The sequence below is a fragment of the Haliotis rufescens genome, unplaced genomic scaffold (genome assembly GCF_023055435.1).
Source record: "Haliotis rufescens isolate VD_foot unplaced genomic scaffold, xgHalRufe1.0.p SCAF_64, whole genome shotgun sequence".
Taxonomy (NCBI): Eukaryota; Metazoa; Mollusca; class Gastropoda; order Lepetellida; family Haliotidae; genus Haliotis; species Haliotis rufescens.
Window position 1 is genome coordinate 1,673,736 of NW_025964355.1, and position 62,843 is coordinate 1,736,578.

The following is a 62,843-nucleotide window of genomic DNA, read 5'->3' on the forward strand; positions in this document are numbered from 1 at the left end:
ATCTACAAAAAAATAGAAGCATAAAAAGACTGCATTTTCAAAACGGCATGCTTGACGCCCAACTCCCAACTCACAAGGATGACAAAACCTAGTATGTCACTACAAATGTATTTGTTTCCATTGGGTTTATTTATTTAACAGTAGAGAAATAAATTTCTTAAATGACAAACCCCATAGATATACAAATATAAAGTAAAACATTCTTCGGGCAGAATCTGTGTAACCTTTATTTGTTCATGCTGTATTTAACACTGCGCTAACCAATAATGGACATTTTGTGAGTGGTCAAAAGAAATTTGGCGTTTTTCTTTACGAGGATTTGTTTTTGGTTAAATAGAGCTTCACCATATAATACATCCTGACAAAAAGAAATGTAAATGAAGTATTAAAGAAGTCATGGTCTGATAACGTTTAGTTTTGTTTTTAAAGCCAAATGAACGTACAATTGAACAGACTAAAAAAGGTACCAGTCCCGCATTTCTTGTCTTAATAATAATGAAGATTATGCAGTTTACAACAAGCATATAGTATAGTATTCGCCAGAACTGCCTTCATTAGCGGTGGTAGCAAACATTACGCAGCCGCAGACGTGGCTATGTGTGAGTGAGAATCCTTTGCTCCGGTGTAAGCAATATTCAAGCTTTAACATGGAACGGCCGGGGCGAGCTTCTCATATTTGTAGGGAGTCGAAACCGGATGTTTAGCATGAGCGGTCAACGCTTTATCCATGTGGCCTAAAATATGTTTTTGCTAAAACATCCATTATTTAACTGATACAAAATGCTTCTCTTGAAAATAGTTTCTCAGTAAAAAACCGCATGTTCACGAGACCCCGATGTGGTAATGAGGTATTGTCGTGATGTTAAAGCTTTTTAGTTGTGATCGCAAGTGTTACTTAAATATTCCTCTAAACTTGAGTTTTAGTGTTACCATGGAGCCTGCACTAACAAAGTAATACAGTATGTTTGGGATTTTTAACCGTTGTTAGAATAGAACCAGACTAAACTTGCACCAAAGCGCAAACAAAATCAAAATATGAATGAAGGGAAACAACTCTCCTTGTCACAACCGTACGGAGCGGACGTAAAATATTCGCATTATGGTTACACGTTAATCTGCCCACCAGATTCGATTATTGACAGAGCGTTGTCATATAGCTGGAATATTGCTGAGCGCGACGTTAAGCAACAAAAAAAAAAAATAAATAAAAAAAAATGCAGATTGAATCAGCTGTGATGATTTTGTGTGAGATGTTTATGTTTTTTAAATGTACATCTATCCAGCAATTACAACTGACCATGCTTTTCTACGTTTAGTTCTGTCTTTTGTTAACTTGATGACTTATGCTTATGTGATCACAGATATTTTCAAGCAAGTTACATTTGGTACGGAACTGGGGTGGTGTGTTTAGCTTCCTGTACTCGGAAAAGGAGCTGGCTAAGCTAGTCAGTTTTTCGTTTTTATTGCTGCTCTAAGGCCAAACTTAGACTAACATTTAGTCTCTGAAATCTTATATTACACAATATCCTTCTTGACTCTAAAAATAAAAAAAATTCCCTATGCTGTGGAATAGAGCTAGCTTGAGCTGGCTAGACTTGCTTTTGTATGCATTTCTAGATTATTATTTTTTCATAAAATAAATATATTCCACGGTCATGGTGCAGGACTAAGGCCAAACTGTGCACACACGAACAGGTAATAGCTGTTGAATGCTTAGTTAATTTAACCAAAATTATAACGTTACTATAGAGGTCTATGGGAAAACATTTGGTTGTGTGTAACCTACGAATAGGTCCTTCGCCTGTGTGCACCATATCCTATATGCATCGGAGGCTTTGATTGGGTGACTCGAAACAAAGCATCTATTCGTTCTCGATATCAAGCAGCTTGAGTTTATTTTTGAAAACATTGCTGTACACATTTATATCGATCAAAACAATTTTCAAGGTGTAGACATGTTTCCATGTTTATTTTCATTCGTTATTAAGAATGCTACGCATGCGCATCTATGACCAGATATGTTACATAACTGTATCACATTTATGGGCCTGTTTAGCGTTTATTTTTAAAATATATTTAGATATGACCAACAGAATACTGACTTTGGTATTCTGAGCAAAATAGAAAAACGCAAGCATAATTAGCTGATCTTGTAAGTAACTTCTAGGATATAGGTGAACAATTTCCTCGGTCTACAGCAACCCATGCATTTTGCAGAGGCAAGTATGCTTGTCGTTGAGGCGACTAACGGGATCGGGTGGTCAGGCTTGTTGACTTGGTTGATATATGTCACAGTATCCCAACTGCTCATGCCAGTCACTGGATTGTCGGGTCCAGACTCGATTATTTACAGACCGCCATCATATAGCTGGAATATTGCTGAGTGGGACGTTACACAGCAAACAAAACAGTTGTGTTATATTGAAAATATTAAACCCAAAAAAGCACGATTGCCTTCGCGGGCACTGAAGGAAGGGAAGTAACTCTTGTATTTATTATCGTTTGAAGCGGACGTACAATATCCAGGAATTAGTCTCCGTGGCATTTCTCCATGGTTGTAACGTGGCAGACGTGCATGAGATGAAAACACAGAGAGCATATATATAATGTGCATTAATATCTCAGTCTTCGTGCACATTCAATACTTCCATACTGAGGAAAACTCTAATAACGTGTGTGAATGTAGGTTTACGCCACAGCCCGCAATACTCCAGGTATACCACGGCAGAAGGTCGAGTCTGGACCAAGCACACCAGTGGTCGATGGCATGAGCATGTAGAGTACGGTGAAAATTATGATAACACAGCACTACTTGCCGATTATCGCACGTCGTCTCTTATTATCAATTAGTGAATTCTCTTTACAAGAAGTCATCTAACATGGATGATTCGCGTATATGGCGGCCATAAATCAGCATTCGCAATGTTTGTTTGTTTGTTGTTTAAAGCCGCACTCAGCAATATTCCAGGGAATAACGTCACCTCTCCAACTCACTTACGATATTACTGACCAAATAAAAACTTAATAGAATGATCAATTTACATTTTGTACAAGAGAAATACATCATAAATGCAGGTACTACCAACAAAATACTGACTTTGCTAATCTGAACAATATAAAAAAAACCGCAAGGACAATTAGTTTATCTTGAAAGATTTTGTTTGTTTTGTTTAACGCCGCACTCAGCACTATTCCAGCTATATGACGGCGGTCTGTAAATAACCGAGTCTGGACCAGACAATACAGTGATTGATATCATGAGCATCGATCCACGCAATTGGGATCGATGACATGCATCAACCAAGTCAGTGTGTCTGACCACCCGATCCCTTTAGTCGCCTCTTACGACAAGCATAGTCGCCTTTTACGACAAGCAATCTTGAAAGTAATTCCTAGGATATAGGTTAACTTTATTCCATGTCACCAGCAGCGCATGATTGTCGTAAGAGGCGACTAACGGGATCGGGCGGTAGGGCTTGGTGAATTGGTTGATGCATGCAGTTTTATCCCAAATTGCGTAGATCGATACTCATGATGTTAATCATTGGATTGTCTGCCCAGAATCGATTATTTACGCATTATCCGACTATTCATATAGCTGGAATATTGCTGAGTGCGTCGTTAAACAACAAACAAATACAAATTACATATAAACTATAGTCTGTATCAATGAAACAATTGCCAACACGGGCACTGAATCAAGGGACGTTACTCTTGTAATTATAGTCATGTGAATAGCACGTTCAATATCCAGTAAGCTGTCTCAAGAAACAAAAACGTTTGGCATTTCTCCATGACTGAGATAAAAAAGACGCACAGAGAATATACTAGTATATATATTGTGAATGTATATCTCAGTCTTCGGACGCATGCGATGTTGTTTGTTGTTCGTTTCACTAATTCCATTCTGAGGAAAAATCCGAAGACATGAATGTGAATGTTTGTTGACGTCTCACTCTTCAATACCTTAGATATGGCATGACCAAAGGGTTCTTCGTTCGTTGCTTAAATATTTAGGCATACCCTGACATATGCTTGGAGATACCTTCTTTTGGCTTTCCATAATGATTTTAGACTTGTAGGCGAAAACAGTAGACGTATTTTCACAAACTGAATTTACCGCAAATACATTAACAATGGTAACTAAAAATATTGACCAATCAGAATGCTTCTTTCTGATACACATCCAATCTGTGTGAGTGACAATTTGTGATGATTGATTGCTTGCTTGTTGTTTAACGCATCACACTCAGCAATATTCCAGCTATATGACGGCGGTCTGTAAATAATCGAGTCTGGACCAGACAATCCAGTGATTGACATCATGAGCATCGATCCACGCAATTGGAATACGATGACAAGCATCATCCAAGTCAGGGAGCCTGACTACACGACCCCGTTAGTCACCTCTTACGACAAGCATAGTCGCCTTTTACGGCAAGCATTGGTTGCTGAAGACCTATTCTTCCCCGGATCTTCACGGGTCGACAATTTGTGTTGAGTTGGTTTGAAAGTGTCGAGTCGACCGGCTATTGATCGACATTATTACAGCAGTAATTAATTGGGAGAAATTATGGCCATTATCGGTGGAATAATCACCCAAGAAATAGTAGATAACAAGTTTTGTGCACGATTCGCGATTCTACTGTAGAAACGACGATACAAGGTGCTGTACATTTTTGACACTCGTAAAACTGATTAAGCAACGAAAGAAGGGTATATGAGGTGAGGTGAGGTGAAATGGGGTTTAAAGTCACGTCCATGATCATTGCACTTATACAGCGACGTGCATGCACGCGTGTGTGTTGCTGCTTCAACTAGTCCGGACTGATGCCATAGAAAAGTACTAGCCCACTGAGATACCATACCGCAGTTTAACATGATAATCCCACTCAGACACAGTATACTGACCCCGAACAGATCAGTCCTTTCTTCAGATGAATATCAATACCTGCTAATTGTCACAGATGATACAGATCCACATGTTGTCTGTCTGGCATTCAGCACAATGATCAACAGCAGAATTATTATCAGACGAGGTACAAAAGCTCGTCTGGGGCTTGTGGACGCAACAAACTTGTTGAATCTTTAGGAGATGAAGCTTAATTGGGGCTACAAGTTTGGACTTGATGTGACTCTCTGGGGCTCTAAAACTGCTTCCAAGAAATGAAAATCTTTTAGAGATCTTGGTACTGAATTGCATCTTTCTCCTGACATGTTTAGGATCATCTAGACTAACATTTAGTCTCTGAAATCTTATATTACACAATAACCTTCTTGACTCTAAAATTTAAAATAAATTCCCTATTGAGCTGGCTAGACTTAAAATAAATATATTCCACGGTCATGGTGCAGGACTAAGGATCATCCAATCTATACACAGCAACACAAGGTAAACAAAGTCAATGAGCTGCGTTACCAGATATTTCGAGTCAGAGGCGGGGATGTAGAATCTGAGTCTGGTCAGCTCGCACCATGTGATGATGCGCTTTACCAACACACCCTCCATCACCAGACAGCTGTTTGGAGGAGAAGCCTTGAGAACTTTTCAGACATACCAGATCCCTCCTGAGGCCACAGTTGTGAAATAAACGAGACAGGATATCTTGCGATCGGGCTCTCCAGCTCTAGAAAGGTATGGTTTGATGTCAAGCAGATGTTCGCGTACTTGTGGGCCATGTGAGTGGACATGCTTATTAAATGGTCTTGAATATACCTCTGCCTGCAGGTTGTCACACTGCTCCAACATGTATGAGTGAGTGAGTGAGTTGCGTTTAACGCCGTTTATATGAGTATTTCAGTTACTGGTATGTCACAGCGTGTCAGCTTTATGTCGGAGGAAAACCCAAAGTGATGCAGATATTAGATGTGTTCCTATTCGGCGAAACCCACGGGCACAGGTATGGTGCTGACAAGCCAAGAAACATAATTGGGGCGAACAGGAATTCGAACCCACGATTGTAGGTTTCAGGCGTGCCAAAGGGACGCAACTCTCCACAGCGAATTGCGTCGCCTACGACGAATAGAGGACGATGATGAAGAGAGCGATGAAGATGTATTTGACATTTGGATATGTATCACAGAGATCTTGGAACGGAATAAGACGTCCTCATTTCACAACCGTCTATTACTTATAGACCTTTTCTTGTAACTGGTAGATGTACTGGCCATAGCTTCACTAAATTGTGCTACGATGTACATGTGTTTGAAACTCTACCAAAAAAGTCTCCTGTTTAATATGGTGAGTAGTGAACACTATGTGCTGATTTTTAAGGAGTAGAACATTTGTAATGAACAGCGGTGGCTTTTTTACTAATGAACAAGTCATATGTGTCTGCAAATGATATTTAGATTCAAGTTATTATCAGACATTGATCTATGGTTCTGAGGGATACATGTTATTGCAGAAGGGTCATGTGGGAATGAAAATGGAATTTCGATTGTATGTATAGTTACTGTGACACAGTAAACACAGTTGTGTCTTAAAGGGGCACTGATCTAACGGAATTCCCCGGACTGGTTGTTGCCTTTGTTATTGTTTTTCCCCCGTGAATACCCGGATGATACGCAACGCAACTGAGCGTGACCAGAGACTGGGCTACCGTCTGCAAGGACAGCTAAATAAACTTGGAGGCTGGAGGCAATATTTGTTTTACGCATTTTTGCATAAACACTGATTGGTTAACCGTGATCTATAAAGATTTCGACAAAGGGCGCATGTTAATTAATTTCTTCAACCTAAACAAACAGACAAAAAGAACGGCGGAGCTTATCGGATGTCGTCATTTGGAAATACCCCAGATGGTCATAGTTTAATACTAAAAAAAGTATCCATGCAGTGAAAGTATTTTCGGATTTCGGATTGCGTCGATAATACGATATCTACTCCCTTGTTGTCATCCACGTTTTCTCGTATAACCCTACACTTGTGTATTTGTTGCATTCACTTGATGCTCAGTTAATGAATTTATTACAGGTACAATTAGTGGTAGAACCACTTTGATTACCTGACAAAGGTTCCCATTTGGCATTTATTGTGTCTGGGGTAATTATTCAATCTAAATCCAGGTTTGAAGTGAGGTGAAATGTGTGTTATGTAATGTGCACGTGGCAGACCAACAAGAGGTGAATGATCAGTTGATTTCCTTTTTGTGTGTAAATCAACGGATCGTTCCTAGTCATCAAAGGATTAACAGAAAATACGTTGATTGATTAATCACTGTTATCTTGCACAGTGGATATGTCAAAAGTGAGTGTTTACATGTCTAGGTTTACTAAAACAAAGGGAATACACTCATATCATGGCGTGAAGTGCTGATGTAAAAACAACATACTTTGTTCAAAGGGTTAACTGATTATACATTGATTGATTGATCATTGTTCTCTATCACTCAATGGAGTTTTTAGGAACTGTGGACGTTATGAAAATAGTTGTCACGTGGGCTTTCTCAGCTGACTCTTGAGACTTGACACCTATGTGAAACACCTGAAACAATCCAAGTGATCAGTTGAGAAACGAACACGGGTTAAAATATCCCAAAACGATATATAGCTTTTAAAATATGTGATTGTTACAGAGACACGTGACATCGAATTAGTTTCTTTGTACAGCCGCAGACGAGTGGGATATTGTTCCTTTGTGTGGATATTCATGGATACATTCCTCGAACAAGGAAGCTGCCTAAAATTTATACACATAAATTTGGTAGGTTGTAATTATGGTATTTGCATTTTGTTTTCCTTCATTTGCTGTAGCATTGAACCGATTCGTCCTTGTTCCGCTACGTCTTGGTTGGGAAATTCTTCAATGCGCGATAGACGTTGTTTTCACAGGCCTTTTCCTTTGTAAGCGTGTATATATTACCTTCAATTTGTAAAACGTGATTCTCTCAGGCAATGTATAAAATGTGTAAATATTTCAGTCATTTTGACTAAAAAATCTGTCCAGATTGATTAAGACGATCAAAAGGGCCTACAAATATCACAACTGATTATTATGTAGGATTAAAAGCCAAACAATAAAGAAATGTACTTTTCAACGTAACATTTTCAGTCTCTTGGTGATGACATTAAACATCAAAATGTTTGGAATTCGTTATCATAATAATACAGATGGAAATGTTTTTCAGTCACTTTGTAAAATAACTGAATATTTAGGCGTTTAATAAATTTGAAAATGTTACACATTTTGACAGTAAAAAAATATACACACTATATAAAAGCAATGCTCAGGTGAAATATTTACTTTGTATTGCAAATCAAAATAGTGTAAACGAAAATCGCAAAATTACCAAGCAAGTGTTTTATCAAAACTTCGTCACCATTACCGATGCTACCCACAAAGATACCTACATTTCCTTATTATCTCGAAAACTGTATTTCATTTTGTTGATCAATATGACCATACGCCCTTATTACTATCCATACAAGTGACTAATGCGCTTACGAATGGCGCAGCAGAGGTCGCGAACTAGTCTAGATTTCTGCTATACATCCGGGTACTCACTGGGAAAAAACAATAACAAAGGCAACAACCAGTCCCGGGGAATTGCGTTAGATCAGTGCTCCTTTAAACACAAATATATATAATTTGAAAGTATGTACATTTTTAACTTTAAACACTTTAGACACATGAACATTTGGCAAGGAAAAATATAAACATATCTGCGATTTTCTTAATTTGTCAATATCGGTGTAAAAAAGCATCTGTATAGCGAATTTATTTCAAACATGGCTGCTTAAGTTATGCAATATCGTGTATTAACTTCCAAATATATGGTATTCATTTTATTTATTTTATAACAAATACATTAGAAAATTTGTTATCTATCATAAGGTGTGATTTATTACTAAACAACGTTGAACTGGAATGCACAAATGTCAGTAATATGTTAAAAAAGGGTAATTTCGTTGTATTCTTTCAACATTAATACTTCAGTTTTATCTCAGTGACATATTAAAAGCAAAATAGAATGTGTGAATATAATGCTGAAACAATATCAATTCATAATAGTTGGCTGAAAGTAATAAATTCTGTGTTAATAGCTTTAAAATGTAAAAAGAAATGGCCAAAGTCGTATTTAACGGCGCCTCTGAAATGTCAGTCACATGAAATGATACAGCTGACACATCAGGCGAGCTGAAAATTCTATTGGTTATTTGTCCCCCTCTCTCGTAATTTGCTCTGGCTCGAGGACTAATTAGTACTGTTGATTGCATCATTCTTGCATACACACTCAAACCTTACGTACCATCCATCAGTCTCACAACCAGCAACCAGCGCCAACTTCGAGGGGCCTCTAGGTACATGAGTTTACAAGATTTTTAGCCGCTCTGCTGCATCCTATTGGAGTTCCTACCAGTATCGATTTCAGTGGTCATCATAGGATTCTTGCTCAGGGGTTGTTCGATCAGGTTTGCTGCATCCGGCCTTGGCTAAACTTTCAGGAAGTATTGAGCTAGATAAATGCCTTTTCGTGTGTTTGTGACCGGGTGCTTAGCATCTAGCATCATCACTAGTTGATAAAAAGCCGTAAACATGCTCATGATACAGACTCGTACACCTGAGTCATGTGACTATGGAGAGCTTTTTGTCTCTTTCATCCAACAGATCTTGCCTATGCTCACAGTAGAAGGGCAATCACAGCTGTGCCTAAATAGTTTTAATTTTTCTTAATCGAAGAGAAATTGCATAATTGTTTTTGAAATTATAGACCGAAAAGAGACCCGGAACTATTGTTAGACTGCCCTATCACGGTTTTAGAGGAAACAAAGTTCTTGGGTCTTATATTTGACCACCACTAGACAGTTATACTTCATATTAAATACCTTAAAGCTACGTGATTGAAGGCTCTTGATCTACTGAAAGTTGTTGCAAATTCTACGAGGGGATGGTATCTGTCAACCCTTCTTCACTTGCACAGATCCCTTATTCGATCCGGCCCGTGAAGATCCGGGGTCTTCAGCAACCCATGCTTGCCGTAAAAGGCGACTATGCTTGTCGTAAAAGGCGACTAACGGGATCGGGTGGTCAGGCTCGCTGACCTGGTTGATGCATGTCATCGGTCCCAATTGCGTGGATCGATGCTCATGTTGTCAATCAGTGGATTGTCTGGTCCAGATTCGATTATTTTCAGACCGCCGTCATATAGCTGGAATATTGCTGAGTGCGGCGTTAAACAACAAACCAACCAAAAACCTTATTCGATCCAAGCTAGATTATGGCTGAACTGTATATGACGGAGCTAGTAGTAATTTAGAGAAATGGGATGGTATACAACAAGGACGGAGACTCTGCCTCGGAGCTTTTTTCAAATTTCCAGTGTATAGTTTTTAGCTGGAGGCTGGTGAACCTTACCTCAAACAACGCCGTTAAAAATGATCCCTTCAGTGTGTATCTTAATTACATTCAAAACCTAGCCAATCCATCCTGTACTCCTCGTCCTCTTTAGGAAGAACTGCTTCGAAGCAAACCCAAGCTATTGCTACCACTTGGGATTTGGATCGAGCCTCACATTACAGCTGCAAATATTGATTTTAGATAAATCTCCATACCGACTTTTGTCTAACTCCTTCTTGGCAATTAGGCAAGTCTGAAGTAGGCATTTTTGTTACTAACTTTAAAACATCTTACACATATCAAATAATTTAACAACAGGAATATGTACAATTATTAGCTAATAATGACACTCATCGTTTCAATTTTACAGATGGATCCAAATATGCTGGCAGGGTTTCAAGCGGTACTGTTGTTGGATCCAAAACTCATATCTTTTAGGACACCAGATAATAGTTCTCCTTTAACTGTGAAGATCCACACCGTCGTGGAATACATTCAGCACCAATCTCTATATAAGCGGTTCAGGATTTACTCTGATTGTCTTTTGTGTCTTCAGGCACTTAACGAAATATCTTCAAACCACCAGGAGGTGCTTGATATTTTCAAATTGTAGAATGACGTCTCTACTGGTCTGTTCAACATCGTTGGTTACCAAGCCGTCTTTGCATAGTGGGTGACACAAGGTTTTTTTGGTTTGGTTTGTTGTTTTACGCCGCACTCAGCAATATTCCAGCTATATGACGGCGGTCTGTAAATAATCGAGTCTGACCACCCGATCCCGGTAGTCACCTTTTACGACAAGCATAGTCGCCTTTTACGGCAAGCATGGGTTGCTGAAGACCTATTCTACCCCGGATCTTCACGAGTCGGGGTGACACAAAGGCTAATCCAGCTGCTGAAGCAGCTTTGAAAAGTCTGTCGCTCCACTTCTGATGCCCCTCTCTGACTCAAAACCTTAGATCAAAGCATATATCAAAACATTAATTCAAACAAAGTGAAACACCGAAGTAGGTATAAAAACTGCATGGAATAAAAAAAAGCGTTTCACCTATTTGGGTTGTAAATCAAGGCATCGTGAAGATTTTCCTATAAATGTTCAGAAACCTCTGATTGTGGGTTCGAATCCCGGTTCGCCCCGATTATGTTTCTAGGTTTGTCAGCACCATATCCGTGCTCGTTGGTTTCACCGAAGTGGTAAACGTCTGAGACCTGCATCACTTCGGGCTTTCCTCCCACATTAAGCTGACACGCTGTAATATAACTGGAATAATGTTAAAACTCACTCACTCACTTTAAAAGAAGAATGATGTTTTTTGTATAAATATGTGGTAAATATTAGAAGGATATTTCTGGGACAGTACAGTCGTTTACCAAAGGAGTGGCATTCAGGGGATGGAGAAAGTATTGTAAAGTTGTTGTCCTCTTCATAGTGACACGGAAGACCTAACAATCAGAAATCAATCAAGAATTGTATGCCTGAGTGTATTTGAAATATATTAATTTAGTGCTAGTATTACGTACAGACATACGTAACCAGTGTGATGACAAAACTTCAGCTTTGACATCATGAAAGAAGCACAGGTACTGTAAGTTCACCTGATCCCCAGTTATGGTGGTTGCTGGTCGTCAAAAACCCGTCGTTGTAGTACTGAAAATGGTTACTTTTTACTCATCGGTATATATATTGCGAATATTTCACTGTCCTTCGTTGAGAGTTCTTTACGATATATACATTGTTCTCGAGGTTCGAGGCACGCCATCATGTCGCTTAAGATACTGTGTCTGTGCCAAAGCTGGCATCCACTAACAATGTGTTGGACAGTCTCATTAAGTTCATTGCATAATCTACATTTCATATCTACATTTTGATGCAAAATTACACATTGAAGGTTTTGAGTTGGAAGTAACTGGTCCTGAGCATCAAAAAGAAAGCCTTCTGTTTCACTTTTCAGGCCAGCCGACCTCATTCAAGCGAAGGCCTCTGCAGGGTTGCTGACCCTCTCAACACACTGCACATAGACTCGATGCAGTGGTCGTACAGATAGCCTCGCCTTGAAAAACTGAGTCTGGCCCGATTTGATATGGCACTTCGCTTGGTTGACACTCATTTCTGTAACGTCAAGCAGTACAGAACCATCAACAAAATCAACACCGACATTGAGATTAAGTCCCGCATCCTAAACCTAAAGTGCCACATATCAAAGCTAACCACCCTGTTCAATTCCACGAGCACCAGAAACTATTAGCGAGGAGTTTGAATTGCATTATTGTGCTGATCATTATCACTGATTATCACCTTGTCTACATTTTGTCATGTTAATGACGTAAATGTTAAGCAGTCTGGGAACTTATTATAGTTATTACAGAGTGTCCACCCCAGTGTTTACGTGTATACGTCCATAAATTATTGGAATCTATCAGACACAAGAACTGGGCTTCATTCATGTTGGGAACCGAATCCGGGCCTTCGGCGTGTCGAGCGAAATCTTTAGTCAGTAGCGGCTACCTCGCCTAGCTAGCTCACCTATTTTGTGGACTTTGCAATCGCAAGGTTTTCACATTATAAAAGTGTAAATCTGAAGATCTCTTTTCCAGTGTCAGCGGGCATCTCATTATCACTTGAAAGAAATTGGTCTGTATAATAAATTTTCATTATGCATGTGAATTATTAAATGCTTGTTTTTACATTTGGCGTGATGCTATTATCATCTGACATTATTGAAGGCTCTGTCCAGGAGGTTAAAGTTTCGTAAAAATATTGTCCCCCTGTCATAATCGATGTAACTATCATCAATCAGTGTTTTTAAGCCAAGTCATTGCTGAGTATTTTTTAACATTGGCTAGTATTGTGCACAGCCACCATTGGCTAAATTGATGACGTAAATCCTGCTGGGGTATCATGCAGGAAGCATCAACTCCAGCGAGGTGGCCTAACTTTGGTCACTGGTGGTCTATAGCCCGTGTTATAAAACTGTATACATGATATTGTTATGTTCAAATATGTTTCAGAAATTGTTTTTAAATATAACTTTGCATAAAAGACTCAATTGTGAATATATTAACTTGGTCTCGTCGCTCTATGGCTGAAATAATGCCGATTTTTAACTCACTCACCGTTAGGCCGACATCACTGCCCTTACTTTAATTAAACACGAGCTGGAAACCATTCCTGAGTTACGTATATTGCGAGACAAAGCGCGGAAATGTCTTTAGGGAATAGATCTCTTTTCTGACTGCTCGTATTCCATCTGTGAGATTAAGTCACAGTGCAAGTTGGTGGATCGGAGCGAAAGTATTAGAGAACGTGTTTTACTGCATACAGCCGACTGGAACTTTGTTGGGTGACAGGACCTGAGCAGTATCACAAGTAGGTATTTTTTGTCTACTGTGTGAGACAAGATACACTGACAGATATGATTAATTCTAGGTTTACATTAATATCAAGCCGGCAGGTACAAGTACAAATTAGCAGGATACATATCCTCCATCTTCATTTCACGCTATTGATGAACCGGGGAGCGACAGGGTGGCTTTTCGAAAAATAGATCGATATGGAATTTCAATTGCTGAATATGATTCAACTTCAAAATTCAATACGAAAGTAATTCATCAACAGCTAAATAGACATCATCACATGTGAGCATAAGCTCCATCACTGCGTGCGACAATTTCATCAGTTATTCAATCGGGGCAATAAATGTTAACAAAGATGCAATTTTTAAAAAAACATTATTATTTCAGCTAGGCGACTAACAATAGCTACTGAAAAACATAGAAACCGTTACTAAGGAAGGAACTTTTGCACATCCCCAAAGTGTCAGATTAAATCCGGTTTACTGCATTCCTTCATAATATATTCATGCTTAGGATAGTATAACCCTTGTGGATATAAAGATATCAAAGAAATTCATTTGTGGATGACTGTTTTATGACTCGTTCTTAAGAAACGTGGTTTACAAAACAACGACGACAACAATTCTGTAACTGTACAGGAACCAGATACATGCACTATGTTTTGACAGACATAGCTCTAAGTAAATTCTCCTATCAGAAACAAGTTTTATTTATTGATCAGCTCTATCTTCAGAGAACTGAGCCCACTAAACAAAATACTATCTATTTTCCGGGATTCTACATTGAACAAAACATGGTTGGCATCATGAATACTTTTTTTGATATTTTATGAAATATCTTCACGCGGTCTTCACGACAAAAATCATTCCCCATAACACTCATGTTCTCTGACATGTTGTGTTCAGCATACATGTACATAAAGAGAATAGGTCTCCAGCAACCAATGCTTGCCGTAAAAGGCGACTATGCTTTTTGCAAAAGGCGACTAACGGGATCGGGTGGCTCGCCGACTTGGTTTATACATGTTATCGATCCCAATTGCGTGGATCGATGTTCATGATATCAATCACTGGATTGTCTAGTCCAGACTCGATCATTTACGGACTGTCGTCATATAGCTGGAATATTGCTGAGTGCGGCGTAAAACAACCAACAAACAAAATCTTTCAAGATAAACCAATTGTCCTTGCAGTTTTTTATTTTGTTCAGATTAGCAAAGTAAGTATTCTGTTGGTAGTATCTGTATATACTAACCAACCAACTTAAAATACCAAGTGGTATGGTCTGTAGACATCTATAAATAGAAATGATGACACTGGTGTCCAGACCATTTCCGGTGTAATGTTACAAGTGCGTAACAATTAATCTGCAACTCTGTCCCTTTTCACAAGTAAATGCACATGTGTATATTTACTACGCGTTCATATGACAATATATACATACAGTGCAATAAAACACATGTGTATATTTTACTATGCGTTCACATGACAATATAAACATACAGTGCAATAAAACACATGTGTATATTTTACTATGCGTTTACATGACAATATTTACATACAGTGCAATAAAACACATATGCAATTTTACTTTTGCACCTGGTCAAGACATGATGTATATTTGCTCCTGCTGTAAATATACACACATGAGTAAACGCGTTCACATGACAAGTGTACACACGTGTGTATATTTGCACATGTTTGTTATGATACTCACACATATGTAAACAGGTGCATGTGAGCGGGGTATTAGTCTGGACCAAAAGAATGACTGTGCTATTCCTAATTTCGGCTGGGTACAAGGGATCAATTCTGTCTCGTAATCTCAAATGTTGTCTTTGTGAGAAGCTGTCTCGACATCGAGTCTGAATGTCTTTTTTACTTATTCACTAGCCTTGTTTACTTATTCAGACTGAGAACGCCATGGCCACGTTGTACACAATTCTATGGATAATTGGTAAGTAATTGTTTTTGCTGGATAAAAACCTTTGCGACAATAGTATTTTTCATTACTTTATCGATATGTACACTGAAAACTTTCCTCTGTAAGTCATGTTTGTTTTGCGATGGTTATATTAGAAAGATCTTTTTTATTTATATGTATGTGAACATCTAATGCGTTCTCTATTTGATTTGTCGTCATCCTTGAATATTGCAATAATAAATAAACCATTAACGCGAGTGAGTGAGTGAGTGAGTGTGTGAGAACAGTACTTCAGTTATGCCCCCGCGTGTCAGCTTTAGGTGAGAGGAAAACCCGTAGAGATGCAGGTCTTAGATGTTTATCACTGGTTCGCCCCGATTATGTTTCTAGGTTTGTCAGCACCATACCCGTGCTCGTGGATTTCACCGAAGTGGTAAACGTCTAAGACCTGCATCACTTCGGTCTTTTCTCCCACATTAGGCTGACACGCCGTGATATAAGTTAGTTAGTACAACCAAAACAACCAATACACAAGAAACAGACACGTTCCATCAAATTGTGTCACACATGGCTCGAGTAGTGACTTCGTTGATTGCGTGGCATCGCAAACCGACAACGTGGATGATGCTCATTATATCAATCATTGGTTTGTCTGGTCCAGAAACGATAATTTACATGCCTCCGTTGCCTTCTCAAAACATGTAACAATAATTGTAATACTGTATTTAGACTTGCCACTGTATTAATTACATTTGTCTCTAAACTACTTGGACGTATGTACATAGCAAAGCTTGAATATGTTCATTCACTTGATGCATTGGTTATAGATAAACCCAGTGGTTAAGGCCCGATTCACCATATGGTACAATGTTTGACGCCCATTTGTGGTCATCCCCTTTGTGCCATTTCTTGAAGATTGTTAAGTAGCTTCGGGTAAACCATATCGACTCAGTTACTCTTTAGTCGTATCATTACTCTTACTCCTTGTGGGGGCACGGGTGGCCCAGTCATCTAAGGCGCCGCAATTCGCTGTGCAGAGTTGCGTCCCTTGGGCGAGCCAGAAACCTATGATTGTGGGTTCGAATTTGGTTCGCCCCGAATATGTTGCTAGGTTTGTCAGCACCATACCCGTGGTAAACGTCTGATACCTGCATCACTGCGGGCTTTCATCCCACATCAAGCTGACACGCCGTGATATAACTCACTCACTTATACCGATAGACCTTTGTCTCAGATGTTGCTTCATCAATAATCCAACTTCTTTGTTCTTACTTCTCTGATAGGCCTTAAGAAGTTGGAGTACTAAGTAAGGATAGGATTTCTAACACCATTATCAAGCATGTGCTTGAACCTACACCGAAACGTCGCTCTTAATTGTAATAAAGAAGTTGTTCATCCATAAATACTATCCTTACTTCTTTGTTGTTCTTTGATCTTAGATGTTGTGACATCAGTAGTCCTACCTTTTGTCGTTCCTTGATCTCGGGTGTTTTGTCATAACTAAGTAACCTTTTGTTCTTTGATCTAAGGTTCTGTGTCTTCATTATTACTTGTAGGTCCTATGATCAATGGCGCATCTTTCGTTCAAGGTATTTTCATAATGTTCAAAGGAACCTAGCAAACAAACGCTAATTAAATTGAAGTATTTCCGGGCCACATTACCCGGGCCAGTTTTACTGATTGTTACCTTGATACCGCCGGAAATATTATTAATACAATACACATTGGGTAATCATCTTGGAATGGCTCCTTCTAGAGACGTGCATTTGACAAAGATTCAATTCACATCGATAATCAATTGTGACAGTATTACAAGACCTAGAATGCTATATGTAACTTTTGTCATCACAATCTCTCTCTTTCATTCTATTCCTCTCACGTCGTAGCTATCGATTTAACAGATCAGTCGGTACACCGATAGCGCTGGTGCATGGAATACACAGAGTGTCTCCCAAGCAGGTTTAATTAGATGAATGTCAATGCATGTTGTTTAGAGGTTGAGACATAGTTAAACATATTTAATTTAACTCAACCTGAGCCAGGTCTCACGGGCTCTTTATGTTTTCAGGAGCACTTATTTATGTTATTTATTATTTATAAGCACCTTTACATAACCAGCCAACCTTCCAGAATGCTTAACATGATCTGGTGATAGACTTCAAACGCGGATACTAGCTGGAAGAAAGAACGCACTGGAAAGCGAAGTCTCACAGCATATTTTTTTTAACTGCATACGCGGAACGAGATTACTCAGATTATTTTTAGCAATATTGTTAATTCATTTGTTTGTTAATTTCACTTATGGTTTGCACATATCTATATTCAAGAAGAATATGGATCGGAAAACAAGCTGTAATGGCTTTAGTCAATATCTCTCAATTACAAATACTTGGAAATGCGTCTAATATCATTTCATACATAGAAACATAATGGGACACTGTTTTGGTACCAGTACATAATGAGCAAGCAGATTTTCAGTCTTTTTGTTGTTGTTTTGTATGTTGTTTAACAGTATTCCAGATGTGTGACGGTGGTCTGTAAATAATCGCGTCTTGACTCGACAATCTAGTGATTGACATCATGATACGATGACATGCATCAAACGAGCCTGACCACACGATCCCGTTAGTCGCCTTTAACGACAAGCATAGTCGCCTTTTACAGCAAATATGGGTTGCTGAAGACCTATTCTACCCCGGATCTTCACGGGTCAATCAATACAATACGTTCTGTTTATCCTTTGCATTAGTTAAGTCGTAATGATGCAAATCTTTAGGATTCCGAAATAAATAACATTTCAGGATATTTGGATTAACAGTGCAAGTTCTGTTAGCATTACCACTAAGAATCGATTTCGTATCCCAGAAACCCTTTTGAATCATAAAACAAGGATGTTCTTCTATCCTGGTGAAGCAGGACATTATCCATAGCCCTGTTCCACTCAACACGACTCTACAAGCCGTTGCTGTCCGTGTTACTTTGAACATAGTGTTTACACTGTGTTCACTGTATCTTCCACCTTCCTCATCTATCCGTCAAGCAGATCTTCAGACTTTGTAGGATCAGCTCTCGAAGCCCTGTATCATCATGGGCGATTTAAACGGTCATAATCCCCAATGGAGGAGTACTGATACAAATAATAAGGGATAAGTCTATAAGAATTGATCTCAAATAATGATCTATGCATCTTCAATGATGGTTCTAATACCTGTCTTCATCCTGCCACTGGCACCTACTCTGCCCTTGATCTTTCACTTACAGATTTAAATATTTTAAAATAATTTGAACGGTCGGTCCATGATCACCTTCGTGGAAGTGACAAATTTCCAACAATACCTACATCTATGGACCACATTCAACAAGGTTGAACTTAACAAAGGCCAATAGAATTTTATTCCAAACAGCCGATAATTTCAGGAATGTTTCTGATCCTATACAACTATGTTCAGACCAATCAAATGTTATTGGAAACGAAAACATTCCTTAGTCCTCTGCAAACTCTCAAATACGTAAGCCATGGTTTGATAATGTTGTAGACAAGACAGAACAAATAGGAAGAGCTGAGAAATATTTCCGTCGACATACTACCGTAAACAACCCCAATAGAGTTTAAATCACTTTAAATTACTTTAAAGCAAAATAAACGTCAATCCTGAAGGAAGTATGTATCAAAACTCACACACACTGTTACCACTAAATCTGAAATTGCCAACAAACTTGGCGAAACTTCAGCAAATCATTCCTTGTCATCTAATTACATCCCTCAGTTTCAGAGATTTCAAAAACAACAGGAAAAGATACAAATGAATTTTAACTCTGAGGGCAACAACGAAACACTTGCAATCCATTAATTAGGTACTGCCCTGGGGCGAGGTCATGATACTGCAGCAGGAGCCGACAACATTCATTATCAGCTTCTGAAACATTTACCTGGTTCATGTTTGGAACATTGCTTTATATACTGAAATACAAAACAAACGTCACCATGGATGGGTATATGAGAAACCTTATTTGTCCAAACACTGTTAACATTCTTTGAGACAGATTAAAAAGATGAAACTTGGCAAAACCGATCACCAATGTTGAAATTAAAGTGTCAAATGTTCTTAAAGTGAATCCGCCATGTGCATTGATGACTCTCGTGCAACGTCGATACATGGAATGGATGAGGCGGTTGATGAAGGCCATAGGCACTTGAGCCCACACTCTGAGGAACGCCTGACGCAGTTCAGCTGCAGTTGTCGGCCTTGGTCGGACGTCATTCAGCCGTCTTTGAATCATCTCGTCCCACAGGTACCCAATTGGATTTAAATCGGGACTGAGGGCAGGCCACTGCATGGTTCTGATGCCATTCTGCTGGAGGAAGTCTCTTGTTGCCCTCGCAGTGTGGGCACGGACGTTATCATGCTGAAACTCGTGGTTGCGGCAACGTGCCAAATGAGGTATGGTGTGTGGTCTCAAGATTTGATCAATGTACCGAGCTACAGTGACACCATTGCCTCTCCCTGGACCGATGTCCGGGCCGACTCTAGGTACAGGACCAATTCCATCCCACATCATGATGCTCGGCTCACCCAACGAGTCTCTCTCAACAACATATGCATCCCAATAGCGTTTCTCTCTCTGCCATCTGCTGTTGAGATACAGTAACGGCTCTCGTCTGAGAAGAGGACTCTTCTCCACTGCTGGTGGCACCAATGCTGGTGCAGTGTTGCCCACTGAAGACGGTCCCGGCGATGACGTTGTGTCAGAATAGGTCCTCGGTGTGGCCTGTGACAGTGGAGGTATCTGCTCGTCAATCGTGGACGCACCTGTAGTGTTGGTGGTCTGGTACCGTTACTGGAGCCTGTATATGGTCCTGACGTGGACTTGAAAAGCATTGGCTACTTGCCGGGCGGTTTGTCCAGCTTGCAGTCGGCCAAGGGCTTTGTGTCGCTGATTTCCTGACAATCTTGGCATGTGGTAGCAATTCAATTAAGTATTGACTGTGTATTTTTTTCGGTTCATTGAGGTATGAATCGAAAAACCGATTTGCAAACTGTATGAATCCGCGTAGCCATGAACCGAAAAAAATATACAGTCAATGCTTATAATTAAATTCGACAACGTAAAACATGTTTTATCTACAATAGTTTAACCCAAAACAGTTGCATATATCAAAACAGACAAAAATGACGACATTGATAAACATTCCAGGTGTAGGAATACATACAGGGGCGTGACATGAATCAGGTGATCGTTTAATTTATGCACATAACTTGACACGCCTACACAGTCAGTAGCCAAATGAATCAAAGGAGAGAGGGATTAAAACAATGTTCATTGGACCTGTCAATTAAGGCAAGAGGCGAAAAGAACTGCGACAGTCAGACTGTAACAAACCGGAAGAAATATGTCCGAGAGAAGGCGGCTGTTTCAAATAACATGGTCATTTACTGGATGATTCAAACATTACTTCCCTGATTACGGTAAAACACAGTTAGAGAAATGCTAGTTAGAAATGAAACCCGAACACATGAAGTTGAACTGAGGCGAGCGGGAAAAAAACAGGCGAGCGAGCCTGCACGTTTGCTTTTTCATTCATTCCCGGCCTTCGGTTTCAAAAGGTAGTTTGGACAATGAATATGCATGAAAGTCGCTAAATGTCCTGAGCATGACGATACACGTGACCAGAAAGGGAATTCCCTCGACTGTAATATTGGGATTCCCCGACATTCCGCAGTAATAAAAGTAGTGCGCCGCGGTAGGCGTGGCTTAATTATTTACATTCATTGGGAAATGAATGCAATAACACGTGACCAATTCAGCTAATCAGAATGCAGGAATTTCCATGAACACAACGAAAATTTAATTATTAACTCATGAATGTTATCCGATCTGGGTTGATTTTTATAGGGCAAGAAATGGAGGAACGCATGTGCATTTCAATTTGCACGGAACTCACGTGCATCGGGTTACCATGGCCGTTGCCATGATGTGTTTGGGCGATCGGTTTTATTGTCATCTGCTTTTGTTGTTTTTAATAATCAAATTTCAAGGTAAAGCAGCTCTTGACAAACCGTCAGTGATTTCAAATCAACCATCAAGAGTTATACTCGGGATCTTATGCAAAAAGGATGGGTCACCCAGATAGGAATCAATAAACATCATAAACTGAAAGGGGGCACGGGTGGCCCAATCGTCTAAGGCGCCGCGATTCGCTGTGCAGAGTTGCATCCCTTGGGCACGCCAGAAACCTATGATTGTGGGTTCGAATCCCGATTCGCCCCGATTATGTTTCTAGGTTTGTCAGCACCATACCCGTGCTCGTGGGTTTCACCGAAGTGGTAAACGTCTGAGACCTGCATCACTTCGGGCTTTCCTCCTACATTAAGCTGACACACCCTGATATAACTGGACTAATGTTATAAGCGGCGTTAAACCCAACTCACTCACTCACTCATAAACTGTAAACAGCAATCGGTCATACCTCCTTAGCGTATGAGTCAAGACATGATGAGGTAGTTTGGCGACGATTTCGTTTTGGCCACAGTCGGTTTATCAGCTCTGAACATATGAGGACGAACCTGTGTTTATTTTTACGGTACTTTAACCTCCTGGACAGGGCCTTCCCTGTGATGAAGAGTTCACCGTCAAGCATATTTTGCTTGACTGTGTGGACTTTGCAATTGGATGGCATTCACATTAACAAATAGTAAATTTGAAAGATCTGTGTTATCAACAAAGATTATTGAAGGCTCTGTTTAAGAGGGTTTAAGAAGTACCGCAAAATATTTGCCTTCCCGTGTGACATGTAATTCCTATCCTACAACAATACAACTGTCATGAACCAGAGTTTTAAGACAACTCATTGCTGAGTAGTGTTTAATTTTGGTTAGTATTGTGCGCAACCACCAGTAGCAAAAGTGATGACGTAAATCCTGATGGAGCATCTTGCAGGAAGCTGTCACCGTAAGTCTCCATGATCCCGAAATAGGTGGCCCAGCTTTGGTTACTGGTGGCTTAAGGCCCGTCTTTTAAACAGTTGTACATAATACTGTTATGATAAAATATGTTTGACAAATTTGTTTTTAAAAATAACTTTGTATCGATGACACAACTATATATATAAACTATATAACTTGTTCTCGTCGTTGTAGGGCTGAAATAATTCCGATTTGACGGTACATTGTAACTCACTCACTCACTATGAGGAACCTACACATTGCTTCTTTTTTTCATGTCCCTATTGTAATCTCCGTAATAACAGTACTAATTCATAAAGGATATTACTTGGATTCAGTATTGTATGGAATATCTTCTGATATTACCCTATTGCAATCTCCGTAATAACAGTACTAATTCATAAAGGATATTACTTGGATTCAGTATTGTATGGAATATCTTCTGATATTACCCTATTGCAATCTCCGTAATAACAGTACTAATTCATAAAGGATATTACTTGGATTCAGTATTGTATGGAATATCTTCTGATATTACCCTATTGCAATCTCCGTAATAACAGTACTAATTCATAAAGGATATTACTTGGATTCAGTATTGTATGGAATATCTTCTGATATTACCCTATTGCAATCTCCGTAATAACAGCACTAATTCATAAAGGATATTACTTGGATTCAGTATTGTATGGAATATCTTCTGATATTACCCTATTGCAATCTCCGTAATAACAGTACTAATTCATAAAGGATATTACTTGGATTCAGTATTGTATGGAATATCTTCTGATATTACCCTATTGCAATCTCCGTAATAACAGTACTAATTCATAAAGGATATTACTTGGATTCAGTATTGTATGGAATATCTTCTGATATTACCCTATTGCAGTCTCCGTAATAACAGTACTAATTCATAAAGGATATTACTTGGATTCAGTATTGTATGGAATATCTTCTGATATTACCCTATTGCAATCTCCGTAATAACAGTACTAATTCATAAAGGATATTACTTGGATTCAGTATTGTATGGAATATCTTCTGATATTACCCTATTGCAATCTCCGTAATAACAGTACTAATTCATAAAGGATATTACTTGGATTCAGTATTGTATGGAATATCTTCTGATATTACCCTATTGCAATCTCCGTAATAACAGTACTAATTCATAAAGGATATTACTTGGATTCAGTATTGTATGGAATATCTTCTGATATTACCCTATTGCAATCTCCGTAATAACAGTACTAATTCATAAAGGATATTACTTGGATTCAGTATTGTATGGAATATCTTCTGATATTACCCTATTGCAATCTCCGTAATAACAGTACTAATTCATAAAGGATATTACTTGGATTCAGTATTGTATGGAATATCTTCTGATATTACCCTATTGCAATCTCCGTAATAACAGTACTAATTCATAAAGGATATTACTTGGATTCAGTATTGTATGGAATATCTTCTGATATTACCCTATTGCAATCTCCGTAATAACAGTACTAATTCATAAAGGATATTACTTGGATTCAGTATTGTATGGAATATCTTCTGATATTACCCTATTGCAATCTCCGTAATAACAGTACTAATTCATAAAGGATATTACTTGGATTCAGTATTGTATGGAATATCTTCTGATATTACCCTATTGCAATCTCCGTAATAACAGTACTAATTCATAAAGGATATTACTTGGATTCAGTATTGTATGGAATATCTTCTGATATTACCCTATTGCAATCTCCGTAATAACAGTACTAATTCATAAAGGATATTACTTGGATTCAGTATTGTATGAAATATCTTCTGATATTACCCTATTGCAATCTCCGTAATAACAGTACTAATTCATAAAGGATATTACTTGGATTCAGTATTGTATGGAATATCTTCTGATATTACCCTATTGCAATCTCCGTAATAACAGTACTAATTCATAAAGGATATTACTTGGATTCAGTATTGTATGGAATATCTTCTGATATTACCCTATTGCAATCTCCGTAATAACAGTACTAATTCATAAAGGATATTACTTGGATTCAGTATTGTATGGAATATCTTCTGATATTACCTGCTATTATGCAGTCTGTTCATTTGTTTATTGTAAAGTCTATAAGATTTAAACTTTAAATTTTGCGTTCTTTATAGTTACATCAAGCTAATAGTCTTATGTATGTGTGATATGGTGAAACATAGAGGTATATGTCTACAAGCGCATGTGTACACGTATATGTATATGTTTATGTATATATGCATGGAGGCGCTGGTTTGGTAATGTACCGTGTAATGTGTGACTTGTGTACAGTATGCTTGTGCATCGTGGTATTTGCAACATTAGATACAGTTATTTAAACTTATTATTGTATGTACATTTTATTCTTATTATTGAAATTTCCTTGTAAGGAGAGGTGTTCCAATATGCTTTAAATCTACCATAATTTGTAATGAAAGTATGGACAGATAAAAAAATATATATATTTATTTATTTATTTTAGATGATTGGCCTTCACGTAAAGAACTCTATTAACATGATATCTTTGGTATGATATATAATAAATTGCCTCTTATGTGATCATGATTGTAACAACCAAAAACGTAATATTGCGGACATCATAGTAGTGACCACAGAGAAAACTTGAGTTGTCAGTTATGAATATATCGAATTTGTGTCCGATTTGGTCACGACATCAAAGTCAGTGGATAATTGGACAGAATCTGATTAAAAAATGAATTGAAAATTTGAATATGAGTCAGTAGATTAAATGTTTTCAGATAGATTCCATAATTTTGTAGAAATAGGTATAACAAATTGTGCATTCTGTTCAGTCTCACATCTAATTATTTGGAGGTATGTGGAGTTTCTAAGACTGTTATCACTGCGAGTTGACTACGCGTGCACTATCCATGCATAAAACCCGACTGTGAGTGTAATATCATTACATCTAAGAAATCTATTGACATACTTCTCGAATGTCTTGGCTAAGCATGAACAGGTCTGTAGTTGGTACAATTATTAAATATCACCCTTTTTTTGTGAAAGGGTGTCACGTGTGTGTGTTTTCACATGTCAGGAAATACAACATTAGGGATAGACAAAATACATATTTCTGTAACATATTTGGATAAATAAACAGTTTCCAATACCATCAGTAGCTTTAGCAATATCAACAGACATCACGACAACACATAACTCTTTCTGAGAGACCACTATATCACTTAGCTTACATCGTAGATTTTATTCTGATAAAACAGAGGGTCTATTTGGTTTGTCAACCGTGCCTGTTCACAAAACTACTCATTAAAAATATTGGCTATTCCAACATCTGTATCATGAACAGAATCTTTAACATGTATTGGCGTTCGCTCGTCACGCCGAAGACCCGGGTTCGATTCCCGACATGGGTACAATGTGTGAAGCCCATTTCTGGTGTCCCCCGCCGTGATATTGCTGGAAAATTGCTAAAAGCGGCGTAAAACCATGCTTACTCACTCACTCACTCATTTAACATGTATTGGCGGAACGGAAGAAGCCATTGCCTTAGATCTGGGATAACTCATAACAAGATGCCACCATGTTTAACTCCCCGTGAACTATTTATTCTGATGTCTATTTGATTTGCATGATCATGTCGTGCTTTGCTTACCATCAATATAACCTGATTTCTTAGCTGTCTAACTGTGCGCAATGACTTGGTATGTTAAGAGATTTCGCTATCCTATGCTTTCTCTTTCGCATATTGGAGACCCGTGAAGATCCGGGGTAGAGTAGGTCTTCAGCAACCCATGCTTGCCAAAAAAGGCGACTATGCTTGTCGTAAGAGGCGACTAACGGGATCGGGTGGCCAGGCTCGCTGACTTGGTTGATGAATGTCATCGTATCCCAATTGCGTGGATCGATGCTCATGATGTCAATCACTGAATTGTCTGATCCAGACTCGATTATTTACAGATCGCCGTCATATAGGCTGAATATTGCTGAATGCGTTAAACAAAAAAAAAAAAATCAAATATGGGAACGTATTCGACTATGCATATGCAAATACAGATAGAATCAAGAACTCCAGACTTCACAACTCTGTTTCCATGTTTTGTGAAAATTAAGTCAATTATGTCCTGGAATGTGACGTGATTCGGGCTAGCTCTGTAATTATCTGCCTAAGCCATGCGTGTCCTCCATGTTTAAGACAGCTGCCTTCTGCTTTCAGATTAATAATATAAAAATCACCTGTAAATATTGTGATTACACTAAGATCGACATTATTACTAATAAATTCTTATACAATATGAAAAAAATCTTTCAGTTTAAACATATTTTATTCAACTTAACTTGAAAGGGATTGGAAAACAAGCTTAATTGACGTATGCAAATACCACTTCCTGTTTCATTATTACATTTGTGTAGACATCAAAACTTTAAGGTCAAGAAACAATTCAAATTATCTTGTAAGAAGACCACTAATGTTACAAAGACTACTTCGGCCATGTGCATATATAAGCTTTATATATATTTATAGTCAATGTACAAACCTACCACTAATTTCTTTTATGTCTGGAAAGATCCAGACAAACATATGTAGTGGTTGATATATCTGGTTATATTTCTGTTGACAAATAATACTATTTTCAGATCAAAACCCTTTGTGTGGTAGTTTTTCTAATGCCACGACAGGTACCAGAGTGCAGCAGTCTTTATTTTGTGTAACCGATCGACAGGCACCGAACTGAAACACATGCATCCTCAGGAGATGTAGTTTTATCTCCCAGTATTTTTATTCTTTCTCTGAATCTCATAGATTCCGTCTGCCGTCATATTCCTGTAATATTGCTGAGTGCGGCGTTAACAACAAACAAACAACCAATCAATCATAAATCCAATATTGTTTGGTTCCATGGCTGCGTTATTGATTGTGTGAACAAGAGTCTTCTTGGAGATATCGATGCAATGCAATTGCAGCACAAGTCTTTGAGACAATTGTCTACCCCTACGCCAAGCCAAAGTTCCATCAAAGCAGACAACAGGCAGGTTTGCAGACATTAGAGATTCTGATTTTGATAATATCTATGCAAAACAATTGGGAAAGACATTTAAGCAAGAAGTAGGTATTCCCGTGGGAACTAACTGTGTTCCCCTTCTTGTTGATCTGTTTCTTTATGCGTATTAATCGGGATTTCTGCTCGTTCAATAACCATCAATTAGCCAATTCTACTCCACTGATTTACGCACCTGAACTAGAAATAAAGTAGACTGGTCAAACTGCTTCGTCTGTTTCATATTAAGAGCTCTGGATTAAGACTCATAGTGACTCATCACAGGACTGTCTGACAAGAGTGATGACTTCAACTTTCCAATAGTCAACTTTCTCTTTTTGTTTAGCAATATTTCCACAGCTCCAGCCGTTGGTGTCTATTTAGTTAGTTAGGTACAATGGAACATGGTTTACTTCCAACATCTCAAAGAGCGTCATACGACTCTTTCTTAAACGGGGGCACGGGTGGCCCAGTCATCTAAGGCGCCGCAATTCGCTGTGCAGAGTTGCGTCCCTTGGGCATGCCAGAAACCTATGATTGTGGGTTCGAATCCCGGTTCGCCCCGATTATGTTTCTAGGTTTGTCAGCACCATACCCGTGCTCGTGGGTTTCACTGAACTGGTAAACGTCTAAGACCTGCATCACTTCGGGCTTTCCTCCCACATTAAGCTGACACGCCGTGATATGACTGGAATACTGTTAAAAGCGGCGTTAACCCCAACTCACTCACTCACTTTCTTAAACGTTTTCCTTATCAAGATTACAACACTCGCATGATGTCCGATGTCAGTCCCCATTGTTATTTGAACTATATGTTCCCGTGTTTTTTGACGCGAACAATTGACTTACCTTTGCATGTGTTTGTGATGTAGCCACCGGTGGGGCAGGATATGCTCAACCTTGCGACACCTGGTACATCACTATGTGATAGTGATTCATAAATACATGCTCATATAGTGGAAAATGTACAGTTCACTCAAAGGTTTATTTTGTGAATATCGAAACGGTTTTGTCGTTTTTATGTTATTATTAATACCTCTGTACTTCAGCAGGCACATTACAGACGGCTACGGCAGGGACACGTCATGGTACCCGCTATACCGTGTACACATTGGACAAAAAGCAAAGTGAAGCTCGTGTCTTCTGTGAAGAAAGGGGAGACAATCTTCTCAGCTTTCAGTCTGAAGAGAAATTGAACCGATTCCTGGACATCAGTAAACCTTGGCTCTCGAAACAGTTATTGTAAGTTCGTCAATGTTTTATTTTATTTTTAATTTGTTCCCTTATTCTCATTGATTAGTAAATCTCCGTTGGGTTCCGTGACTGCTTTATTCAAATCGTAAAAGGCGACTATGCTTGTCGAAAGTGGCGACTAACGGGATCGGGTGGTCAGGCTCACGGACTTGGTTGATGCACATTATCGTATCCCAATTGCGTGGATCGATGCTCATGATATTAATCACTGGATTGTCTGGTCCAGACTCGATTATTGACAGACCGTCGTCATATAGCTGGAATATTGCTGAGTGCGGCGTTAAACAACAAACAAACAAACAAACAAAACATTTCGTGAATAATACTTGCCCATTTTAAATATCCAATATAAAAACATTGCTTTAAACATGCTCAGTGTTATTACAATGTAGCAGATTCTTCTCTTGCAGACAGCTTTCTCTTGTATTTGCTGGCGCTGTGAGGGCGACAGAAATATTATACAGTTAAAACCAAACATTTTCTGGTACCCGTAATTAATATTTATCAGGAGAACATTTCATTCGTTACCAAAGGCCAAAGTACAATAATAAGACAACATAACATTCTTTGTTGCTAATAGTTGACTGAATTATGTTCTTCAGGGATATATGTAATATGATATATGAGTGAGTATGGTTTTACGCCGCTTTTAGCAATATTCCAGCAATACCACGGCGGGGGACACCAGAAATTGGCTTCACACATTGTACCCATGTCGGGAATCGAACCCGGGTCTTCGGTGTGACGAGCGAACGCTTTATATTTTCCTTATGAAATAGACAAACTTGAAAGAAATGGTGTGCATTTTCAACAGTATTGTGCTTATATTTTTTGCATTTAAGTAAAGCAGTATTGACTTTTTAAATAATCCGTCCCTCAATCAAACTGAATAAGCTGTATATACCAACAGCAACAGTTGAGTCTGCCTACAATTTGCATAGTTATGAAACATGTGCCTGTGAAATACGGAGTTTTATCGTTAAGTTGGTTGGTTGGTTGGTTTGTTGTTTACGCCGTACTCAGCAATATTCCAGCTATATGACGGCGGTCTGTAAATAATCGAGTCTGGACCAGACAATCCAGTGATTAATATCATGAGCATCGATCAACGCAATTGGGATCAATGACATGCATCAACCAAGTCAGCGAGCCTAACCACCCGATCCCGTTAATCGCCTTTTACGATAAGCATAGTCGCCTTTTACGGCAAGCATGGGTTGCTGAAGACCTGTTCTACCCCGGAATCTTCACGTGTCTTATCGTTAAGGGAAATACTCACTTAGGATGATACATAAGTTTGATTTGTGCTGAGTACAGGCATCGTGGGGCGGTGCTCGTACTATCAATCACTTGTTTGTCTAGTCCAGACTGGATTATTTACAGGTAGCAATCATTATACAGCTGGAATATTGCTAAGATCCTTATCTCACGACGAAGACTATATTGCATAATTTTAGATGTTTTGTACCGAAAATAACGTCAAACTTCGTTTTCAGAACTAACAGCTTCTGGGTTAGTTTAAAGAAGGACTCCTCGTCGTTTTTGTGGCATGATCGTACTGAATATAAAGACGACTATTCTAATCTTACTATGAAAGTTAACCAGTCGGAAAAACAATGTTTCGTTTTCTCACAAGATGGGAATGGATTCGACCTGATAGAGAAAGACTGCTTCGATAAAACATATCAAGTTATCTGTGAAAGAGACCTGGGTGAGTACATATTCTCTTCATAATGCGTCCACAAAAACCTCCTTAATCTGGACGGCCCCGACTTGCAAAAATTATCGACGAATGGGAGTTGTTTATCGTAAATAGAAAACACTGCAGGGAGAATACACCAAAAAGGATCTTACGTGTATATGAGATATCAAGATTTTTACAGTCTTTTTAAGGATGTCAGTACATTGTACAAGCTTTTAAGACATTGCCCGCATTTAAATAATGAATGAGTGAGTATGTTTTTTCGCCGCTTTTAGCAATATTCCAGCAATATCACGGCGGGGGACACCAGAAATGGGCTTCACACATTGTACCCATGTCGGGGATCGAACCCGGGTCTTCGGCGTGACGAGCGAACGCTTTAACCACGAGGCTACCCGACCGCCCCTTTAAATAATGATGACTCCCTTAATACACTACCATCTCGGCAATGTCGGACAGCTCCATTTTATGTACAGGGGGTTAACTTTGGTATTCTCACAAATGTCACGTCGATAATCTGCACATTTCCTCCTGCCAATTTTGGGAGCGATCGTTCGGTCATGGCGTTCATCTGCGTTGTCAGCTACATCTATGGAGAACAACTCTCTATGAACACGTCTTTGTCAAAAAAACGTCGTCCAATATCCGAGGTCATCAAGTAGAGAGCGCAAGTTCGAATCTCCAAACATGGCGTCGTTCTTCATCTGCGATTAATCGCGTAGCTATTTTATATAATGATATCAATAGTGGATATAAAATCGTTCGCTGTACGTTTACATCTGGCGAGTTTAACTTCTTCAGTACAGGTACGTACAGTTAAAATGAACGATTTTGGCGAGCACTCTGATTCCCTTTTCCAAAATGGTACAGACAGGATATAAATGCATCTGATAGATCAAGGAACATGAACTAGTGCGAGTGACCGACTGTAGGTCCGATATTCAAAGAGCGGCGTTGTTTACATTTTCTGTCAGTTGTTAGGCGTATTTGCACCATGCGCCTGACGTACCATCTGCCATCAGTTTATGAAATTCTCAAATACATATTTTGAGCGTTGCTGCTGTCGTGTTTGCACATACAATAGCAGGAAATTTAGCTAATGCACAGTAATGCTAATATGCCCAGACACTCAGACGCACAACTGACACACACACACACGCACGCACGCGCACGCACGCACGCACGCACGCACGCTTGCACGCACGCACACATACACACACACGCACATATACACCAGACATGTACACACACACACACACACGCACGCACGCACGCACGCACGCACGCGCGCACACCAACATACGCACACATACACCAGACATGCACACACACGCACGCACGCACACACGCATTTTTTGTGACAGCAGAAGAAACAACTTGTCAGGTCAATCAGGTGTACAGCAAGGTGGACATATATCACACCTTCTTTTTCCCTTCAGGCCTGTGTCCTTTTGAAGTCTTCTCGGACACAAAATACAGGTCTAATGCCAACATCATGAAAACTGATGTCGGCAAACTTGAGATGGAGACCTGTCAACGTCGTTGTCTAGATCACAGTGTCAGCGGTGAGGAATGCATTGGTGTTGAGAGGGACGGTAACGGCACGTGTGATCTACTGACAGGAGATGATGTTTCCCCTAATTCTGTTCCCACATCTGTGGAGTCTGGGACAACTCTTTCAATTAAGAGGTGTTATGAAGGTATTTTTATTCTTTTCTTTGTGATTACAATAAAATGATATGTTAAATAAGAATATAAAGTACATCTCAGGGACACCGGGGACGCAGAATTGGATATGGAAGAGTGGAAGTAGTTTGAGCCCGGTATCAAATAATCTGATATAGAACAGGGGGAGTAGTTTGAGCCTGGTATCCAAGAATTGGATATAGAATAGGGGGAGAAGTGTGAGCCTGATACTCAAGAATTAGATGTAGGGCACAGGAAAAGTATAGTGATTTAAGAAAGGCACCTTGACTTTTTCCAAATATAGCTAAATATAAAACTGTAATAAAATAACTGGTACTATTGGGGATTGTTCTTAACCTGACATTTCAGAATAGCAAATGAGGAAGAGGGCTTGAAAACCTTAATAATACAAGATATGTATGATCTTTTCTGTAAGCATTTTAGACCCGTCAAGATCCGGGGTAGAATAGGTTTGCTGTAACAAGCGCCTATTTGTGTCGTAGGAGGCGACTAACGGGATCGGGTGGTCAGGCTCGCTGACTTGGTTGATGCATGTAATCGTATCCCATTTGCGTGGATCGATGCTCATAATGCCAATCACTGGATTGTCTGGTCCAGACTCGATAATTTACAGACCGCCGTCATATAGCTGAAATATTGCTGAAATATTGTTGACTCCCTTGGTGCATGTTAATTAGACAAGAGCCCCACGTGCTAGGACAAATAACGGATTGTGTAACAGAATGTAGAAAATTATTGGGAGTTTGTTGATAACAAGATGGACTATGAGCTCAGTCAGTCTGTTTGTGTGAAGACGTCACATTCTTGCTTTAGTGAGTTTGTTTCTATATTGATATGGCGATACATTTTTCAGTGCCTCTTGACGAAACATAAAACTGATGGCATTATTGCTGTGTACTAGCCAAGCAGCATGCACCAAACATTATAAATTAATGCTTGTTAAGGCTTATTGGGCAAATCGATGTCTGCAGGCGAAATGGAAACCCAAACACAGACAGGATACCAACGAGTAAATATCACCTGTTTGAGGAACCAGTTAAGCGTCATTAGTACGAACCCTTTTAATCCAGATGCCACTGGCTTCACGTCGTGTACGGTTTGGAACATGTGCATTGTATGTTTACACAAAAGGCCATAATACCACAGCTATAAATTGTTAATCCTCACATGTATTAAAACCAGTTTCACTCGCAAAAGACCCCAGTTTTCACCGATTGACATGATTATTATTATAGATTTGATAGTTCTGTAGGGACATTATATATTTCTAAGTCGTTTTCCATACGTCTTTGGTACCTTCCTCGGGCATCTAAGAAATACGACATTGACTTATATATCCTATGTTTACCACAGGGATTTTATCTACGTCATTGTGACGCTGCTTCTATATCATATAATCAAATATTAAGGACATTTGTTCGACGACAAGATGAACATCACACATTCCGCGGCTATTAAGGTCATGCGCATGGAGATCACTTTTCAAGGTTTAATATAGGACTGAACGCATGCGCAGTAGCATGAAGAACGCGAACATATTTTAAAGTCGAGTTGTTTGCCTTTGTGTTGAATCACAGACAACTTTGGAAATTGGGGAGGATGATGCATATCGATCTAAACATTTGGAATATTCCCGTACCGAATAAAATGTTGGGTTTTCATTTAAATGAGCAGAGAAAAGGTATATAAAAATACTTCCAGAAGAAACAAAACGTTTTGTAAGATGTCTGTGTGTGTGAATGTAATGGCATAGAAAAGTCGAAGAGATAGGTTTGCTCCTGACTAAAACACTTGTAAAGTGAATGTGAAACATGTCCGATTTTCTGAAATGGGTGACAACTATCTTGTTTCTTTCTTAATACACACTTGCAAATACACGGAAATGGGTAAATGAGTGAAAAGGACCGAACGTCAACACAAAAGCTTGTCAGTCTTTGACCCAAGATGTTTTTTCTGCCATATGTTTGAACTGTCTTCCCCTAAAAAATCATGTTCAAACATTCAGAAAATAACTCATGAGAACCAATAAAATAAGTTCTTTTCATAAAAAAGTATTTAACGTGTATCTTAAATACGACATTGTGCAGACCCCATGGGCCCAAAAATACATAGATTTAGACTTAATAAAAAGCTGTCAACGAAGGACAGTACAATAACTAGAATATCACAGATTCGATTTAAAACTAGTTGAGAATATATAAAAGCCATAAGTATAAGTGAACAACCCTATATAAAAATGGGCTAGGGATCGTCAGTAACTAAAGGGAGATCACCATACTAGGGACCATGGGGACTTACAGTGCCTTTGCTTCCTGCATGGACAATTCAGAATCAAATTCACATTGTGGTACTAAATATGTTCAATTTTCAGTTCCTGGTTCCTGAAAGCGTTAGTTATTGAATTCTTACTTTATTCCTTAACATGAACTCGAACAAAATATGAATCTCATATTGAAGCAAGACATCATACAATGTATGTATTTGTGTGTCCTGATTCCAGTTGTATACGAGTATTTCAGAGCATGCAAGCCACAAGAGAGTTGGTGGATTAAAGTACTTTAAACAATATTTAAGTTTACACTGTCAGCTCACTTTCAGATGGCAGCTAAAAGTGAAGCAGATCTTTGACGTTTGCCATAATGGTCAAAGCCACGAACACAGAAAACGTGCTTTCAAATCAAGAATCATAATTTAGGCAAATCTGAGATTCGGGTACACAACCATACGTTTCTGGCACAACTTCGAAACTACTGCGGCATCCGTGTCTGCGTAACAACTAGAAATTTAATACTAAAAGTACTAAACTTGTCATTCCACTTGCGAGTCTTTCTATTATTCACGGACAAAAGAATATTTTTATGTTTCAATCACAATTTCCAGACGTGCTTATCTTTCTCTTTTGTGCATATATAAAGAACATTTCGGTGGCAACCCGAGTCAAGCGACCATGTTCACCTTGTACAGTTTTAAACTGACCTGGGACCAGACTCGGGCTTTCTGCGAATACACCAAGCAACGCATGATCCAGCTGGACAGTCCAACGAAGCTTTCTGCCTTCAACGATTTCCACAAGCAGTGGGTTGATCGGGAACTTTTGTAAGTATTTCAAAGTTGTTGTTGGTTTGTTGTTGAACGCCGCACTCAGCAATATTTCAGCTATATGACGGCGGTCTGTAAATAATCGAGTCTGGACCAGACAATCCAGTGATTGATATCATGAACATCAATCCACGCAATTGGAATCGATGACATACATCAACCAAGTCATCGAGCCAGATCACCCGATCCCGTTAGTCGCCTTTTACGACAAGCATAGTCACCTCTTACGGCAAGCATGGGTTGCTGAAGACCTATTCTACCCCGGAATCTTCACGGGTCTATTTCAAAGTATTGAAATTGTAGTATTCATTGTATCATGCACATTAATGGATTTGATTATCTCAGTGGACGGGGAATCGGAAAATATATCATTTTAGCCACGCCAGAAACATCTCGAGTTCTATTTTCATTCCAGTTCTGACACTTCTTCAGAATGTTGTTTACTGGGTTTAATCGCGTTCACCCAGAACATCTCCAGGCAAGCAAGTAAATTATTCATGACGAACGTGAACCATATATCGTTAACAATTTGTATGTATGCTGAAAGTATTGCACGAACTCGTTTGTCTGCAGTTGTTCTGTTTGTTTTTGCAAGAAAAACCGATTCAAAGTCTTAGCTGCCATTCCACTAGATGTGGCTGCACTCTTATGATTCAGTCCGGAGACACTTACATAAATATGACGATATTTAAACAGGATTCCTTGCCACACCAAACAAAAAACATTTGTGATCGGCCGTCCTGTAAAATTATGCATAAATGACTCCCCAAGAGGATAAGAAATCAATAACCGGTTAATTTTAATCATATTTTCTTGATCGGCTTTCTGAAGAAATTGTAGAAATATATAAATGACCAATAGGTTCTTAGTGTTTCAGTTGACTTCAATATCTACGTTTCTGTAAAATTAAAAGGAAAATAACCGTAAATAAATAAAATCATCCTTTTGCCCGGTGGTTGCTGCTGAGATGGTTTCACTCATATGGGGGGCACGGGTGGCCCAGTGGTCTAAGGCGCCGCGATTGGCTGTGCAGAGTTGCGTCCCTTGGGCACACCAGAAACCTATGATTGTGGGTTCGAATCCCGGTTCGCCCCAATTATGTTTCTAGGTTTGTCAGCACCATACCCGTGCTCGTGGGTTTCACCGAAGTGGTAAACGTCTGAAACCTGCATCACTTCGGGCTTTCCTCCCAAATTAAGCTGACACGCCGTGACTGGAATTGTGTTAAAAGCGGCGTTAAACCCAACTCACTCACTTACTCACTTCACTCATATACTCTTCCTGGAACGCTGGTCGTAAGAGGGAATTCATAGATCGGATGGCTAATCGCGGCATGTGGATCATGGGACATCAGCGGCGTTGTTTGTTTGTCATAATATCAGACCCGTGAAGATCCGGGGTAGAATAGGTCTTCAGCAACCCTTGCTTGCCTTAAGGCGACTATGATTTACGGACCGCCGTCATATAGCTGGGAGGCAGTGGTTAAAGCGTTCGCTCGTCACGCTGCAGACCCGGGTTCGATTCCCGACATGGGTACATTTTGTGAAGCCCATTTCTGGTGTCCCCTGCCGTGATATTGCTGGAATATTGCTAAAAGCGGCGTAAAACCATACTCACTCACTCACTCACTCATATAGATGGAATATTGCGGCGTTAAACAAAAAACCAACCAATCATAATATCAATCACTGGTTTGCCGGTACAGAATCGATAATTACATATAACTAAATATTGCACAGTGTTGGCGTCAAGCAACACATTTACAAAATCGAACATGTTTACGACTGTTTGAAAATGTATGTTACATATTAACGATTATTTGTTGCAGATTCTCTTCCATCTGGATAGGCCTCCGTGACACAAACATAAGTGGACTGGGAGCCTACAACTGGACGGACGAACAACCTATTTCTACTGTAACCAGATGGGGACGCAAAGAACCTAGGCAGTCCGATACTGAACAATGCATTTTCCTGAGGAAAAAGAACCGTAGTTGGAGATCTGCCGTGTGCTCCAGAAGGTACCAAGTCGCCTGCGAACATTCAACAGGTACTATCGTGTATCCAATAAACATGTACCTTGCATTGTGTAATATATCTTTTTCAGCGAGCACAGAAAAGAACTACTGAATTATCTCCCTGTATTTTTGCATGCTAGTGCTTCCGGTTTCGGTTTGAGTTCTAGTTGTGTAATATCTGAGTGAGTGATTTGGGTTTAACGCCACTTTTAACAGTATTCCGGTTATATCACGGCGTGTCAGCTTAATATGGGAGGAAAGCCCGAAGTGATGCAGGTCTCAGACGTTTACCACTTCGGTGAAACCCACGAGCACGGGTATGGTGCTTACAAACCTAGAAACATAATCGGGGCGAACCGGGATTCGAACCCACAATCATAGGTTTCTGGCGTGCCCAAGAGACGCAACTCTGCACAACGAATCGCGTCGCCTAAGACGACTGGGCCACCAGTGCCTTCTGTAATATCTGAATATTCTGTGTAAATGTGTCTATGTTGTTAGAAGGATATAACTACAATATGTAACCAGACTACTTACATTGTACATCCTGGTTTACGTGTGTGGATATACTAGTACATCCATGATATTTCCATTACATTTTGTGAGACACAGGTGTCCCCGTTGTCCAAGGCGCCGATATTCACTGTACATGTGAGGTGAGGTGGAATGGGGTTTAACGTCGCGTCAAAGATTATTGCACTTATATAGCGACGTGCATGCACGTGTGCGTGTGTGTGTGTGCGTGTGTGTGTGTGTGTGTGTGTGTGTGTGTGTGTGTGTGTGTGTGTGTGTGTGTGGCTGCTTGTACTAGTACGGACTCATGCCGATTTATAGTGCTAGCTCACTGAGATACCATGCCGCAGTTTAACATGAATACCCCACTCAGACACAGTATACTGACTCCGAGCCGACCAGTCCTTGTTTTAGCCCCGTAATGCCAAGCGCCAGACAGGATAACAACAAGTTCCATCTTTTAACGTCTTTTGGTATGACGCGGCCGGGGATCGTGCCCCGGACTTTCCGCTCTCCGGGCGGACGCTCTACCCCTAGACCACGGAGGCGGTCTTTCACTGTACAGTGTAGGGTCCCTCCCTGAGAAGGCTTTTTTAATGCTCACATGACATCAGCAAAACTTATTTGTAGATAATGGACACGGAAAGTCAGTTCTCAATGTGGAATCTCCTCTTAATCAAATTGTTTCATATCATCTTAAGACAAGCTCTCACAAAGCTCTCATAATTTTATGAATGAATTTGAACGAAATCGCAATATTGACCAGGAAAAATGGACTATGTGCCATACAGAAAACGAATACACAATTCTGTTTGATGCGATGCCTGGTAATATTATAACACCATGTTATGCATGTGATGTTCTATAGACCAATGAGCTTAAACCTCACGAATAAACATTGAAGAAAAACGCATTAGCGCAAACCTGTTTGAGAAATAATCAAGCTTTGTTTATTAGGAGTCACCGCCTCCGGGGTCTAGTGGTAGAGCGTCCGCCCGGAGAGCGGAAGGTCATGGTTCCGATCCCCGCCCGCATCATACTAAAAGGCGTTAAAAGATGGTACTTGTTGTTACCCTGTCTGGCGCTCGGCATTAAGGGGCTAAAACAAGGACTGGTCGGCTCGGAGTCAGAATACTGTGTCTGAGTGGGGTATTTGTGTTAAACTGCGGCATGGTATCTCAGTGGGCCAGCACTATAAATCGACATCAGTCCGGACTAGTACAAGCAGCACACACACACACACACACACACACACACACACACACACACACACACACACACACACACGTCGCTATATAAATGCAATAATCTTGGACGCGACGTTAAACCCAATTTCACCTCACCTCATTAGGAGTCACCTTCTTGTCTTTTATCAGAGGAATGCAGTTTCAATGAGACGACCATGGCACCTGTGGAGACCCCGTCCAATACAACGACAGGTGGCACCGAGATGGAATGTCAGCAGGAGTGTCGGACCCAGGCCTGGGAGGGCTTCGAATGCTCGCTGTATATTTATGATGACGTGACCAGAATGTGTAGTCTATATTCTGGCACACTCACCTTAGCAGCTTCTACAGGTCAAGCCAAGAAGAAAACCTGCTTCTTTGGTAAATTAATACTCTCTCGTCGATAAATAGAGCTAGCCCTCACAATTCATCGTGTTGCAGGTTAACAAGGAGAGCATACTCCGACACATTATACACATTATACAGTCATTGTTTTATACCTAAAGGAAAAGCAAGAGGAGAAGTGAGTGTGAGTGAGAGAGTTGGGTTTAACGCCGCCTTTAACACTATTCCAGTTATATCGCAGCGTGTCAGCTTAATGTGGGAGGAAAGCTCGAAGTGATGCAGGTCTCAGACATTAACCACTTCGGTGAAACCCACGAGCACGGGTATGGTGCTGACAAACCTAGAAACATAATCGGGATTCGAGCCAACAATCACTGGTTTCTGGCTCGCCCAAGGGACGCAACTCTGCACAGCGAATTGCGGCGCATTACATGACAGGGCCACTTATGCCCCTCGCACGAGGAAAAGCAACAAGTACCATTTTACAACGTCGTTTAGTATGGCTCGGTCACCGGACTGGCGCTCCATCCACAACTCCGCGTAGACTGTCAGTGTCGTATTAAATTTTTTATTATTCCAGCATGATCACGGAGGGGTACATATAGTAATGTCTTCTCATGATGTACTCATGTGGCGAATCCAACCCTAGTGAACTGACGTTTTTACCACGTACTGCACGTTCTAATCTTGTCGTTAATTGACGACGATGTAGTCAAGTTATATGGTGAAAGCTATGCAAGTCATCTTCATAATTACGGGAAGGCTATTGTCCAAATCAAATTTGCCATCTGGCTATCGATGCAAGTGAATTGAATTAAGAAACCACTTATCTTCTTGTTTTCCAGAAGACACCGTTTCACATGAAAATGTTGGTTACCGTTACTCTTTCTACGACGTGGAGTTTAATAAACAGGACTCGGATACATTTTGCTTCCTTGTTGGAGAAGAACCATTGAATCTTACCGACAATGCCAGAAATAACTCTTTTGTGCAGGTTCTGAAGCAACAAACAGAGTTACCAATGTAAGCATGCCATTGCTTGATGATTTACCCATTAAGTTAACACTTCAGCACGTGCCGTTTATTTGCAACTTGTATCTATATATTGTACGAATGGAAATTTTGAACACATTTGTTTAGTAACAACCATCTAAAATGTTCAGTGGAATACTAAATGACGAGATAAAAAGGATATTACACATATTTATGTTTTTTATGTGTCATCACCGGTATCCGTTACCATATTTTTTTAAATTGTCATACTCATTTATAGCTTAATTATTTATTTTTATTTATTTTATTGCGTAGTTTTGATAGATTGCTGAAACGTTAATACAAGAATCAATATTTCCTCAGATGGACACCAAGTCCTGGAACTGTTACCCAAAATATTGTTCAAATTGATTTTTTTATTTATTTTGAATATGAATGACCATTTTGTAAGCAAAAGCAGTTGATGTTTGTGATAAAATGAATACAAGATACGATTAGTGTTAAAATGTCTAGTTTGTAAGGCAATATTTAATTTAGTTGATATATTGTTTTCTTGAATGCTCTCATTCCTTATATATTATTTCTATTTTGTATGTATTTTTTTTTATTTTAGAAAATTTGATCAGGGTTTTGTTTGTTTTACTATGAATTATTTGTCTACCTTTTCTTTATGTTACTGCCAGTTTTGTGACGTCTTGAAACGTTTTGTCTCATTTATAGTTGAAACAAAATGTACAGTGTTCTTATGCCAATCCCAACGCAAATTTTGACTTCCCAATCACAATACAAAATAAAATAAAGTACTAAGCCCGGATGTAAAAAATAAGTTTGAATTTACACATATAAACACATGGTTGAATAAACACATGGCATGTATATGAGAATTTACCAACTGGACACACTTGTATGCATTATATCGAACTGTTAACACTGTTGTGAACAGTAATGTGGTAATGATATCACACTTTGTAGCCATGATGATATCTGGGTGGAACTTGCACCGTCAGAGACGGCAAGCTGCAACGTCATCACAACAGGTGCGACGCTCAACTCTACAACCAAGAACTGCAATGGACTGGCACAACCAGTATGTTTTACTGACAAATGTGAGTTGACAAGCCATAAGAAGGAGACACAAAGTTACAGTCCAGTGTGCATGGGCGGTTTTGAATGACACAACGAGTATCGATCAGAATAATAATATATTAAGCTATTTATGATATTAATGACAGTAAGTAACTCCATCTTCTTCTGGGTGAAGGTAATGGTCTCCCGTCACGACCAGTTTTATTCCCGATTACGATTAGGTCCCTAGTGACATTTGCTTGTCAGTACATGTATCGCATGATCAGATTTAGTGTCTGATTGAGTGTGATGATATTCCCACGGCGTGGGTACATTACACAATGTTCTCTGTTCACACCTGATTATACAGGCCGCCCTGATACAGGTGAATTATTGCTGACTTGGATTCAAAACAACGAACACACATATTAAAGGGTCACTAAGCGATGCAATACACCTTGTAACAACGACGTAAGCCTGAAACTACACACATTTTATGGACGATCTATTGCAACGATAATATTTTCTTTGATTTTAACTAAAATACAAAATATCACATTCATATGAGTTTGTGCCAAATACTACATGTATACTGATCGTACCGAGTCAATGCAAGACTCACTCACTCACCTCATCAAGGACATCTGAAAGTTTATGAAGTGAATGAGGAATGGTATGTCCCAATGGCCATTCAGATTCGTATATCTGTCGCAATGGAAAATATAATAATGAACATAAACCAACATAATAAACACCAGAAATTTAAGAACCTATTCTAAAAAATCACTTGCATGGACGTCGATGACACCAGCTGTCAGAGCTAATCTGAATGAAGGTCAATGTCTTCATAGATTTCACTTCGAGAATATTCAATTTGATTTCATGACGCGGTTTTACACTGCAAATCAATGTGACTACATAATCCCTTTATCCACTTCTTATGTGTCGCATCTACCTTTTGGCAGTTGACTGTGTGTTTCGGATTTACAAAGACGTGACTATTCCTGGAGAGGATTTTCTGCATCTGCCCGGCTTGGGTCGTTCGCTCTGTAGGGACATTTGCTCACGGCTGAAGTCCAGAAGCAAAATTTGTGTGGGTCTGGAACATGACAGGGGCACCGACTGCAGGCTGGTGATGAGACAGCAGCTCCTGACACCTTCATCTCCTGATACTGTCAGCCGTTCTGGCAATGAGTTACATGTGGTAGAATGCAACTTTGGTAAGTACCTTAAGCAATCCGACGCTTACATTTAATATTTTTGTTTGTTATTTTTTTGCATAATTCAGTATTAAAGCACTATGACACACATCATGTCTGGACCAGCGAAGCCAGTGATGGATATTATGAGCAATGTCTAACGCCTTCAGAGTACGATGACACTCAGTCAACCGAGTCACCGAGCAAGCTATTTATATAAGCCACTTAACTGCCTCACCTGACATGCATATATTGCTTGGGAACCTTTGTCTAATCCGAAATCTCGTTTGACATCAGTTAATCAACTCACAAAACAAGATTCATCAGGAGATGACATATACCCCCGGCTACTGGTACCCCACTTTTGGTTCATTGCAATAGGAATATACCTTTAATTCAGTTAAGAAAAACATAATGCTGTTCAGCATTTTTCAAAATCCCCAATTATCAAACGGTTCACCACTATATTGTTTTCTTCAAGAAATAGTCAACGATTTGGGGGTTCTACTCCAGAAACGAGCACCCTCATGTTCATTTTTCAGACCAACTGGTCATCCCGAAAACCTATTTTTTTCTTAAAATCCCAAAACATCAAAAGACACCAGTTCACCAGGAGACTAATCTATGTAGGAAGTTTCATCAAGAAATATTTAACGACTTTGGAGTTCTGCTCCGCAAACGGAAAACAATTTTTTTTAACATGACAAATCATGGAAAAAATTTAAAAAAATTTAATCCAAATCACCAAAAGGCATCAGTACACACAATAATGATCTATTTAAAAAAGTTCCAACAAGAAATATTTAACGGTTTTGGAGTTTGGAGTTGACGGACGGACATGGTGATCGCTATATCCCACCATTTGCCAAACGAGGTGGACAAAAATACCTACGAGAATTAGCCAAAATGTCTGGAAGCAGCGTGAAAAATATCAATTTGGAAACCTTCTACACTGAAATAGATGACATTTACCCAGACTAATTATATAAAATGTAACGCAACACCTGTCTTCAATAAGCGTATGTATAAGCTAAACATATACGATTTAATCAATAATATCTGGAAACATGATAAATATTGACTGTGTTAATTTTCTGAATCATACTTTTCTTTAACATTATAATTTTTATACTCAAATACGTAGGCTGAATTATCTCTGGCGTTGACGTGTTGCATTCATGTACTTGCAGGTTCATTTCTGAACCAAACAACTACAGCAAAGACATTCAGTGTCCATGGCATACGTCTGAGCAGGGACGCAGCGACCGAGTTCTGCACACAGATTGGAAGTCAGCCTCTTCAGCCATACTCTATTACGGAATTGCCTGCCATCTTTGACATCTTGCATTATTGGCAGCACTTGAACTTCTTGTAAATAATATTCTTTCTTTCTTTTTACCAATATTCATTCATTCATATCTTAAGAACCTTAACTGTGGCAAAGGTGGTCCAGTCGTCTAGGTCTCTGTGATCCACCTCGTCCAGCTGCCTCCTTTTGGCAGGCTATGATCCTATCTTTAATGGTTTTCAATCATAGAATATGCCAGATTATCCCATATTCTGAATCGATTATCAAACTCATCCTTGTACTCGTACCTTTTAACAAAGTAATAAAATATAAGGTGTGCATCACTGAGATAACTGAAACCACAAACCACAGTTCACGCGGTCGTAATCGTATCTTTGGCAATTCGATGTTTTGGCCCCCGTTTACGTGCGTACAGTCCATATAAACGGACACTCGTTTGAAGAGTAACATTTATTTCGGAATATATGAACAATTGAGAACCACATCGGTGATACGAAAAGGATTTTGTTCCAGTTCGTACCGTGCCAGAATATTCGACAAGACACTGTTCGGTTTGGAGATTGAAAATGTACAAATAACACATTGTAAGTAAGTAATAACATTGGTATACTGTTGCCATAGTTACAACGTAGGTCAGATATTGCAAGGTGAGGTGAGGTGAAATGGGGTTTAACGTCGCACCCAAGATTATTGTACTTATATAGCGAAGTGCATGTACGTGTGTGTGTTTGTGTGGCTGCTTGTACTAGTCCGGACTGATGCCGATTTATAGTGCTAGCTCACTGAAAGACCATGCCGCAGTTTAACATGAATACCCCACTCAGACACAGTATACTGACTCCGAGCCGACCAGTCCATGTTTTAGCCCCTTAATGCCGAGCGCCAGACAGGGTAACAACAAGTACCATCTTTTAACGTCTTTTGGTAAGGCTCGTCCGGGGATCGAACCCCGGACCTTCCGCTCTCCGGGCGGACGCTCTACCACTAGACCAAGGAAGCGGTCCGATATTGCAGGGACACATCTGACAATATAATACATATAAATATGATACTTGATATGACAATGTTCTGTCGATATATGGCATTAATATTGACATTCACATTGGAAGATTTCGATATTGCTGAACGCCGAAGCCTTAAATCTCCATTGTATTTTGTATTTACATCAGTGGAAATTGAATCGTTACGTTTTACATGTATTCACAGAACAATTTTTTTCAACAAGAAGCCTTTGATGCCCTTTATTATAGGCCTGGTTTAAGCAAACATAAACAAGGGCGACGCCATGTTTGTTTATAAAACACTGAAAGTAGTCCCTACTTGACCTTTGATATTTGCATCTCTATCCGCACATGACACCAACGGATATCGTTTTTATCCGTTGGCTTTATCCTGCCGAGAAACCTACCCATTGTATGATAAATTTGTATATCGATATGATCAGATGTTCCATAATGTTTCAATAAACGATGTTTCATTTTCAGGTGAACAATTGACGTGTCTTTGCATATGAGTGAGTGAGTGAGTTGGGTTTAACGCCGCTTTTAACGGCGCTTTTAACATTATTCCAGTTATATCACGGCGTGTCAGCTTAATGTGGGAGGAAAGCCCGAAGTGATGCAGGTCTCGGACGTTTATCACTTCGGTGAAACCCACGAGCACGGGTATTGTGCTGACAAACCTAGAAACATAATAGGGACGAACCGGGATTCGTACCAACAATCATAGGTTTCTGGCGTGCCCGAGGGACGCAACTCTTCACAGCGAATCGCCACGCCTTAGACGACTGGGCCACCCGTGGCCCCTTTGCATGTGTTTGTGACGGGTGTGGGGCAGGATTTGCTAAACGTTTCGGGAACACGTGGTATCATCACTTTTTCATAGTGATTCATAAACACACATGCTTATGATGTAGTCGGAATTTGACAATGTATTTCTGATGATTATGGAAAGTGTTTTGCCGGTTCCATTCAATGTGCGTGGAAGGACTACTTCAACGCAAAAATTACGTTTTTATTTGTAGCGCGGATTTGGATCACGTTTGGACCAACGTGGATCGTGTGATGATGGGACGAGTGGTCTCTCACCTTATGTCTTTTGACGACACAGAGGGCGATTCGTGTGTCGCCTTGAACCATATCAAAGCTACATGGACGCCGTATACTTGTGAAGCAGTTGGTTATGTTGTATGTCAAACTATCGATGGTGGGTATACGTGTTTTGTATCCCCAGTTCTCCCCGAAGGAATGAGCCAACGAGTTTGGGAACCACAACACTTTTTTTATAACATCCAACGAGATGTCAAATTATTTATTTTCTGAAAAGGTTATTATTTTTCTAAAACAATGTCAGGAAGATGCTAGTTTTGGCACGGAGAAAACACCTTGAGCCTGACGAGCATCAGATAATGGACATTGATAGAGTACATTAAGTAGAGTCTAGCCTTTGGGAAATCTTTGTTTGATGAAACAATTTGGAGAGCGACCTCTATACACGTAATTCATTTTGTTCATCTAGATTAAAAAAAGAATCGGCTTCCTTGAATTCTACGAAAACGGGTAGCTTCGGGTATTAATGATGCAGAAAGTAGATTATCTTCAAGGATGAAAGTACATAGCGCATTGAAAATCTTATTTAAAGGAAATTTGAGTAGTGGCACGTAGTTAAATTTCAGACGTGTATTTTCGTGAAACTCCAAATGCAGATGTTTTAAGATTACTACCACGATATGTGCGAATGTATTAAATGTCATTGCCTTGTATATACGTGTTGCAATGGGCCGACAGTCGTAAATCAACAGAAATACAGAGACATAGCGGCAGCACCAGTACCGTTCTCTACTAATCTCTTCCAAAGGTAAATGCAACATGGAAGATTTTCCTCTGAAGTCTCTTGCTGACAGAAGCAATTCTCTGGAGGTGACGGCAGCCACTGCTGGTGCATGTCAGGCATGGTGCATGGCCCTCGCAGCATCGTTTAAGGAATGTGTTGCGGCTGAATTTGACACATCATCCTGCACTGTATTCATCAGTGACAGCGTGTATGTAACAGACCTTCCTCAGATGACAGCATCAAGGACAGCTACAGTTTTCATTCGAAGATGTTTTTCGGGTAAGAGGACGTATAGTGTTACATTTGGACCTTATTACTCGCTTTTGATTTTGTACACTCGATAGCAGTTTCTTTTGCACCTGACAGTTTAAGCCAATTCTCTTACACAACCATAACCTGCTTTCAGGAGTAACTTAGACATATATGAAGTAGAGCATATTTAGTTGCAATGAGGTATAATGTCAAAACCACAAGCATGGCGAAGACGGTATTAAAATGATCGAGCCAATCCATCACGTCGCTTAAAATACTGTGTTTGTGCCAAAGTGGGGCATCCACTGACAATGTGTTGGACAGTCTCATTATATTCATTGCAAAATATACATTTCATATTTACATTTTGATGCAAAATCACATATTGACGGTTTCGAGTGGGAAGTGACTGGTCCTGAGCAGCAAACAGAAATCCTTCTGTTTCACTTTTCAGGCCAGCCAACTTCATCCAAGCGAAGGACTCTTCGGGGTTGCTTATCCTGTAACCACACTGCACATAAACACGATGCAGTGGTCGTTCAGTTAACCTCTAATGGAAAAAAAACAGAGGCTCAGTCGATTTCATGTGGCATTTCCCTTGGTTGACACTCATTTCTGTTCCGTCCAGCAGTACGGAACCATCAACAAACATTGAGATTGTGTCCCACATCCTGTAGAATGCCTTGTTTTATTATGAGTCTTGACATGCTTCACCGCATATTTGCCATGTTTTTCCTCAATCTTGTCAATCACATTAATGTCAAAGGGACAGAAAATTCAATGATATAAAAGATTTCATTGGATTTATCAAAAAGGACAAGATCAGGTTTGTTGGCCTGGATACGTCTGTTAGTATTATGTTATTATTATTATTATTATTATTATTATTATTATTATTATTATTATATTTCAAGTATTAACACCAAAGAAAGTTGAACTGACAGCTTACAACTTCACCATGTTCGACACGCCCGTGACCCATGGTCAAGCGATTGCCGCATGCAGGAGGGAAGGCCTGGAAATGATAAAACTTGATAACGAATCGTCATCTGCCTTATCAATGGTGTATGACAGGTATGTCAGAACAATAAACGATTTTGTGTTGTCTTGGTAGTTTTCTTATGAATCTATACTACTATTTACTTACTTCCGATATTTGATCCTTTCAAAGTTACAATTGTTCATTTAATGATAGTGTTAAGTTGTTTCATTCGAAGCTTTTTTACAAGAACCACGGAATATACTTTGCAATGAAAATCGTGCATACATGTTCACTTCTCCCCACAAGGGAAATATATGGCCTGGTCAAATGCAATGTTTTTTCCCATCAATTTATATAACAAAATTATCAACAAGTGAGATTCGATAAATAACTACGTAATTGTACTTAATATCAGTACCATGTCATGAAAATGGATATGATTACTGGCAAATCCTGATACGTGCAATTGCTTTTTTAACACTTGTGTTGCGAAAACCTTTTTATATTGTTTTTCCTATTCTATACCAAGGTCCAAGACGTCATGGCTTGGTCTGGAGCAAATGCCCATTCCACAAGGAGCGGCCACCTGGACAGATGGGAGCCAAGTCTCATGGACAAACTGGGCTCCACAGGGGTTTCCTGTACCTGGCCAGTGTGTTGTTCTAAATAGCACTGCCCTCAACTTCAGATGGACAATGGATAACTGCAGCAATAACAATTATGCCTTGTGTGGGAACAGCAAAGGTATCTTGAATATATTCCTTCAACCCAGCTGTTGTCCTTTTGAAATAGTGTGTGTGGTGTGTATACTATAGCGAACATTAGTATATTCATTGGAGGGAGGGCCATTCGTGGTTCTGCTTGGTGGTAGTGCTGGAATAGTTGTGTAAATCCATTTCAAGTCATTCAATGTGACCCCTATATAACTATTGGAATAAACGTGGTTACCAACACATTGGTCAATGGAACATGCTACTGTGTACATTTTCATACAGAAAGAATATGGAGAATGAGACAAATGAATACTGAACAATATATGTTATTGTTTTTGTAAATATCAATTTTTATTATTCGACATACCACACATATATTTAATTCGTTGATTCATTGCAGGTGTATGCCAGTATGATTACTATCCTGGTCAAAAGCTACCCAACACAATGATACACATTTCAAGTATAACGGAAACAAAGTGTAAAGCCAGCTGTACTGACGTTCTCTACAACAACACAGTGTGTCGAGGTGTTAGCATAAACGATGGTCGCTGTCTACTGGACTTGGGCCAGGATATATATTACTCCATACCAGCTCTTGTGAACGCCGTATCATATGACACATATATTCGTGTCTGTCACAGAGGTAAAAATAATAAAACAATGGCCTTTGTACCTGGTACACAGTTGGACAGGTCGAGGCACATATTCTATTACGTTGTGAAATCGGTTGGTTTGCCCATTTGAACCTACCCATTATCACAGTTAAATGTAACATTTATGTTGTATTATTTCCCATTTAGATAAAAACTATTGTTATACTTCAGTGGACATTTGTACACTTTCGTCAATCCCAAGTCATGAAGAAATGAGGTCTCGTTGAAATGAACATTTACAGCTGAGATCTTGACGTTGAAATAACGCCAAACTGTTAATTTGTCTCATTAAACACATTTGAATATTCATATTGAGGACAATCCATTATCCATTTGTGTCATATTAACATTTTGGTAAAAACAATATTGAGGCGCCTTGGATGTGCATCGTTTTATTTTACAGTGAAGGAACTTCCCTACACCCAACAAAAGACTACTTTGTCATCCTCACTGGTAGAAGAAAACTCCTCGAATCTAGAACCTACTACCCATTCTTTATTGATGGGACAACCTGCAGATACTGCTATTGTCGTCACTGGTTCATCTGTAGTCGCCGGTGCATCTGTAGTCACTGGTTCATCTGTAGTCGCCGGTGCATCTGTCGTCACTGGTTCATCTGTAGTCGCCGGTGCATCTGTCGTCACTGGTTCATCTGTAGTCGCTGGTCCATCTGAAGTCGCCAGTGCATCTGTAGTCGCCGGTGCTACTGTCGTCACTGGTTCATCTGTAGTCGCCGGTGCTACTGTCGTCACTGGTTCATCTGTAGTCGCCGGTGCTACTGTCGTCACTGGTTCATCTGTAGTCGCCGGTGCATCTGTCGTCACTGGTTCATCTGTAGTCGCCGGTGCATCTGTCGTCACTGGTTCATCTGTAGTCGCCGGTGCTACTGTCGTCACTGGTTCATCTGTAGTCGCCGGTGCTACTGTTGTCACTGGTTCATCTGTAGTCGCTGGTCCATCTGAAGTTGCTGGTCCATCTGTAGTCGCCGGTGCTACTGTCGTCACTGGTTCATCTGTAGTCGCCGATGCTACTGTCGTCACTGGTTCATCTGTAGTCGCCGGTGCTACTGTCGTCACTGGTTCATCTGTAATCGCTGGTCCATCTGAAGTTGCTGGTCCATCTGTAGTCGCTGGTCCATCTGTAGTCGCTGGTCCATCTGAAGTTGCTGGTCCATCTGTAATCGCTGGTGCATCTGTAAGCGCTGGTCCATCTGAAATTGCTGGTTCATCTGTAGTCGCTGGTGCATCTGTTAAAACTGTTTCATCTGGACCTACTGATGCCACAACTAATACTGTGAATGGGGGAAACAGTTCTAACAGTGTTTGGATCAACGAGAATGGACGAATCGGTGAGCATGATATTTTGGAAAGGTAGAGTATGACAGTAGAAATGGAGACTTAATAAACTGGCTTGGAAGGATTCACAAATATGATTCTGCAATATTGTAGTCACTTCTGTCACCCTTGTGTCACAGGGTGCATTATATTGGTGACGACCTTTCAGTGAACCCTGGTGTTCAAATACGTCCTATCCTACATTTATCACCTATCTGAGAATTTGTGAGAACATTTATAGTTTGCGCTTCATGGTCATATCACATTAATGTTAAGAGCCCATCCTACATGTTAGTAATTAGCGGGAACACAAGGCTCTCAAGGACATGGTATTTCTTGTCGGTGACCCCATGTCGGTGTTGAACAAGGAGTTCTGCTTATTAATTATCTCAATGCAACGTTTTTGTACAGATACTCATGGTACCTTCACCGAACACTGATTGAAGGAACAGACAGGAATCAATAAGTCAACTCTACCGTCATTGACATGAATACTTTTAAAATGTCACTCGTTCAGGATTAGGCATAACCGTGTTGTTGTCTGACTTCCCTCACTCGAATATGGAACTCACTCACTGGAATATATATTAACAACAGCAATTTCCGACTACGTAAGTCCATTCACTCAAACAAACACCTGTTTCAAAGCAATATTATAAAACATGGTTTTTTTCAGTTCGCTCAGTGTGTGTGTGCCGATGCAGAGTGCAGTTGCCAGAGACACGGCTGTTGATGTCCGAAAAGATAAAGGTTCTTCGGGAGGATCTGATTGTGATGAGGAGCAACGTATCTTCCTTCCGCCGTTCCAAGACCTCTGCCGTAAATAAAAAGGCAACAGTGGTTGCAGTAGGAAGCGGACTGGGCATCAGTATTTTTGCCATGATGTTTGTTACCCTGCTTATTCTGGACTTCACTAACGTCTGTAGAATGATTTCTAGGAATATTCATACACATTCCCGTGTTTCGCAGCGCTAAGATTATTATATATACTGAGTCAAATTAAAAACTTCACATTTTTAAAAGTAATCCCATATATGATATACAACGGACAAATGTATCAGAGAAGGTAATTTTTAATCATTAATGTCCAAAGAAGGATTTTAATTAACGGTGGTAACCATAATTTGTTCCAAGCACCTACGGTATTCGGTAATAACATCAACAGTTTAAATCATAAGTCGCAAGCACGAGAATCTGATGGCACACAAGTTCAGTAGCATGTATGGCCACCCTGTGCGTTGACAACTGCCACACAACGCCTCCGCATGGACCTTGTGATGCTTGTGAACACATGATTGGGAAGACGACCCATTGTTGCTGCAAAATGGTGCCAAGATCTTGCAAATTCTGTGGTTGGTTCTGGAGAGTGCGCAGACTTCTGCCAAGAGCATCCCAGACGTGTTCGATGGGATTGAGGTCGGGAGACCTTGACGGCCAGTCCATGACGTTGACTCCCGCATTCCGAAGGAAATTCCTTGTCACAATTGCTGTGTGGGGTCTGGCATTGTCGTGTTGGAAGATCAAACCGGGTCCATGTGCTGCCATAAAAGGCAGAAGTTCTGGTGCCAGTACCTGGTCGCGGTAAGCAGCAGCGTTGAGGTTGCCACGGATGACAAGAAGCCTGGAACGTGCATTGCCACAGAAAGCACCCTGTCAACTCTGTCAACTTCCTGTACACAACACTGGGCGTAACGTTCATGACGGCGCCTCCACACCCACGCCCTACCATCAGCAAATCGAAGATTAAATCGGGATTCATCACTGAAGACGACTTGATTCCAATTCCTCTGAGTCCATCGTAAGTGTCGCTGTGCCCACAATTGAAGTTGACGTCTGTGTAATTGAGTCAGAATCGGCCCGCAGTATGGCCGTCGTGCTTGAAGGTGAGCAGATCTCAGACGGTTTCGAACAGCTTGCGCACTCAGTCTACCCCTAAACAGTTAATTTCTGGTTGATGTAGCCGTCAAAAATCGGTAACGGAGGTGACCTAAGACAATCGAACGATCCTCTGCATGTGACGTCACACGTGGTCGACCTGGCCGAGGGCGATCAGCGGTGGTACCCGTTTGCTGTAGACGCGTCTGTAAATCATAAACAGTTCGTCGACTACAACCCATCGTCCTTGCGACTTCAGCTACGGACGTTCCCGTTTGCAACATGCCGATGGCACGTTCACGTTGCACATTTGAAAAGCGTGGCATGACAAATGGCCGTAAAGACTTTTGTTTTCTTGTATTCTTCTTTTTTTGTTAATGATTGCAAACAAGCATGGCTGAAAACACGTGCGGTATTATGGCCATGTGACCAGTTGCACGTGAAAAAACACTTTTGCCACTATAGTGCTGTGCACATGATTTTGATCGATTCACCTGCACAAAAACGGGTGTTATCTGAAGGCAATACGTGGCCATTACTGTTTAAATACACAATAAGGGCTCACAATGATAACTGGTCAAAATGTTAACATTTTAGGATTGTGAAGTTTTTAATTTGGTTCAGTATATTTACAAATCATCAGTTCTCCATGATTGTTACATTGATATACATCATAAATACCACAGTTATAAAATGTGGTATCTCGATGTAAGATGTGTAACAAGTGTAGATATGGAAATTCACTACATAGTATCACAAATAATATGGACAATTATGACACGTGTAGTAGACTGAACATTTAATCTGTGTAACATAAACCATGCATTGAGAGCCAGTTGTTTTTTGTTTAACGCCGCACTGGGCAATATTCCAGCTAAATGACGGCTGTCTCTAAATAAGCTGTCTGTAAATACTCGAATCTGGACCAGACAGTCCAGTGATTGATATCATGAGCATCGATCCACGTAATTGGGATACGATGACATGCATCAACCAACTCAGCGAGCCTGACCACCCGATCGCATCAGTTACGTTAGATACGACAAGCATGGGTGGCTGAAGACCAATTCTAACCCGGATCTTCACGGGTCTCCATGTTCAGCCACTCATGCTCTACGGTAACAATGTGATCTATACGTGTCCGTGCCGCAAAATGTCCTACCGAGATTTACACAACGTCACGTGGGAATTACGTCGGGGCAAACGACAGAACAGTCCACATGATACACTTTGGGAAGAGGGTTCAACCAATTACCGTACCACCTCTAAACTGAGCGCGGGATTGTGGGTAAGATGGTCGTTGCATAATGGCCACCAGGAGAGGTAAACATTGAGCTAAAGCAGTGTTGTTTTCACGGGCTTGTTGAACAAATTCCCAGCGCTCAATCAATATATCTTCTACTTGATCCTAGATACGTCATTGTGACATTTTCAATATATATTTTTCAACATACATTAATTGTTTACTGGTCATATCTTTAAGAGTATTTGTCAATTGTGTTGAGCAACAAGTGTAATTTGTAGTGACATGTAAATATAAAACAATGTATGTATTGTAAACAAGTGTACATTTGTAAATAGCACAGTCTAATTGTCCATCTAATAACACAAATAATCAATACGATACATACATGTATGTATATGAACTACTTCTGACATATATGTAAAACTAGGATACATATATATGTGTGTGTGCACATTTATACTATAGATGTTGTCATTTCACTGTATACCTTGAAATCATCATGAAATGGAGGAAATAAAGAAGATCTATCTATCTATCATTCATGACCAGGAGGAAAACTGATTAAACAAAGGGAAGAAGCTTGCCCTTACATATATGTAGAGACATCATCTGAATATGACTATATATGTAAATGTTACGACACTGTACCTATCTTCACGAATTATTAAAAAATGGGCATTAGGTTCATGGAAACGAAGGCTATAGATACATATAGAATACTAAACGAGCTCCCGTGTAATACCAAGTTTAGTAGTTTAGGAGCGAGTTTAGTATTCTATTTATTACTGGCCATTTATAACGTTTTTAGAATTATACTGTTGAGTGTGAATAGGCTGACACCTACACGATCCACGGCATAATCCAACTGAGTTTAACACAGTAATACTTCAAATACGTCAAAAGTTGAAACGTATGAATTTAATACCATCCAACGGTCCACCTTTAGAATTCAGGCGTCCGTTCCACAAAATTATCGTAGCGTTAAGGTTATCGTAACTCATATACTTTAACTTAGACCAACGACTGTCGTCGCGCTACCGTACGATCGCCTTGTGGAACGGGGCCTTGCACCTCAAAGTTTACAATCACGTCACAATACCCGATGACGTAATTTGTGGAATTTTGTTGCAAGATCCTTCGGCGAAACAATGCCATGTGACGTCAACCTAGCAACAAGGTTGCTGGGGTCATCCAGTGTGCATAAGCTCCTCTCAGTGATCTATCATCTCCACACGCAATGTTGTTGAATAAGCCAAGGAATGTTGAGAGCTCTCAATATTTGTTCGTGAAACGTGTTCCGAGTGTACATAAGCACGCGTTTTGGTATTACACAATGTGTAATACAGCTGTATGTTTATTAAACGGATGATCTCTTCACGGGCAAGTAATAAAATACCATATTCGATTTTTTAGATGATAAAGTACATTATTTGATAATAAATTCAGTTATTGGTATCTAAAAATCGATTTGCGATGTCAATAAACATTTCATGATAAAATAAAATATTTGTGATATGAATTCATTTTATTGTTTCCTTAAATGAATTATTGATATCAAATAAGGAATAAAAGGTAAAAAGGCGCTCTTTATATTGTTCTTTGTGGATTGTATTAAGTAACGCGATTGCATCACGGTTATAGTGTTTATTGCTAGACTTTTTTCTGCACAATCATTTCTTTCATCATATGGAAATATGTTTAAAAAATGGCAACTTATAATTAACCAAGGTAATAATACTTACCCAACTTGCGTTTATTTATCTCTCTGTCATTATGATCGTTAACATGTGTCTACTTTTAAATGTATATACTTATGCCATACATCATACTGATTAAGGAATGACACATCATCATAAGATATATGTACTCCATACACATGCAGCACAACGGTACTTTTATTCTATAGTACAGAAAATCGTTACCTCGAATGACCACTTCGTTCACCCTTTGTTTTCAGACGTGTCATTCAGACAAATAAGTCAAGTGTGACAGTTATCACAATCTCGCCGGTTATAAAGATTTGATACATGCCGACTGACGCTCTTGATGGGTCAGTGATTAAGACAACAGATCAATACACACGATTCCTTTTCAGTATGTACGTCTGATTATATGGCTGTGTGTATGCATGGTATGTATGGCTGTATGTATGCATGGTATGTGTGGCTGTATGTATGAATACATGTAGGTAAATCATGTGTGTGCGTGCGTGTGTGTAAATGTATGTGTAAATGTATGTAAGCCTAGATTACAAAATAAACACTTCGGTCGTTTGAAGCTAGAAGACACAGGTAATCCAGGGAAAGAAGCCTACTCTCGCAGTTGATCACTAGAGCTGAAACTTCTCTCGCGGAATACTTTTTTGAATAAAGCGAGTGGAGCAGAGTAAGCTTAGGGATTATCGGCTGTTGTGTGAAAACAATGCTTCAGAAAGATCGACGTCCTGTCCCTGTTGTCAGACAGTGGAAAAGTGTAGCAAGACAATGGTGTCGCCTTAAGCATATGTCTAGTAGGTTAAACAAACACGTGTTTAACTGGGCTGATAGATACGCTGTAAATGGTTGTAAAATTGGAATGGTAGGGTAAGAAGGAAGTTTACTAATATGGATTTAGGACATCTATTAAACGCTACAGGTTTTATTGATAAATTTTCTGTTTGTACACAGGTGGAACAATGGTGTAAAAATGAATATGTTACCCGTTGGAGTGATATGTTAAGAAAGGAAGAGGGGCGAAATGGGCTTAATAAATTGAGAATGTATCGATGTTACAAACAAGTATATGGGACAGAATACTATGTTTCAAATAAAATGCCCAGAAACTAAAGATCGGCACTAGCCAAGTTTAGATGTGGAGTGGCTCCTATTCGAGTGGAAACCGGTCGATACGAAGGTGTACCTGTCAATAATAGAAAATGTTTTCACTGTAATGACAGCGTAGAAGACGAGGTCCATGGTTTGTTTCACTGCGCATTATATGATGATATCAGGGCAACTCTTTTTAATGAATGTATTGCTAAATCTTATATTTTTTTAGATATACCTGATATCGACAAACTTTGTTTTATTTTCAGTGACTCCAGTGTGTGTTTTGTACTTGCCAAAGTCTGCTTTTTAATTCTTAATCGTAGAAAACATCTTTTATATGGATAACTTTTTACTATATCATCTTTATATCATTTATGTATAAATTCTGTGATAATATCGTCTCTCATAATTCTATTGAAAGGTTCTGTACATTTTATCTATGTCAGGTTGTATAAAGCTGTTTTATGTATGTACAGGAGTGAGACGTTAATAAACTATTGTCTGTCTGTCTGTCTGTGAACAAACTACAGATAACGGATTGAACGCCAAAAGTGTCTGTCAGGATTCTTAATGCTTAATTACTTTTGCTGGAGAACATGTTTCTTGTACAAGCGCTATAAAACATGTTAACGTCAAAATATATGAATGTTGAAGCTAGGCTTCACTTCAGTTTTCCTTTATTTAGTAGACCCTGCACACTGAAAAACAGCCTAACTGTTTATATTACTATATCTTGCTATGCTTACATCTACGAAATACAGGACTGTGAAGTTGAAGTAAAACCCAAACATTGATGATGATAATATATGAATGGTAATGCATCAAGCGCTGCATGTGAAGATAAATCTATATACGTTTGATACATTAACATATTTCAACACCCTCTTTGACGGTAAAATTAGATACATTTAAACGTCAGTAGCATATAATCCTTGAAATGAAAAGGTCTACAAAAAGATGTATTTCTTAGAATAGAAGGTCCATAAGGTAAAGAACCGTTGCGAAAAATTGGTCTTTTGATATTCAATACAGGATATTTCCACACATGCCACTTTTTGTTTGTTTTTGGTAAAAGTTAATAAGAGGAGGTTTGGTGGGGGACCAGAGGCATCTATTCAGAGGGTGTTATTCTGACATTACCCTCTATTTACTGGAGGGTATTGGAAATGAATATAGACTGTCATTTTGTCTGACTGCAGATAGGATTTCCTATCTTAACAATCACTGGGGGTTTCACATTAGGGGTTGTGGTTTTAACAATTGCCCAAATGATACTACTTAGTGATGTCAAAGGTAACATTTTATTATTAGAGCAAATTAGTAGTGAATACTATATATCATGTATACAGGATATCTTAAGGATTTTTAGACATTTCTTTCTCTGTGTGTAAGTCTAATGGAAAGAAGGCACTCAACCAGTTCATGCATTCAATGGTAAAAGATGATCAGACTTGGTTAGAATCCGTGTTCATCTGTGACAACTTCCCACTGGAGACATTTTAGTGAACTTGGCAAGTGATGGTGACTTTTGATATTCATATTATTATAATCTGTCAAACTGTACATAAATGTGTGTGTTAAATCATAAAATTCAAAGAGACCGTTCCCTACATCCATCAATATTTTAATGAATGAACATTAGTTTATTGTATGGATTATTTAAAGATCTCACTAAGTATATGGTTTGCATGTTGCATGCATAAAAGATGGGAATAAGGGAGAAAGGAAATATTTTCCTGACCGTTTCCAATAACTAGTCGAGGAAATTGGAAATGGCTGAACCTGTAGATAGCGTCAAATCTGTGATAGATTTGACAGATCTCACAGGGTTACATTCAACAGGCTCATTGCCTTGTGATCATGTAAACGTTTTTCTTACCAGTTTAGAAAAAGAGAAGAAATTTGAAGTGAACAACATTGGAAAATGAGAGAAGAAATCAATAGTCAATGTTTTCATCATAAAAAGCTCTCTCTTCAGAAAACAACAGTTGTTATTTTAGTACTTTCAAGAGGATTCCGAAACCTTCTCTTACTTTGTTATAATATATTATGTCGAAGTGAAAACAAAGCATTTACCATAGACTTGTATATTTGCTCATGTTGATATAATTGTGTTCAGATTAATTAAAACATATACTATATCAACCATAAAATTCTTCCGTGTGTGAATGCGTGTAATACTTGCATATTGGCTCCCCAGTTCTCATAATGCTTCAGATGAAAGCAAAATTGTGTGTTTAATTAACCTAATCTCTCATGTCAGTGACTGATTTCAAACCGCATGTCTTGGTGTTACACAACCAGTGTCCCAACTCTCGTGTGTCTACTTTAATGTTCCGATCTCGCGGTCTAACGTTATAACAGTTCAGTCATGGACATCCTCGTATACACAGCAGATGCGTTCTGGACAAATCATCTTTGGGTTCCATAACCTGTACTGTCTTAAAATTGACTTTATTAGTCTTAGAATGTTACGTCTAGTATACACAAACAGGAGCGTTTAGCCTATATCAGGAATGTAGCAGCCAGTGGATCTTCCAGTTGGCTGACTTACTGTTGGTAATATCCGTTTTCTTTTAGCAAATAAGAGGATAGTTAGTAACATAAATATTCGATATACAACGAATATTGGCACAACTATCACACAAAACCATTCGACACTGACGCCGCATCAAACACCGTGGTAGACTGGACCAAAGACATATATATATTGTATATACGTCTTTGACTGGACACAGTAACTGTTATGTGCGCACCGATTAGATAACCCCTACCGACAGGGTGGGGATGGTAGTTCAAAGCGAAACGGACAACCCTGTTTGTTGTCTAATAAATGCTGGGCGGCGCCTATGATCTTGCCTCTAACCGTGCATGTAGTAGGAGTAAACGATGATCAGGATGGCCTGGAAATAAACAAGATTCTTTCTTCTTGCATATCAAGGCATCAATCCATCGGCCACAGGGTTTTGTTATGTATGTGTGCCCAGAGTATCCACAATTAACTAGAATGTTTCATATCTACAAAAATATATATGCCTCAGTGTGGTTTATCAACACATAGTATAACGCTTATTCATTCTTGGTGTGGCAGACTGAAATTGAACATTATGATAGCGTCAGCAGGGATAATAGAGGTCATAAGACATAACTTAATTTGCTTTTCTGGCCACAGACCGTGGCATATGAAGATCATACATAAATATGTTTAAGTTACATGGGCAGCAGGCTAGATCATTTACAACAATATAGTGCAAATATTGTGTTCAATAAAAGAAAACGTTGATAGAGTTTTAATACACTTATTTTTGTACTATTAAACAAACTGTGGACTGTGTAGACATTTTCGCTTATTGTAATAACATCAAGGTAACAAATCATATCTATCTCTGAAATCCACGGGCATAGTTTCTGTCAAACCTACGAACATGATCAGGGCGGCCAGTGTTGACTTGTCGTGTGCCTTAAAGTGAGTTTAAACATGTCAAAAGCGATTGACCCTACAATATAGGGTCATTTACTCCAACGTTCTGTCAATCGTCTCAAATGAACATAACTTTTGTTGTATATCTACTCCCTGTCTCTATGTCTTAAGTTGTTAATCGGTAACTGCGGTCCAAATTTATCAACTTATTCATCTATTGTTGCAAACTTCACTGGTTTGTTTACACAATAAAAATTCTAATTGATCATGGACTACAGTCAATCATTTGTATAAGAAATGTAAAAGAAGCCATGTTACAAGTAGTCCAAAAGGCTGGCAATTATTTTGCCACAATGTAACTGAAAAAATGCTGATGTGACGTGACATTTAAACTTACTCACAGAAATACATTTGTCGAGAGAGTGTAGAACAATTTAATTAAAGTTGTATTTACAATTTGATAAACTATAATAATATGAATATTAAAATTCACCATTACTTGTCAAGTTTACTAAAATGTCACCAGTTGGAAGATGTCACAGATAAACAAGGATTCTAACTAAGTTTGATCGTCTTTGACACAAGTTTATCCCCACTTTGCCAGCACACTGTAGAGGATTAGTGAGTGAATGAGTATGGGTTTACGCCGCTTTTGGCAATATTCCAGCAATATCACGGCGGGGACACCAGAAATGGGCTTCAAACATTGTACTCATGTCGGGAATCGAACCCGGGTCTTCGGCATGACGAGCGAACGCTTTAACCACTAGGCTACCCGACCGCCCCTGCAGTTACTGTGAATGAACATGGTTTTACGCCGCTTTTAGCAGTTACTGTGTTTATACAAGCACAGAAATCATGTCAAAAGCGCTCACAGTAGTTAGTGAGTAAACTCAACTGAGGATTTTACAAGTATCCATCACAACCCATGAAAGCTAACATGTGAATAAACTCAGTTCACTGAAAATTAAATAATTAAGGTACTTGCAGTGACCAGTTAACAATTAATCAGTTAGGAGGTATATAAATACTGGGAGCGCTAAACAACTTCATTGTAAATAGACAAATGCACTTGTGAATGGCGTGGTGGCCGTAGCCTTGTATATCAAGGTTTTCAATACCGAGTGAAACAAAGACGAGGTGCCGCATACACTGGAAATGCAGAATGCTGCATCAACACCTTTAGTGATCTTTTCGCGATCCCGAGCCTTGCGCATAACCATTGTCATGACCTGGTTGAGTGGACACTAACATGCGCTCGAGAAAGGGAGTGGTTAGCATGTAGATCACCAGGCGTGAAACGAGCCAGTCTTCAGTTATATATCAGTCAGAGAAAATACTTTGATAAACTACATAGAAAATATAAACGTTCCTATCAGCTAGAAAAGCAGAAGAAACTGACAGACTCGTTTGATAATACTGACACAAGAGATTTCTGGAAAATGATTGGTAGATTAGGTGCAGCTAACGACCGTACAGGTAAGTTGCCCTTTAAGGTCAGAGACACCGAAGGAAATATTGTTTGTCCTAGCTCTGTCCTTGAAAGGTGGAAGGATGACTTTGGAAATTTATACGGTTACGACCCACACCCTGATAGAAATTCTGATAGTGAACACCTGGGTAATATAGTGAATGAATTATCCAATTTTGTTATAAAAAAGGACGATAAAGCAAACTGTGATCCCTTGAACGTCCCAATTTCGTTGGTGGTAGTAGAGAAAGCAATAGAACGCGCTTAATCCAGAAAGGCGGCGGGTATTGATAATCTTCCTGCTGAGTGTCTGAAAAATCCTGTCTGCATTGACATATTGTTTAAAATAATTACTCATTGTTTTAATAATGGTGTAGTACCTGATGCATGGCAACAGAGTATCATTAATCCTATTGCTAAATCTGACACCGATGTTTACAATCCTCTGTCATACAGGGGTATCTCTCTTATTTCTGTACCCTGTAAAATTTGAGTGGGTGGTGCGAAAGAAATAATATTTTAGCTGAGGAGCAAAATGGCTTCAGAAAAAAGGAGCTGTTTGGATCACCTCTTTGATATTTGTACAATATCAAAAATAGAAAACAATCAAAATTATCAACATTTTGCTGTTTTATTGACATGAAAAAGGCGTTCGATAATGTAAACAGAGATAGTTTATGGTTTAAAATATTAAAAACTGGCATAAACGGAAAAATGTTTGAAGCTGTTAAAAGTTTATACAGCAATGTGAAGTGCGCTGTGAGAGTAAATGGTTTGCTTTCACCCTGGTCTAAGGCCCCAAAGGGGACTAAAGCAAGGATGCCTTGTCTCTCCATTATTGTTCTCTATTTACGTTAACGACCTGGCGGCCAATATAAAACGCATGAACTGTGGTGTTGACGTAAATGATTTAAAATTTGGTATTATGTTATATGCTTATGATATTTTATTATTAGTACTTACAGTTAATCCTACAAAAACAAACACATGGACTTTAAGTTCACAATTAATGAACTGGCTAAATCGGCAAGCCGAGCTTTTGGTGTTTTATGTACAAAATATTTTGATGCTGGTGGTTTTACTTATGCAATTGATATTAATAATAAATTGTATGAATCCTTGGTTCAGCCTATTATGCAATATGGTGCCTCCATCTGGGGGTTGTATGAACATAAAAACATAAACACTCTAGAAATCAAAGCATGTAAATTTTTCCTCGGCC

At 39.4% G+C, this 62,843-nt stretch overlaps 1 protein-coding gene across 1 annotated transcript; it reads left to right on the forward strand.

Moving 5' to 3' along the window:
* Positions 1–13,618: 13,618 nt before the first annotated feature.
* On the forward strand, positions 13,619–51,823 carry LOC124151717. The gene is made up of 19 exons (XM_046524313.2): positions 13,619–13,706; positions 15,604–15,649; positions 28,653–28,845; positions 30,354–30,568; positions 31,999–32,259; positions 35,182–35,362; positions 37,194–37,414; positions 39,272–39,502; positions 40,312–40,489; positions 41,432–41,565; positions 42,490–42,744; positions 43,914–44,094; positions 46,056–46,237; positions 46,889–47,143; positions 48,031–48,190; positions 48,628–48,842; positions 49,212–49,457; positions 49,871–50,815; positions 51,478–51,823. Exons 2-19 carry the CDS (start codon positions 15,616–15,618, stop codon positions 51,774–51,776), a joined length of 4,386 nt encoding a protein of 1,461 aa, XP_046380269.2. The 5' UTR covers positions 13,619–13,706; positions 15,604–15,615; the 3' UTR covers positions 51,777–51,823.
* Positions 51,824–62,843: the final 11,020 nt, after the last annotated feature.

Bases quoted from the DNA above. Each gene is read 5' to 3' on its own strand.
- LOC124151717 (XM_046524313.2), top strand. From the start codon at position 15,616: ATGGCCACGTTGTACACAATTCTATGGATAATTG. The intron at 35,363-37,193 runs GTAAGTATTTCA...TATTTGTTGCAG, and splicing joins TGGGTTGATCGGGAACTTTT to ATTCTCTTCCATCTGGATAG. The intron at 42,745-43,913 runs GTAAGTACCTTA...ATGTACTTGCAG, and splicing joins TGTGGTAGAATGCAACTTTG to GTTCATTTCTGAACCAAACA.